Raw genomic sequence first — 72089 nt, forward strand, 5'->3', positions numbered from 1 at the left:
AGAAAGTGACTGCTTACCTCTCTTTCCTTCTGGCTGAAAAGCATCATCAGATTGGCTTATGAGACTGCTGGACAGCAGCCTCCTGAATGAATTACAGCTCATTCCACCAGAGCTGTGGCTTCCACATGGGCTTTCAAGAATGAGGCTTCTGTTGAACAGATTTGTAAGGCAGCGACTTGGTCTTCACTGCATACATTCACCAAATTTTACAAATTCGATACTTTTGCTTCTTCAGAGGCTATTTTTGGGAGAAAGGTTTTACAAGCAGTGGTGCCTTCCGTTTAGGTTACCTGACTTGTTCCCTCCCTTCATCCGTGTCCTAAAGCTTTGGTATTGGTTCCCACAAGTAAGGATGAAGCCGTGGACCGTATACACCAATGTAGGAGAAAACAGAATTTATGTTTACCTGATAAATTTCTTTCTCCTACGGTGTATCCGGTCCACGGCCCACCCTGGCATTTGGTCAGGTTTAAATTTATTTTTCCTAACTACAGTCACCACTGCACTCTATGGTTCTCCTTTTTCTCCTAACCGTCGGTCGAATGACTGGGGGGGCGGAGCCTAAGGGGAGCTATATGGACAGCTCTGCTGTGTGTTCTGTTTGCCACTTCCTGTAGGGATTGAGAATATCCCACAAGTAAGGATGAAGCCGTGGACCGGATACACCGTAGGAGAAAGAAATTTATCAGGTAAACATAAATTCTGTTTTTTCAAGAGTACATAATAGGTTTCAGAATAAGGCCTCCTAGAGGAAGGTTTCTTCTTTTCCATGTCCCAAAGGACCCTGTGAAGTCTTAAGCATTTTTTTCCATTGTGTTCAGGACCTATAACTCTTTGGAGTAATAGTTGCAGTTCCAATATCAGAACAGGGCCAGAGTTTTTACTACAACTTTTTTATAGATTCTAAGAAAGAGGGAACTTTCAGGCTTAATATGGATTTGAAAACTTTAAACCAGTTCCTCAGGGTTACTACGTTTAAAATGGAAGCAATCTGGATTATTATTTCCCTTGTTCAACAAGGGCTATATATGGCTACGATAGACTTGAAAGATACTTACCTTTGCATTCCAACCACAGGAACCATCACCAGTTCCCGAGGTTTCCTTATCAGGACAAACATTTTTAGCTTGTTGCTCTCCTTTTTGGCCTGGCTTATCCTTCCAAAATTATTACTAAAGTTCTGGGAACTCTTTTGTCTGTAATAACAGCTCAAGGTATCTCTGTGACACTATTCCTGTATGATATCTTGGTATAGGCTTCATTTCTTTCCCATGGCATAGATAGTCCACAAAACATTCTAATTACTAGTGGGATATTCACTCCTTACCAGCAGGAGGCGGCAAAGAGCACCCCAGCAAAGCTGTTAAGTATCACTTCCCTTACCCATAACCCCCAGTCATTCTCTTTGCCTTGATCACGGGAGGATGGCAAAGATGGTGTCTGAAGATTTTAATCCCTTTAATGGGTACTTTTCCCTGCAAGCAAGGATTGGGGCTATGCTGTGTCCATGTCAATCTCTTTAGTAAGAGAAATGGTGGCTATTATAAGTCTTTTTTGTTTGGCGCAACTTTAAAAAAAAAGTTTTTTTTATTGCAGTCACGTGACTGCTTCTCGGCACTTCCGGTTTTCTGCTTCTCTGTTTAGAACAGAGTTTGCTGCAGCAAGTGTGGAGGCTGCATTTTCTTCTTTCTACATTGGCAAGTGGATTTGGGCTGTCCGAATAACAAAGAGGTGTTTTTGCTACCTGTTGTGTCCGGTTTTCTGTGCTAGTGGGATAGCAACTTCTGGAGGGGTAAGACCTCAGCAGATCTGATGGTTTTAAGTGCTTATTTATGTTTTATTGCTTCATATAAATAAACTTTATTTGGCATTTAGATTTTTTTTGTTAATTGTGAATTGATACCCAATTATGGACAATAATGCTGAAGTTGATTCATTTAAAAAATGCTTATTGTGTTTGGAGGCTAAGATAATTCCTCTTGTACAGTTTTGCTCTTCATGTTTAAATAAAAGTTTAAAGATAAGATGTCTCTCCCTGAGCCTCCTGTCTCTCAGGATAATGTTAACCTAGCTACACCTCAGTTTTCTCCTCAAGTTTCCCAAGCTTCACATGCAGTGCCCTGCGGTTCCTCTTTACCTCCTGGGGGTGTTTTGTTACCTGGGGATTTTGCTGTGCAGATTACTTCTGCTGTTTCTGCAGCTTTATCAGCTTTTCCAAAGGTTTCTGGTAAACGAAATAGGAAATCTAAACATATTGATGTTAGTAAGGCTGGTTCCGCTAAAGCTGCGTTAGTCCATTTGTCTCAATTATCTGATGAGGATGATTCTGCAGTGGCTTCTGAGGGGGAGTTGTCAGATTCTAATACTGTAGTGACAAATTCTGCAGATTCAGAGGACATTCATTTCAGATTTAAGTTAGAACATCTTTGAGTTCTTTTGAAAAAGGTTCTTGCTACTTTGGAAGAATCCCAATTTTTTTGCGGAGAATACAAAGAGGTCTAGTAAGCTCAATAGGGTATATGATGTACCCTCATCTGTGGAAGTATTTCAAGTTTCAGACCGTATGGCAGACTCTATTCGTGACTCGTGGCGCACAGTGCTTAAGGTAGAGGGAGCTATCTCTACTCTTTCTAAGAGAACTACTATTCCTATTGAAGATGGTTGTTCTTTCAAGGATCCCATGGATAAGAAGCTTGAGGCTTTTTGAAGAAGTTGTACATTAATCAGGGATTACTTTGGCAACCTGTTGCTAGTATTGCTACAGTTGCGGGGGCAGCATCATATTGGTGCACTGATTTATCTAATCTTATCCTAGAAGAGACTACTAAAGAGGAGATCCAAGACAGGATCAAGGCTCTCAAGCTAGCCAATACCTTTATTTGTGATGCCAACATGCAAGTTTTTAGGTTGGGTGATAAGATTTCTGGTTTTACTGTTTTAGCTCGCAGAGCTCTGGTTAAAATCTTGGTTTGCAGATGTTACATCCAAATGCAAGCTTTTATCTCTGCCTTATAAGGGTAAAACCTTGTTTGGACCAGGTCTTGTAGAAATTATTTCTGACGTTACAGGTGAAAAGGATAAAAAGAATAGACCTAAGGGTCGCCAGAATTCTAATTTTCGTTCCTTTCATAACTTTAAGGGACAGAACTCTTCCTCTTCCAAGTCGGATCAATCCAAGTTTTCTTGAAAGTCTGTTCAGCCTTTGAATAGGGGGAAGCAAGCTAAGAAGCCTTCCGTTGATTCTAAATCAACATGAAGGGGGCGCCCCTGATCCTGTAGTGGATCAAGTGGCGGGCAGGCTTTCTTTTTTTCAGCAGGCTTAGATACGCGTGTTCCAGATCCTTGGGCCATAGATATAGTATCCCATGGTTACAGTATAGGATTCAAATCTTGTCCTCCCAGGGGCAGGTTCCACCTGTCAAGGTTATCTGCAAATCTGATAAAGAGAGAGGCCTTCTTAAACTGCGTAAAGGATCTATCATCCCTGGGAGTGATTGTTCCAGTTCCTCTAGAGGAACAGGGTCTAGGATTTTATTCAAATCTATTTGTAGTTTCCAAGAAGGAGGGCACTTTTTGTCCCATTGTGGACTTAAAGTGTCTCAATCAATTCCTCAGGGTTCAGCCCTTCAAGATAGAGGCCATCTGTTCTATTCTTCCTTTGGTCCAAAAGGGTCAGTTCATGACGACCATAGATCTGAAGGACGCATATCTTCATGTTTCTATTCACATGGTTCTTTACCAGTATCTAAGGTTTGCCTTCCTGGACAAATATTTCCAGTTTGTTGCCCTTCCTTTTAGCCTTGCTACAGCTCCCGGAATTTTTACAAAGGTTCTGGGGGCTCTTCTGGCTGTGGTGAGGTCCAAGGGTATTGCTGTGGCGCCTTATCTAGACGACATTCTAGTTCAAGCTCCATCTTTTCATCTAGCAAGATCTTATACAGAGATGTTGTCTATTCTACGTTCCACCGGGTGGAAACTGAATCTGGGAAAGAGTTACCTTGTTCCAGATACAATGGTTAGTTTCTTGGGAACAATCATAGATTCCCTGTCCATGAAGATTTTTCTGACGGACGTCAGAAAATCCAAGTTTCATGTTTCTTGCCTGTCTTTCCAGTCTGCTAATCGTCCATCTGTGGCTCAATGCATGGAGGTGTTTGGACTGATGGTTGCCTCCATGGACATTATTCCTTTTGCTCGGTTCCATCTGAGACCTCTGCAGCTATGCATGCTCAGTCAATGGAATGGGGAACACTCAGATCTCTCGCAGAAGATAAATTTGGATTCCCCAACAAGAGTTTCACTCTCATGGTGGGTTTCGCAGTACCATCTGTCTTGGGGCACATGCTTCCTGAGGCCTTCCTGGGTGATTGTGACCACTAATGTCAGCCTGTTAGGCTGGGGGGCAGTTTGGGGTTTCTTAAAGACACAGGGTCTGTGGACTCCTGAGGATTTGTCTCTTCCAATAAACATCTTGGAGTTGAGAGCAATTTTCTATGCTTTAATAGCTTGGCCTCAACTAGCTTTGGTTCTATTTATCAGATTTCAGTTGGACAACATCACCTCGGTGGCCTACACCAATCACCAGGGAGGAACTCGGAGTCTCACGATTGCCATCTCTCTGCCATCCACTTACCAGGGGTGGACAACTGGGAGGCGGATTTTCTAAGCAGGCAGACTTTTCATCCTGGAGAGTGAGCTCTCCAGCCAGAGGTTTTCACACTGATAACTCTCAGGTGGGGGGTTCCGGAGTTGGATGCTCTAGCAGTTCCTTGGAGCTTCAACCCAGCATACTTGTTCCCTCCGTTTGCATTGCTTCCATGAGTAATTGCTCGCGTCAAACAGGAGAGAGCTTCTGTGATTCTAATAGCTCCTGCATGGCCTCGCAGGAACTGGTTCGCGGATCTGGTGACAATGTCATCTTTTCCGCTGTGGAGGTTACCTTTCAGGAAGGACCTTCAACTTCAGTGTTCCTTTCTTCATCCAAATCTGGTTTCTCTGAAGCTGACTGCTTGGAGATTGAACGTCTAAATTTGGCTAGACGTGGCTTTTCAGAGAAAGTCATAGATACTATGCTTCAGGCTCATAAACCGGTTACTTGCAGAATTTACCATAGGGTATGGTGTAAATACCTTCATTGGTGTGATTCAAAAGGTTTTTCTTGGAACAAAGTAAGGGTTCCTCGAATTTTGACTTTTCTTCAGGAGGGCCTGGAGATGGGTTTGCCAGACAGTACTTTTGAAGGGTCAGATTTCTGCTCTGTCCTTCTGAATAAACGTCTGGCAGTTCTTCCAGATGTTCTGTCTTTTGTTCAGGCCTTGGTCAGAATCAGGCCCGTGTTTAAATCTGTTGCTCCTCTTTGGAGTCTTAACCTTGCTCTTAGTGTTTTGCAGCAGGCTCCGTTTGAGCTGATGCATTCTGTTACTATTACATTTCTATCTTGGAAGGTTTTGTTTCTTCTTGCTATTTCTTCTGCTTGCAGAGTTTCTGCACTTTCTGCTCTGCAGTGTGATTCCCCTTACCTTATTTTTCATGCTGATAAGGCAGTCCTTCATACTAAGCTAGGATTTCTCCCTAATGTAGTCGGATCTCAATATTAATCAGGAAATTGTTGTTTCTTCTTCCCAGAAGGAACGTCTTTTGCATAACTTGGATGTTGTGCATGCTCTTAAATTTTACCTTCAAGCAACTAAAGATTTTCGGCAGACTTCTGCCCTGTTTGTTGTTTTTTCTGGCAAGCGTAGGGGTCAGAGAGCCACTTCTACCTCTCTTTCTCTCTGATTAAGAAGTCTTATCCGGTTAGCTTATTAAACAGCTGGACAGCAGCCTCCTGAGAAAAGTACAGCTCATTCCACTAAAGCTGTTTCATCTTCATGGGCATTCAAAAATTAAGCTTCTATGGAGCAAATCTGTAAGGAGACCACTTGGTCCTCTTTACATACTTTTTCCAAATTCTACAAATTTTATACTTTTGCCTTGGCTGAGGCTTCTTTTGGGAGAAAGGTTCTTCAAGCGGTGGGGTCTTCAGTTTAGGTCCGCCTGTCTTGTTTTCCCTCCCTATTCATTCTGTGTCCTCTAACTTGGGTATTGGTTCCCACTAGTAATTAGAATATTTTGTGGACTCTCTATGCCATAGGAAAGAAAACAAAATGTATGCTTACCTGATAAATTTCTTTCTTTCCGGGCATAGAGAGTCCACGAACCCACCCTTGTTAAAAAATTAAGATAACAGTTTTTTCTGTACAAACCTCAGGAACCTCTATATCCTTGTGTTACTACTTTTTTTGTTCCCTTTGGCCAAATGACTGGGTTTTGGGTAAGGGAAGTGATACTTAACAGCTTTGCTGGGGTGCTCTTTGCCGCCTCCTGCTGGCCAGGAGTGAATTTCCCACTAGTAATAAGAATGTTTCATGGACTCTCTATGACCGGAAAGAATACAGGTAAGCATAAATTTTGTTTTTTCCATTTCTCATAACAGATTTGTGTTGTTTTTTTCGTAATCTTGGCTGGAGAATCAACATTCTAAAGAGTTTTCTTTCTCCTCAAATCACAGACTCCTTTCTAGGAGTCATTATAAACTCTTTAACAATGAGATTTTTCTTGACAGATAAAATCAAAGCTACAGCCAACATGTTTTAAATTTCAATCTCTCTCCAATCTTCTTATGCATGGAAGTTTTAGGTCTGACGATTGCGGCATCAGATGCCATTCCTTTTGCCTGATTTCACATGAGACCCCTTCAATTATGCATGCTATACCAGTGGTGCAGGGACTGCACTCAGCTTTTTCAAAGGATCCTTTTGAATCACACTAGAAGGAATTTTCTATTATAGTGGATAGAAAACTTTTTTTAGGGGGCATACTTTGTACATCCAGCTTGGACTATAGTAACCACAGATACTAGTCTCTTGGGTTAAGGTGCAGTATGGGGGTACAGGAGAGCACAAGAAGTTTGGTCTCCTGGAGGTGAGGTTACCAATAAATATCCTAGAATGCTGTGCAATCATCATGACCCTTTCAGAGCTGGCCTCTCTATAAACAAGAGATTTCCCTGTGTTTCCAGTCAGAAAATGTCACAGCGGGGAACTCAAAGTTCTCTAGCGACCAAGTAAGTTTTTTGTATTCTCTAGTGGGCAGAGTTCAGTCTGTGCACAAATTCTTCATTTCATATCCCAGATGTAAAAAATTAAGAGGCAAATTATCTCAGTTGTTTATCCCTTCATCCAGTTGGATGGTCTTTACATCTGCATGTGTTCAACCTGATTGTAGATCTTTGGGGACAATTTTTTTTATACCTTTTACCAAAAGGGGTGTCTTCTGATAACATAAATCGGGAAATTATTGTCCTAGTCCTCAAAATTCTAAAAAAATAAAAGGACTTCTACATAATTTGTATAAAGCTATAGCTTCAAAATTTTATCTGCATGCTACAAGGGATTTAAGACAATCCTCTTATTTATTCATTTCTCCAATCTATGTAAAGACCAGAAAGCTACAGCAGTTACTTTAACTTCTTGGCTAAAACTCCTGATTCACAAGGCTTACATGGAGGTGGAAAAGTCTCCCTTAAAATGCATTACAGCTTATTCTACCGGCTCAGTTTCCACTAACTGGGCATTTTAAAAATTAGGTTCCTGTTGATCAAATTTGCAAGGCAGCAACATCGTCATCCCTACATACTTTTACTAAATTCTACCATTTTGATGTTTATGCTTCCTCTGAAGTGGCTTTTGATAGTAACGTCTTCTAGACAGCAGTGTCTGGGAATTAGGTGTCTGCCTTTTTAAAAACAATGTTGTCAAATTACTTGTGGACTCCACTGCTTGGGTATTAGTTCCCAGGAGTAATGAATTGTGGACTCTTACCACCTTATGAAGGAAAACAACATCTATGATTACCTGATAAATTAATTTCTTTCATGGTGGTGATTCCACAAGCCCCGCCAAATTTTATCATTTATTTAAAAGGATCAAAAAAAATTTTTGGCGACAGTTCTATCCAGGATGTGACCCTTTTGTGGTATTGGAGGTCCATAAGTGCTACATGCAAGAAGATTTTATAAAATACAAGGCCCAATTTAGAAATAAAGCCAGACAAGAATTTTCTAAATTGACAGCTAACCTTTCTGAAATAGTGTAAATATAAAACAAGTACCTAAAATGATGACAATAATCTTAAGCAAAAATTCTTCTTACTTGTAAAAAGAGCATGTTAACTCCTAGTCTGGGCTCTTAAAAAGAAAAGAATACAATTGTATGTCCATGGAGCTAAGATTCTCCAGGGTAAGATGAGTACTTCTACATCAGAAATAATTTCCCAATTTCATGATTATTATTTACGATTATACAATATCAATGACAAAGAGGGAATGACGACTGATGACTTAGATTATCCTATATAATAAAAGGCCAGGTATATTTGTCCGAAGCTGTCATGCGCAGTAGAGACTGCAAGAGGACAAAAATACCTGGCCATTGACACTGTAACTGAGGATCAGACAGCAGAGAGGGTGGGCAGGAGAGGGAATGGTCAGACTGGAGCGGATGTGGTGGGGTCATGGCGGGAGCGTGGGCGGATGGGACCGCTGCACTGCAGAAAATGGCCCGTGCACATGGGCTTTAGGACTAGTATATCATATTTATCTAACTCTTCCATAAAGACATTCACACAGGAGCAGACAAAAGAAGTTGATGAATCCATTACAGCATTAGAAATCCTAACTGCTATTAAAAGTCTTCCCACAGGTAAAAAAACGTCTCGCTGCTTGTACCACATCTTCAAACTGTTTTTCATTCCTATTCTGCAGATAAGACCTTTCCACAATCAATAGTAGAAGCATACATTTTAGTAATTGACTCAATGTAGATATCAAAATTTTCACGCAAATAATAGCCTATCAAATAAATAAGTGTATACTCCCAACTAATCTATTTAAACCAAGTGGGCTTTACTGCTTTGAGAAGCACGAGAACGCACACAAAATTCTTAACCTTTTTGATTATTCAGAACTAAAAATATCCCATCGGGGGAAGTTTGTGTGTTGTGTTCCTGACATGATGCATCTCTTGGAGCTCCAGAAGTTTTGCTAATAATCCGCCGATTATTAGAAATATATTACAGTATCCATAACAGTATTGCTCATTTTGTCAAAGCATCCCATTGTGAGGAACTACTCAAAGTTCAGTATTATTTGCTGTGTTTGACTTTAAAGCTAAGGATCGGGGTGACTAGAGCCTAAAGCCAGGCTTTCTTTAAGCCCACGACCCCCCCTCCAGATCATTTTGCCACCCCTGAACTATAGCATGCCGGATATCTACACTGCAATACCTACATCTGTAACCGTACCTACCGCTGCAGTTATTCAATATCCAGCTTTAAAAAGGAATCCAGTAGTCATGCGGAACAAATAATTATTGCAGCATCTGGATGGTCACACTTTGAGGTTGTAAAACCTTTTTCTCTCCTTACTTAAAAAAAATGCCCTCCAATCATATACTGAACAAGCTTGATAAAGAGTTTGCACCATCTACCGTTATTTCCAGTCACCTGGAGGAATGGTTATCACTCAGTGATGGTGAGCCAGCAGTTCCATAACACATACAGGGCCAGATTACAAGTGGAGTGCTAAATATCGTTTTCGTGATATTTGTGCTTCACTGAGTAATACCAGCGTACGCTAATGTGTACTGGTATTACAAGTTGGCAGCAATGTGAATGCGAGGCTACCATTGGAGCCTATGGAAGCACACTCTCAGCGCAATGCTGGGAAGAATTGCGCTCGCGAGATTGCGCTTCCATAGGCTCCAATGGGAGCCTCGTTCTCATGCCATGAGACAAGGCATGAGAACTAGCACAGCAAAGGGAGTAATTCACACAGCGATGGTAGCAAATTGTAAATATATATGTATATGATTATATACATATATATTTGTGTTAATATGTGTATATAAACATATTAACACATACATATATATAAGCATATACATATATATTTACTGGAAACACACAGTTCCCAAAGACCGCAATGGAAAGGCAATTTTCAGTGCTGTTTTTTTTTCTAACACCCCACTCCCACCAACTTTACCCCCAAAATACTGCCTAGTGCAGTTATTTTATTAAAAAACATAAATGCTCCAATTTTTATTTTTTTTAATAAAATACACTACACTGTATTTTGAGGGCATTTGGGGCACATTTATAAAATTAACCAGAGTTCTGATCTCTGGTTAATTATATAAGCACTACTTTCTACCGCGAGCTTGCGATAGCAATAATTAGCCACTTGTAATGGCTGTTTTTTTAGCGCCCGCCTGCAAACGGTCACACGATAAATTAGCACTCCACTTGTAATCTAGCCCATAGAGTGCTGATACAAGAGAATATTCATATAAATGACTAATGCGACTTTCAAAACAACCATTTGCCCTTATTACAGCTTATGAAAATACTTTATCAAGTTATGAGCTGGTATCCGTGGGCAGAAGAGATGACACTCTCATTCTCCAAATGCCATAAGGCCTAGAAATCACTGACGTGGTACAGCTTTTACAAGGGTAAGAAAGGAACTGTCACCGATAACGGCTCCTTGCAAAAATGAAGGGGATTCTCAGATATAGATTTCAGCTCAAAATGTGCTTATAGAATGGGTATCCGATAGTTTGTATGTACAGGACAGGTCAGTAACTTGAGACACAATTTCGCCCCTAAATTGTATTCAAAACAATTTTAGCTTGTCCTACCTGAAATTACATTTTTTTTTTAATCCCCCTTAATCGCTTGATTATCCCTCAAGAGACTCTCTCACTATAATAATTATACGTGTTGTTTATTCATATGTATAAATTAATCTAACCCCATATAACCATACATTGTTTAGAGCAGGAGTGGGTTATAATTATTCATACCTCCACTACTTCCACTCAGCAACCCTTAAAAGTACTGCAGAGATTAAGCAGATTGTTTAAAACAAGTTTATTTTCTGTTTGCCATCAAATGTTGACTCTACTTAATGTTTACTATGTTATGTGTTGTGGCATTTCAAATTTCTTAACCTTACAATAGGTTTTATACTTTGTGTCTCAGTAAGATACTATTTTGTGATTTTGTTAATAGGCTGTTATCAGGGATATCAAGACACCTCTTAGAAATGGCAGCATAAGCCAGAACAGTGCCATATTATTGTAAGGCAGATAAAGGGAGAACATGCTGTACCCTTTCTATGTTGGGAATGTTCTGTAATGCATTAGTAATGCACCCCCCCATAGATTATAGCATACTGGAGGGGAGGAAGGCATACTGAGTTTCAATGTTGCTAATCTATGCATAATTCCTTTTGGGGATCCTTCCTAGACCTATTGTTTGGGTTATAATTTATCACAGAATGAACAGCTCGGACAAGAAAGTTTTCATTTTTGCGAAGCCACCATGTCTAAGATGTCCCATTCCAGTTGCGTCACTAGGGGGGTGCGGGCCGCACCTGGGTGACACCCTCCAGGTGCATATATTTTTTTTATTAGAGCGGCCAGCATTTGTTAACATTAGTGGGACTGGGGAAGTTGTAGACACTTCATTTTTTTGCCCCTTGAGCCAGCGCTGCAATTTCCACAAATAGTTTTCATGGCTGCTTTTGCTTGTTTGTACTTTGCTCCTCCCCTGCCTAATTTCACTATGAATGCTGTGGGCGTGCCGTGGGGCTTGCGAAGTTGCGCTGCTAGCCTAAACCTGCCTGCCTATCGTGACCTGTGGAGCAGTGGAGTCACTCTCTGCTGTGCTGTCTCTCTAAACGGGAACTGGGAAATCATGAGAGGGGATGCCTGGCACCTGACCACATGACTGTCTGACACTGTCTCTAAAGTGAAGGAGCCACGTATGATGCCCACCAGACCGGTACGGTTACGGTACACTAAGTGCACACTGAAGAGGTAGGAGGGGAGGGTGTACAGGGGTCTGGGGGTGGCCAGAGAGCAGAGGTGCTTGGCCATAAGAAGCGGTAGGCACATGGCCCGGGGCTGTGCACTGACAGACTTGGAACAGAGTCAGAGAGCAGAATTTTTAAAGTTTGCGTGCCTAAACCTTTTCTTTAGTGATTTATTTTTAGAGTGCTCTGTTTATCTTTTATTTGATACTCTGCTGAGCCAAGGAGCAGCTCTAGGCATGATCTTTATATTTAATGCAGTGCAGTTTACATATTTTGTATGTGTGTGTGTCTGTGGTTTTGTGTTTAAGTGTGTCTGCTTTCTGGGGGGAGGGGGGGGTGACACCATAACTTACCGCACCGGGTGACACCAACCCTAGTGACGCCACTGTCCCATTCACTGTCCAATAAATAAATAATTATAGTTTAATACCTTTGCATAACAATGATGGCTAAATATTATAAGGGCAAGAAATAAAAGGGACTTCCTGCTTCATGTTTATTAGTCTATCTTTATAAGGCCGTATGAAAGATGGCCTCCTCTATAGTGTTAGCATTTATATTTAACTCTTTAAATCTACTAAATTATATTTATTTATTGATGACCTGCTTATTTACAATTTTTATGGTGTTGTAGTGTCCTTATAAGTAGATCAGTATAGTGCTTTAAAGTGAAGGTCAATTTTCATCAATGAGTGCCCGGTTTTTAAAAATACTTTTAAAAACAGGGGCACTTTCATTGATGAAAATTAACATTGCACTGGATTTGAAGAAATACTTACCTTTTACTCTTGCAAAGCCGGATCGACGATCTCCCTCCTTCTTCCTGCTGTAGACCACAGCAATGACGAAACTGGCATCCTCCAATCACAGCCAGGCATCACGAGCTGGACGCTCTGGGGTGCAAGCCATGATTGGAGGAAGCCGGTTTTTGTAATTTCTGACGCCAGTACAGAGGAACTGAGGCTGAGATCGGCAATCCGGTTTTGCAGGAGTAAAAGTTAAGTATTTCTTCAAATCCAGTGCAATGTTAATTTTCATCAATGAAAGTGCCCCTGTTTTTAAAAGTATTTTTAAAAACCGGGCACTCATTGATGAAAATTGACCTTCACTTTAAAGGTCCATGAGTGACCTAATTTAATTTTACAAGGGGAATTTGTTATAACTATTTGTTTACTATATTATTATTATTATTATCGGTTATTTGTAGAGCGCCAACAGATTCCGCAGCGCTAGTTTACTTACTATAATTTACTTACTATAGTAAGTAAATTAAAAGTTTTGGGTACATTAAAAATAAAAACACACCAACGTATACAGTTAACATGACATTTGAACTCCCTGTTTAGATATTACCAAAAAAAAATTGTGTTATATTGTAATTGGCATGTTTGATCTTTGCGATTGATGTATATCTTCTTATACTTTGACGTATCTATGTATTTGACTATATGTTTTTCTTTATACTTATGTATCTTGTCTTAGACCTCAATAAAAAAATATATTATATATATATATATATATATATATATATTTAAATTTAAGATATATCCCATCCATGTTATCTGTGGACATGGAAAAAGCTTTTGATAGGCTAAACTAGACCTATCTTTGTTATACCGTAAAACACTTTGGCTTTTGGGGCAATATTATAGAAAAAATATTCACTTTGTAGCACACACCCTGCGCAAGAATTAAACTAAATGCCTTTCTTTCCAAAACATTGACTATCTATAACGGTAACATCCACTGTCTCCTTTATTGTTTGTATTGGCAATGGAGACTTTGGCCGCTAGGATTAGAGATAATCCAGAAATAGAAGTAATTTCACTAGGATGACATACTTATAAATTATCGTTATATGCAGACAATGTTTTATTTCGCCTTATGTCTGCTTTGCAATTCCTTAATACTCTACTCAAAGAGTTAGATTCTTATAGCAGATACTCCAATTTTAAAGTTAATATAACAAAATCAGAGTTGTTGGGAATATTAACTCCCTCTTCCCTGCTTAAACAGATAGAACAGTGTTTTTCAACCACTAGTGTGCCGTGAGAGATCCTCAGGTGTGCCACGGCAGACTGACAACAGTGAGGGGTGTCCCTCTTTCAAATTTTGAAATATTGGGAGGTATGTGACAGGCTCATCAGGCATCATTTACAACCATGACATTGACATTCATTCACAGACAATCATGTTTGTAGGAGGCATGGCATGACAGCACAGTACAGTGTGTGTATATATATATATATATATATATATATATCCATATATATATCCTGTATTAGGCTACAATGTGTGATTTGGTAAAAATTTTGGATGGTGGTGTGCCGCAGGATTTTTTTAATGTAAAAAAGTGTGCCACGGCAAAAAAAAAAGGTTGCAAATCACTGAGATAGAACATACCCATAGATCTAAGATACAAGAAAAGTCCATCAAATACTTAGGGATATATATAACTCTGGATAGATTTGTAACTTTCAGCGGCAGGCTTGCTTATGCAAGCCTGTACCAATGGCACTTCAAAGCTACATCCACAGCTTAATAAATGGAGCCCAAAGAGTTAACAGATGTTGAATGTACAAAGGAAAATAGCAATAAGCTTTCAGCAATATGTTAATTTACCCTCAAAACAAAATGGGAAACATTTGGAAAAGCTGAAGTAATGTATATTCACTAATGTATTCCTATATATTGCAACATATTGCAATGTTTTTACTCAACGATTTTCTTCTGTTTGTTGGTTTAGCGTTGCTCACATAATTTCTCTAAAATAATTCTACTTATGTACAGTTTGGTACGTGACCATCTTTTCTCCATAAAGGGATACTAAACCCAAATTTTTTCTTTAATGGTTCAGATAGAGCATGCATTTTTAAGCATCTTTCTAATTTACTCCTATTATAAAATTTTATTTGTTCTCTTGCTATCTTTATTTAAAAAGCAGGAAGGTAAGGCTTAGGAGCCAGGCCCATTTTTGGTTCAGAACTACATTTGCTTATTAGTTAGCCAAATGTAGCCACTAATAAGCAAGTGCTATCCATGGTTCTGAACCTAAAATGGGCTGGCTCCTAAGCTTTACACTCCTGCTTTTTTAAATAAAGATAGCAAGAGAATGAAGAAAAATAAAGAATAGGAGTAAACTACTGGTAAATCAGTTACCACCTGTGAAATACCAACAACTGCTTACATGCATTTTGTTTATAAATTCTGAAGACTAAATATTATATAAAAAAACATTCTGTGGAAAGTTTTACTTTGCTGTTCTACATCAGTGTATGCAAACATTACTTTGACAATAAAGGATTGGCACTTCCTTGTTTATCAGGATTCTGTTCTATGCTCTGCATACAGGAGAAATCTCAATTAAATGATTAGAAGTTTTAATTAGGTATACTAATCTGATTAGAATGTTTCCTTAGGATTGGAAGTTAATACTTACTGAAGAAAATTATAGCCAGTTAAAATTGTTACATTCACTAGGAGGATTTTTAGACAAAGCTATAATGAAGACTACTCTATTTATAAGGTAGTCACAGGGCAGCAAATTTGTTTTTGCAACATTTTTTTATATATTACGGTACCCATGTGATTACCATATAGGTCCAAATGACTCAAATTTTTGCTAACTGTTGATTCCCCCCCCCCCCCCAGCCATTGTTGTTGAGTAGGGCAAGAAATTTAATAGTGGTGTACCTGTCCAAGGATTTCCTCCTCAGCAAAGTCTCCTCCAGGTATTGGTTTATGAAAACATCAGCCTATCTCATGTGTTATTAGGACTGCAGTGGTTTTGGTAAACATGTTAGGCACTATTACTAATCCAAAGGGGATATGGAAAAAAAAAAGATGTGGAAGGCACTATGGTGCACTACGCTTTGACTAAACTATTAAATTGGAGCCATACACACAAGCATGGTGATGGTGTGGTGTTTATTTCACATAAGTAATCACACTAACACTTTTTCTTTCCAATATCATCTCTAAATTCTCTCTCTTAGCAAGATGGATTTCTGCAGTTCAGCTATCCTCTGATCAATGTAAACTAGAAATTCAAGCAAAAGGTACTAGGCTTCTATTTTTATTTTGTTTCATTAGAATTTAAGTTTGTTTTTATTTGTGAGTTCTACTGGTCAGTTTGGGGGAGGGCATTAGTACTGAATAACCGATAATAATTTCATAAATTGGTGAGAATCCACGAGCCATTACTCCTAGGAATTCAACTCCTCGCAACCATGAGGAGGCAGAGACCTTTCTGGTATCTTAGTCTTATCTATGCCTCTACAGGAGAAAGATGAATAATTGAGGTCCCCCAGATTCTTTGTTGGGTTTTTAACCCCAACAATCCCCTCATACGGTTAAACTTTGAAAAGAGGGGCATAGGATAGTACTTGTCTGTGTAAAGTAAGTTATCCCCCTGCGGGGGGTTTTGTTACAAGCCTGCCACAGGTGATGGGACTGATCCCTTAGCCTCCTGTTTGGCCATGTTGTTGTACTCCAAAGGTAAATCCTCTATTGCTTTTTATAGCACTGGAAGGGCTCTCTACTATAAGGATTTGGAGGATAGGGGAATAATGAATCCTAGTACCTATGTAACCTCATGGTCAAGAGTTTTTACCCCAATCTGTTGATTGTCCAAAGGGATTTACAGTCCTGTCCTGGATTTAACATCCCTAAACATATTGGTCAGGATTCCAACTTTTATAAAATAGGAACATCCCTCACGATTTTTCCCCTTAATCCAAAGGGTCTTTTTATAGCTATTATAGACCTCAAGAATTCCTATCTACACAGAACTATACATAGGGATCACTTTCAGTTCCTGAAAGAATCAGGACATTTCAGTTGCTCCTTATTTGGATGACATACTAGTGCACGCTTATTTTCTGTTAATAGCTATTGCTCATAGTCAGAAGCTTCTGTCTTCTTTAAAGACCATGATTGGAGTATCAATGTACCTAAAATTCAAGAGATAGTCTCTCCATTAGGACATTTTCAAATGTTCAGTGATAGATCTGATGGTCTCTTACTTAAATCTCATGCTTCCAAGCTATTGTGCAGGATCAAAACATCCAAAAGCGCACATAATACGACTTGGTATGTCCATGGGACTTTCATCTAGTATACCTGTTTCTTTTGGGGTTTTGTCTTCCAAGAGTCATTATTTGGATCAAATAAGAGTCATCGTCAGTAATATTAATTGCTACAGCCTGGCCCCACAGGACTTGGTATGCAGATATTCTCTTGCTCTCCATGGCTTCTTTCTCTGAGACAAGAGCTGTTGTCTCAAGGCCCTCTTTTCCATCAGGATCTCAAATCTCTAATTTAATGGCGTGGAGTTTGAACGCCTAGTTTTGGAACATTAGAGGTTTCTCAGATTTGGTCATTAAAACTTTGATGCAGGCAAGAAAGCCTGTAACACAAACGGTTTATAACAAGATTTGGAAGACGTATTTTGAGTGGTGTTCATCCAGAGGGTTTTCTTGGTATTCCTTTAGGATTCCTAGAATCCTTTAGTTTTCTCAGGGTGGCCTTGACAAGGGTTTGTCCGCTAATTTCTAAAAGGTCAAATTTCTGCTTTATCTCTTCTTTTTCACAGTAAATTAGCTAAAAATCTTGAGGTTCAGACTTTTTCCAGGCGTTAGAATTAAGCTAATTGTGAAACCTATTTCTCCAACCTGGAATCTGTAATACAGAGAAAAGTAGATTCAAAGTTCTTCTTTTGAACCAATGCATTTAATTGATATCTACTATTATCTTGGAAAGTACTCTATTCGCAATCTCTTCTTCAAAAAGAGTTTGAGTTGTCAACCTTGTCTTGTGATTCTCCATTTCTAATGATTCCCACGGTGAATACTATACTTTGCACTAAATATGATTTTATTCCTAAGGTAGTTTCTAAAGAAAATACCAATTTAGAAAGGGTTGTTCCTTTATTGTGTTTAGATCCTGCTAACTAAGTAGCAACTATTACATAATCTTGATGTAGTCAACGTTTTGAAGTTCTATCTCCAAGCTACAAAAGATTTCAGACAAAACTTCTAGTTTTTTTTTCACTACTCTGAGACTCTTAATGGGCAGAAAGAAACTAAGGTAGCATTGGCCTCTTGGCACAAAAAAAAAAGTAATTCACAAGGCTTACTTGAAGGCAGAATAGTCGCCTCTTAGGCATATTACAACTCTTTCTACAAGAGCAGTTGCAACATTGTGGGGTTTTAAAAATTATGCGTTTTTGGAGCATATTTCCAAAGCTACAACATATCTTTTTTTTTTTAAATACTTTTTTGATGTTTTGCTTTATCACATGCAGCTTTTGGTAGAAATGTCCTTCAGGCCACAGTGTCGGCTAATTAAGAACTGCCAGAAAAATTGTCCCACCCTTTCTGTCACATTTGTATTAATCCCATATGTTATGGAGGACTGTAGACCATCCTCATTTTACGAAAAAGAAAATCAAATTTATGCTTGACTGATAAATTATTTTCTTTTGGAATGATGATGGTTCACAAGCCCTGTCCATTTTAATTTTTGGGCCTATAGGTTTCCTATTCTCTACTCGGCTATATGTTAAACTAAGAGAGAGATGAGGGGGATTTTAAGATCTGATATGGATTATTGACTTTCTCCAAGTAGTGGGCAATATAGCCTTTATGTTGTGGAGGACTGTGAACCATTATCATTCTGAAAGAAAATAATTTATCAGGTATCTATAAATTTTGTTTTTCCATTAAATCACTAACTTCTAATAGATTTGTGCCTGTTTCAGTTGTAATGTCTTAATCTGATTATTGCATTTTTGACCCTACATCGAACCATCCTACCCACTTGCACATTTCTTTTATAGTATCCAACAAAAACTACTAGCTTATATCAGATCATTAAAAAAATGTGCAAGAGCATATTTATATCAGGAACACCTAAATTCAGTAATATAAGAATATGTGAACTCAAATACCTAACCTACAAATTGAATACCGGCTTATTTACAGTAGCATAGCATTATACATAGAAGAACCAATTTAGAAACATTTGCAGTATATCTCCATTATTCATTTTGTTTCAATTTTTCTGTCATTTAAATCCTGTTAAAAGTAGAAATGCAGACTCTAGACTTTACTTTTTGCCTAATACATAAACATAGTTACACCACTTGTATCTTTTCAAACTTTTATTTCATGGGTGTAGCAGGTACAAAGAAAATGAACTAGTTTTAAGTTATGTACCCTTAATTATGTCCTAGGACATGAGTGGACTGGACGACAGGGCGGCAATTGTCCAAGGTCACTGTTGGTAGTAGAATCAGGGCCAGTGCAGTGCCTAGCAAAGTTTATTTTTCATAGGTGTACATATGGGATGTACCTAGGGTGCACAGTAGATCACTGTATAAAAGCATTACGGCGCACATCCAATTAGCTTTAATTAGAGACCACAGTGATCAAAAAGCAGCGCAAGCTTTTACATTAAAAGGACATAATACCCATATGCTAAATCGCTTGAAAGTGTTGCAACATAACTGTAAAACGTGGACAAGATAATATCACATGAACATCTATGTAAAAAAAAAAAAATCTTTCACAAAATGTATTCATCTCACAAGTGCTTTGTGAACAGTTATTTTTCATCTACTGTCCAGCTGTGAGAAGAAAAAAAAGTCAGCCAGCACTGCTGAGGACATGCTTTGCTTTACAGTGGTCTCATGAAATTTTAATGAAATCTCACAGTATTTCATAAACTTCCTTAAACTGAGCAGGAAAATAACATGACTGTGCCTGCATGTCAGATGCACACTCCCTTGAAAGTCCTATGACTTAACATCCAGATTGGCTGCTTAAAGTCCCTTTACAATGTGATGTGGCTACGGAGGAAATTGAGGTAAATGGTCTTCATTTTTACATAAAAATGTACAGGTGATAGTTTTAGGTAAGCTTTTTACAGCTATGCTGCATAACTTTAGTTTTGAATAGTTATGTTCCCTCAAGGCAATTAAATTCTGGGTGCCACTTTTTATTATAGGACATGTCTAGTGAAACTTAATCTACAGAGTGTCCTTTATTACATGACAGAGAACTTTTAAACACATATTAAGCCACACCAGGACACCTATAGTATAAGCATTGTATGTACAACAGCTTGTGTAGTTATCTTCGCTGTTACTTATTTCTATCTATAACCTTTGCATCATTTGATTTAATTACTGTACACAAAGCACCGATGTTATCTTGCATAGGTTTTTGTATTGGTTTTAGTCTCCTATTAGGTATATTATTAAATGGCAATTTGAATAAAAATGTAGATTTTAACTGCTTTTAGTACTTAGCATCTTTTATAGATTCATTTCTGGCAACAGCACCCCACCCCCATAAACTAATTTTAAGAGATGGAAAATTAGTGCTGGTTAAGTTAATGCTTTGAGTATCACAAAAATAAAGCGTCAGATCAATGAGATGTATTTGTTTTTAATAAACTACCAGCAGGGATAGAGAAAAAATGAAATTTATTCTTACCTGATAAAATTGTTTCTTTTACGATACGATGAGTCCACGAATTTCATCCTTACTTGTGGGATATCACCACCTGGTCAGCAGGAGGAGGCAAAGAGCACCACAGCATCAATCTCTATATATATCTATATCCATCTCCTCCCTTCCCTCCCACTCCAGTCATTCGACCGAAGTTAGGAAGCGAAAGGAAAAGCCAAGGTGCAGAGGTGACTGAAGTTTAACAAAATTAAAGACCTGTCTCAGAAAAAAAACAGGGTGGGCCGTGGACTCATTGTATCGTAAAAGAAACAAATTTATCAGGTAAGAATACATTTCATTTTCTTTTACAAGATACGAGTCCACGGATTTCATCCTTACTTGTGGGATACAATACCAAAGCTATAGTACACGGATGAAACAGGAGGGACAAGACAGGTAACCTAAACGGAAGGCACCACTGCTTGAAGAACTTTCCTCCCAAAAACAGCCTCAGACGAGGCAAAAGTATCGAATTTGGAAAAAGTGTGAAGAGACGACCAAGTTGCAGCTTTGCAAATCTGTTCAACAGAAGCATCATTTTTGAATGCCCATAAGGAAGCCACAGCCCTAGTGGAATGAGCCATAATTCGTTCAGGAGGCTGCTGTCCAGCAGTCTCATATGCAAAACGGATAATACTCTTTAGCCAAAAGGAAAGAGAGGTAGCCGTAGCTTTCTGACCCCTACGTTTCCCCGAGAAAACGACAAACAAGGAAGACGATTGACAAAAATCCTTAGTCGCCTGTAAGTAGAACTTAAAGGCACGGACCACGTCCAAATTATGTAACAGACGCTCCTTCTTAGGAGGATTTGGACACAAGGAAGTAACAACAATTTCCTGATTAATATTTTTATTAGAAACAACCTTAGGAAGAAAACCAGGCTTGGTACATAACGCACCTTATCCGCATGGAAAATAAAGATAAGGAGAATCACATTGTAAAGCCGAAAGCTCAGAAACTCTGCGAGCAGAAGAAATAGCAACCAAAAATAAAACCTTCCAAGATAACAACTTAATATCTATGGAATGCATAGGTTCAAACGGAACCCCTTGAAGAACATTAAGAACTGAATTCAAACTCCAAGGAGGAGCAATTGGTCTAAACACAGGCCTGATTCTAGTCAGAGCCTGACAAAAAGACTGAACATCTGAAACATCTGCCAGACGCTTGTGTAGCAAAATAGACAAAGAAGAAATCTGTCCATTTAAGGAACTGGCTGACAATCCTTTCTCCAATCCTTCTTAGAGAAAAGACAAAATCCTGGGAATCCTACTCCAAGATTAGCCCTTGGATTCGCACCAATAAAGATATTTACGCCATATCTTAATGGTAAATCTTTCTAGTAACAGGCTTACATGCCTGAATCAAGGTATCAATGACCGAATCCGAGAATCCTCGCTTAGATAAAATCAAGCGTTCAATCTCCAAGCAGTTAGCTGCAGAGAAATTAGATTCGGATGATGGAAGGGTCCCTGAATGAGAAGGTCTTTCCTCTATGGAAGCTTCCACGGTGGCCGAGATGACATGTCCACCAGATCGGCATACCAAGTCCTGCGAGGCAACACAGGAGCGATGAGGATCACTGAAGCCCTCTCCCGTTTGACTCAATCACCCGAGAAAGGAGAGCAAATGGAGGGAACACAGATGCCTTGGTCGTTCAGCCGAGCTTATATCAACCCGGCCTGGGGATCCCTGGACCTCGGAAGTTTGGCATTCTGAGGAGATGCCATAAGATCCATCTCCGGCCTGCCCCACTTGAGAATCAGGTTGGCAAATACCTCCGGATGGAGTTCCCATTCCCCCAGATGAAAGGTCTGTCTGCTCAGAAAATCTGCTTCCCAGTTTTCCACTCCTGGGATATAGATTGCTGGCAGACAACAGGAGTGAGCCTCCGCCCACTGAATTATCCTGGCTACCTCCATCATCGCTAAGGAACTTTGTTCCTCCCTGATGATTGATGTAAGCTAGTGTCGCAATGTTGTCCGTCTGGAATCTGATGAATTTGTCCGAGGCCAAGCCTGAAGCGCATTGAATATTGCTCTCAACTCCAGGATATTGATGGGAAGTAGAGACTCCGATCGAGTCTATACACCTTGAGCCCTCAGGGAGTTCCAGGCAGCTCCCCATCCTATCAGGCTAGCATCCGTTGTCACTATCACCCATGAGGGTCTGCGGAAGCGTGTCCCCTGAGACAGATGATCCGGCGACAACCACCATAGAAGAGAGTCCCTTGTCTTCTGATCTAGATCTATTTGAGGAGACAAATTTGCATAATCTCCATTCCACTGTCTTAGCATGCTCGGTTGTAGAGGTCTGAGATGTAAACGAGCAAACTGAATAACCATTGCCACTACCATCAATCCAATTGCCTCCACGCACTGAGCCACTGACTGCCGAGGATTGGACTGAAGGGTTCGGCATGTATTCAGAATCTTTAACTTTCTGACATCTGTCAGAAAAATCTTCATGGATAGTCGATTAGAGTTCCCAAGAAAGGAACCCTGGTCTGTGGAACTAAACTCTTTTCTAGATTCACCTTCCACCCGTGAGTCCTTAGAAAGGACAGAACAATGTCGATTTGAGATTTTGTTAGCTGATAAGACGCCTGGATCAGAATATCGTCCAGATAAGGCACCACTGCAATGCCCCGCGGCCTGAGAACCGCTAGCAGAGACCCCAGAACCTTTGTGAAAATTCTGGGCGCCGTGGCCAGACCGAAAGGAAGAGCCACGAACTGAAAAGGTTTGTCCAGAAAGGCAAAACGGAGGAACTTGTGATGATCTTTGTAGATAGGAACATGCAGATATGCATCCTTTAGATCCACGGTAGTCATAAATTGACCCTCCTGGATCAATGGTACGAATAGTTTCCATCTTGAAAGATGGAACCCTGAGAAACTTGTTTAGACTTTTGAGATCTAAAATGGGTCGGAATGTTCCCTCTTTTTTGGGAACTACATACAGATTTGAATAAAACCCCTGTTGGAACGGGACATATTACTCCCATGGAAAAAAGGTCTCCTACACAACTTAAGAACGCCTCTCTTTATCTGGTCTACAGATAATTGAGAAAGAAGAAACTTTCCTCTGGGAGGAGAATTTCTGAACTCCAACTGATACCTCTGAGACACAATTTCTAGTGTCCAGGGATCCTGAACATCTCTTATCCAAGCCTGTACAAATAGAGAAAGTCTGCCCCCCACTAGATCCGGTCCCTCCCATGATGTCAGAAATAATTTCCTTCAAATCAGTCCCGAACAGGGTCTTCCCCTTGTAAGGAATAGCCAAAAGCTTAGACACATCCGCGGACCAAGACTTTAACCATAAAGCCCTGCGCGCTAAGATGGCAAAGCCTGAACTCTTAGCCGCCAATTTAGTGATCTGCAGAGAAGCATCCGTAATAAACAAAATTAGCTAACTTAAGAGCTTTAATCTGATCCTGTATCTCTTCCAGAGGAGTCTCCACCTTAAGAGACTCTTCCAGGGCATCAAACCAGTAAGCGCTGTGGTGGTAACTGCAACAATACAGGCCGCCGGTCGCAAAAGGAATCCCTGGTGAACATACATCTTTTTAAGGAGACCCTCCAAATTCTTATCCATGGGGTCCTTAAAAGCACAACTATCCTCATGGGATCGAAGAAGACAGAGGAAAGATTCTGAATAGTCCACTCTCCGAAAACTTCTTGGAGAATGCTGCGTTAGCCGGGAATCAAACCCAGGCCAACTACTTGGAAGGCAGCTATGCTTACCACTATACCAGCTAGACCATACAAAAGATCAATAAACTGGAAGTGCTGGTCAAGGAACGCAAACCTTAGGAACTGGAAGTGGTCCTTGAGGATTGGTACGTGAAGGAAGCATCCTTCAGATCGATCTGTGTCATGAACTGCCCTTCTCAAACGAGGGGAAGAATGAACCTAGTCTCCCGAGAGAAAGAGCTGCCCTTGGGTGGCTGGTACTTGTAACCCTGAGCTATGACCGCTAGGACCCATGGATCCTGCACGTCCCTGAACCGAGCAACTGAAAGAGAGACAGTCTGCCCCCTACACGATCCAGAAGAGGACCAGAGACAGCCCGTTCATGCCGACTTAAGACTCAGCGGGCTTCTTGCTCTGCTTGGATTTATTCCAGGACTGAGCCGGCTTCCAAGAGCTCTTGGTTTGCTCAGGCTTAGTGGAAGGCTGCTGACATGGGGGTTATCAAAACAAAAATTGTCCCTTAGACTCGTTCATTATCTCCATGGTCACAGGGGGCAAGGGTGCCCTTCTACCACAAGAGAATATTGAGTCCAGGCCTGGACCAAACAAAATCATTCCCTTAAAAAGGGGAGAGAAAGCAGTCTAGACTACCATCCCTTTAAGGGACTGAACTTCACAACTCCAGGACCTGGAACTATTTGTTAAGAGGGGAACAATCCAGTCCCATTCATTCTTAATAATGTTCGCCATCTAACAGGAGCAGGGAAGAAGGTACAACCCTGTCCTCAAACTTCATCCAATTTAGGAATCAAAGGTTCCTCAGGGACTTTGGCCTCTGGAACCACTGAATTCGTAAAAAAAAAAAAAAAAATCCTTTAGAATAAAGTGTAAATTCCTAAAACTAAAGTCTGGTTTCTACACAGCCAGAGGTTTAGAGGCAGCAGACTACAACCCAGAATGTTCATACATTGAAGTCTCAGAAAGAACGTAATCCTCAATTATCCCTATCAGTTAAGTCCAATAAATTCTGATGTACTCTGGGAAGAAGTGCAATATGTAGGTAAAGCATTAAAGGACGCACACTGCTGTCTGAGCTGCGCAGTAACGTCTTGTGAAAAGATGGCCCCCTCCAGATGGAGGATCAGCAGTGCTACGGGAAACTGCATGTGTAGAGCGATAAGCATGTAGGGTACGCACTTCACTGGACGACAACTCCTCAGAGGTGGACGGCTCAGTGGTATCAAACATGTTTGATATCACATTATCAAGGCATATGGAACATAATTGAGCGGGCAGTACTAAGGCGTCCTCACAATATAAACAGGAATTACTCTTTAGGAATAGAGTTGAGTGCCCTCTAAGTAACAGAATCATCTCTCACTATTGCAATAACCAGAGAACTATAGAAAAAAAACATTTTGTTCTAAAAAAAATAAATTGTACCTTTATATCCCAATAGCTGAGGCACTCCCTACCTCCCATGACTCAGACATTACAGAAAGTTGAGACTCCTGACACCCGGTCAGGAAAGAACCACATGATGCACAATGCAGGACCGTCCCTGCTATGAGGAAAAAAAAAAAAAAACACACCAAGCTTGTAAGCTGCATGGCTCTCAAAGTGAAACCTGTATATTCCATAACAGCCTATGAGCCCATAACATCTCTCACATAAAATCAACATAAGATTATTCCCCCCTGTTCAATAATCCCCCTCAGGAGATATTAACCCTTGATTCTATACAGATAAGAGTCACACTGACCCTTTCATCTAGCGTCATCATACATGTATAAAAAAAAAATTAAACGATCTTACCAGTATCTATGCCGTGGAACAGAAACACAGCCTTTCAAGTGTGACAGGTTAGTAGCATTGCTCCTGACATGGACTTGAGCGCAGAAAGCAGGCAGCGAAACTAGTCAACGCCGATTGCTTATGGGATGGTTTCGCAGAAAGACTCCCTGCATCTCTGGACTCTTTCAACCATGCTCTCACCGAGAGGCTGACAGGAATACTTAAAACTCTGGTCCCATTATGAAGAGTACTACCCTCCATAAGAGACTACTCCAAATCTTCCGACACTTCTCTGCTAACCTCATGTGACGAAGGGGGGGGGGGGGGGGAATGATGGGAAGTATTTAAAGGGACACTGAACCAAAAGATTTTCTTTTGTGATTCAGATAGAGCATGCAAATTTAACCAACTTTCTAATTTTAAAAATGTAGCATTTTTTCTTCGTGCTCTAGCTCTTTATTTGAAAACGTCATCCAAGCTATTTTTGGTTCAGCGCACTGGACAGCACTCATTTATTGGTCGGTTAAATTAATCAACCAATCAGCAAGAATACCGGTTGTTCACCAAAAATGGGCCGGCATCTAAACTTACATTCTTGCTTTTCAAATATAAATACCAAGAGAACGAAGAAAAATTGAGAATAGGAGTAAATTAGAAAGTTGCATGCTCTCTGAATCCCAAAAGAAAAAAAAAAAATTTTGGGTTCAGTGTCCCTTTAAGCCTTTGGCTGGGGTGTCTTAATTCCCACAAGTAATGATTAAAGCAGTGGACTCTCCTCCCATTAAGATGGAAAATTGTAAGACCATGTAAGGTTTTTGGAGAATTGCAGGCAGGTGATCCTCTATAGATAAGTTGATTAACAGCATACATACAACACTGGCACACTTAATAGTCAAAAAAGGGAGCCAAAAAAAATAATTCATAAAACACTTACTTGCAGATATTAAAATACACAACATCCTACATGTGATAAATGATTATTATGTTTCATTTGTGCCCTCTGTTATAATACATTGGTAATTTTGGTATGCTTGGCTAAATCCTTGTCACTGCAAGCCCAAACTTTTTTTTTTTACAATAATTGCAAGCAATATCTACTGAGAGAGTCTGATAAGCCCTTCATGCACCCACCTTTGCTGGATATCACTTAAACATAGTCAGGTTAATAGGGATCTTTTTTTATCTCAGTGGACATCTTACAATGTGCTTCTGACAGCGTAGGAATTTGCTTGATGCCGTGTACTGAGAGCTGCTTTGATTATTGCTTTAAAATACACATTGTACTGTGTTAAAGGGACAGTCAAGTATAAATTAAACTTTCATTATTCAGATAGGACTTTTAATTTTAATTGACTTTCCAATTTACTTTTATCATCAAATTTGCTTTTTCTCTCGGTATTCTTAGCTAAAACTAAACATAGGTAGGCTCATATGCTAATTTCTAAGCCTTTGTGTTGAAAAGAGATTTAAAAAGCATGTGATAAGAGGCAGCCCTCAAAAAGAGACAGAAAGTACACGTGGGCTATATAGAGAACACTGTGTTCAGGCACCGAAAGTTATTTAAGATCTAGCACAATACAATGCTAACTTTCAGACAATAGATAATAAACAGTCACAGTCATGTGATCAGGGGGCTGGAAGAAGGTTCTTAGATACAAGGTAATCACAGAGGTAAAAGATATATTAATATAACTGTTGGTTATGCAAAACTGGGGAGTAATAAAGGGATTATCTATCTTTTAAAACAATAACAATTCTATGGTTGACTGTCCCTTTAAATCCAGACACCTTGACAGTGCTACTTTGTTTTTATATTTATCCCATGTAGGATATTGTGTATTTTAATATCTGCAAGTAAAAAAGTTTTATGATTTTTGGCTTCCTTTTTGCCAATTTACCTATGTGTTTAAGTGTGTGCCAGAGTGGTTTTTCTTTTTCTGAGATAAGACTATCCCTGCCAAAGAAGAAGCAGTGCATGTTGTACTTGTTTATGCTGGACTATTACTTTAATTGTATTTTCTAATATGAAAACTTTCCTTGCCAACTGCAGGAAAGAATGTGAAAGGTTTATAGCTATCATCCACTGTGTAGGAGATTGAGACATAGCAGTGGGTCCAATTCAAAAAAGGTACCCAGTGAAAATATTTGTAGAATTAGAGGATTGTGAAAGAAATGGTCCATTAGCTGGCCACAAAACCAAGTTTTAAAAACACCAGTCTATTACAAAGGAGTTTACCTCTCATTGGACTTTTAAACATTAAATGGGGGGAGGTGCAGTGGTATGTGCCAAAAATCAAATTGTACCATCTAAAGTATAGATGGTGCATAAAGACTACCTAATTAGTGAACACACCAGTATACCTCGACATGGGTACATTTACTTATCTTTATTGTCGAAATGTTGAAGAGCTGGAGAAGTTAACTGCAACACTGAGCTAGTAACCATTAATGTTACAAAATGGTTGCAATTAGACCAGATAATCAGTTTCTTTGAAGACAAAAAAAAAAAAGAAGAAGAATCCTGTTCACAATACAGAACAATCTTGAAGTGCTTCTAGACTGAGCTTTGCATGGATCCCAAGAGTCAGTTTGAACATTAAACACATTTCCAAAAGAGATTCATTTCAAGTATAAAAATTGTTTTGTCAAGTCTCTGAATCCAGTATGGAATTTGAACATTTATTTGTTTTCATGTGACAAGATTTTACATTAGTATATACTCATAAATAGTACAAATTTACACATTCATGAGGAATGTTTATTTAAAAAAAAAAAAATCCCAACTAAAAAACCCTCCCCTCCCTCCCCAACAACCCTTTAACCAGTTCAAGATGGTATTTACAGTTCATCTTTTATATCTGTAGATTCCTAAAGGGAAAAAAAAAAATATATATATTAGTTTCCAGTCACTCATTACTAAATCAGTAAGGCAAACAATTTGAACCACAGAGCCTACTCTAATACTTTTATAGCACAAGGTTATTTTGTCAGTTTAGGTGAGCAGCTTTTATTTGGTTCCCAATATATCATATCCCTGACCCAGAGTACAAACCTGTGAGTCTGATTCTGCCTGTGTCTCTTCTGTTTTAGATTTTTCAACATCTTCAGCCTCTACCTCTTCCACATCATCTGAATCTTCTTGTTCAGCTTCTGCCTCCTCCTCTGGCTCTTCTTCCACCTTTAAAAAAAAAAAAAAAAAAAAAAAAAAAAAAAAAAAAAGTTGATCCACTAAAAATAAAAATGGCTCATACAAGTTTGCCATAACAAACTTTACAAAAGTAAATGCTGAACACAATCTCCTTACCTTCTCATTTAAGTCAATATTTAAGCTCAGCCGAAGCATTCTTTCTATTCTGTCACTGTATTCTTTGGTATCTGGCAACTGATAGCCCGAACGTAATGTGGCAGTTTCAAGGAGTACAACAGCAAGGTCAGCCACAGTTTGGTCTTCCTCATTTTCCTGTGAAATTAATGCAGAGTTATACATGAATAAATGTATTATACAGCCAACTGGAAACACTGCTCAAAAGTGTGTAGCATAATCTTATCTTAATGACCACAGCACTTTCCCATTTTCTGTCCGTTTGGGACCAAGGCTATTTTTACATTTTTGCTGTGTTTGTGTTTAGCTGTAATTTTCCACTTACTCGTTTACTGTACCCACACATTATATACCGTTTTTCGCCATTAAATGGACTTTATAAAGATAACATTTTTATCATATCTTATAATTTACTATAAAAATAAATAAATTATAAAATGAGGAAAAAAAAAAAACCCCTTTTTCTAACTTTGACCCCCAAAATCTGTTACACATCTACAACTACCAAAAAACACCCATGCTAAATAGTTTCTAAATTTTGTCCTGAGTTTAGAAATACCCAATGTTTACATGTTCTTTGATTTTTTTGTAAGTTATAGGGCCATAAATACAAGTAGCACGTTGCTATTTCCAAACTACTTTTTTTTTTTTAAATTAGCGCTAGTTACATTGGAACACTGATAGCTTTCAGGAATCCCTGAAAATCCCATGACATGTATGTATATATTTTTTTTTTTTTTAGAAGACATCCCAAAGTATTGATCTAGGCCTATTTTGGTATATTTCATGCCACCATTTCACCACCAAATGCGATCAAATAAAAAAAAAAAGTTCACTTTTTCACATTTTTTTTTTTTTTTTTTACACAAACTTCAGGTTTCTCACCGAAATTTACAAACAGCTTGTGCAATTATGGCATAAAATGGTTGTAATATTTTCTCTGGGATCCCCTTTGTTCAGAAATAGCAGACATATATGGCTTTGTAGTTGCTTTTTAGTAATTAGAAGGCTGCAAAATGCCATTGCGCACCACACGTGTATTATGCCCAGCAGTGAAGGGGTTAATTAGGGAGCTTTTTGGGGTAATTTTAGCTTTAGTGTAATGTAGTAGACAACCCATTTTGGTATATTTCATACCACCATTTCACAGCCAAATGCGATAAAAAATAAAAAGTTAAATTTTTCCAAATTTTAGGTTTCTCACTGAAATAATTTACAAACAGCTTGTTTAATTATGGCACAAATGGTTGTAAATGCTAGTTCTTAAAGGGGATCCCAGAGAAGTAGACATATGGCTTTGGCGTTGCTTTTTGGTATTTAGAAGGCCGCCAAATGCCGCTGCGCATCACACGTGTATTATGGCTAGCAGTGAAGGGGTTAATTTTAGCTTTAGTGTAGAGATCAGCCTCCCACATCATCCCCCCTGATCCCTCCCAAACAGCTCTTACCTCCCCCACCATCTTAAGTACTGGCAGAAAGTCTGCCAGTACTAAAATAAAAGGCATCCTTTTTTATTTTTGTTTCCCCTTTGCATATTTACATATGCTGCTGTGTAGGATCCCCCTTAGCCCCCAGCCTCCCTGCCCCCCCCCCAAACAGCTCTAACCTCCCCCCTCTAACTTCTTGGCAGCCATCTTGGGTACTGGCAGCTGTCTGCCAGTACCCAGTTTACAATATATAGTCACTTTTTTTTCTGTAGTGTAGCCCAAGACCAACCCCCACCCCCTCCCAGAACCCTTAGATTACTTTTTTGGGGCATTTCTTCCCCCCCCCCCCCCCTTTCTCCCAATTATACTTTGTCATTTCTGTAGTGTAGCGGTTCCCACCCGCTCCCTCCCCTCTGTCTCAGAACCTATCGATGGCCTCCCACTGCAGCTCCCACCCACGAATGCGGCCATCGATGTCCGGTGTAGAGAGGGCCACTGAGTGGCTCTCTCTGCACCGGAGGGGTACAAATTGTTATTGCAGGGTGCATCGATAGAGGCATCCTGCAATAAGCGGAAAGCAGCTGGAAACGATCAGGATCGCTTCCAGCTGCTTTCTAAACAGAGGACTTACGCCATACGTCCTCAGTCGTTAACTGTATTTTTTCTGGGGACGTATGGCGTACGTCCTCGGTCAATAAGGGGTTAATATATAGATGTTGCTAATATGAAATAAAGAGACACAAATTCAGATTTAGTTCAAAGATTTCTAGTACATTGCTAATATTCAAAGTTTGTATTAGAGTACATCTTTGCAATGGATAACAAATCTTATCACAACCCCAAAAAAAAAAAAAAAAAAAAAAAAAAAAAGCGCATAGCGCATTTATGAATAGTCTCCAAGCAACTCATTTAATAGAATGAATATGTACAAAAAAAAAAAGGTGTCCATTCTCACAAATGGGCAAGTCTTTTAGGAGATATTTAAAAAAAAATACAATAAAATAAACACGTTCTAGCTTGAACTCCAACACCATATTTAACTAATAATTTGCCATCTAATATCACTTCTAATAGTGCCTTTAAAAAGGAAACCCAACTAAATCTCACCATGAACAAAGAACACTTACTTTTACTCGTCTCAACATATCTTTGATCAAAGGATGTCTTGGGTTAATTTCAAGTGTCTTCTTCTGGCTGGAATAGTAACTGAAAGATTTCTTGGTGTTAGATAAAGTGACTCACTATGTTTAAAATGAATGTTTTACAATCTACTATTTCCTTCAAAAGCATATGGTTTAATAGCTCTCAAATTTGAAAATACAATGAAAACTAATATTTAAATGACAGGCATGTGCACATTGTGTGTTGAACGGAAACAAAGAGGACAAATTCAAATTAGCTCTAAGCATGAAATACTCAACTCAAGCTATGCGTAATTTTCTTGTCCATTATACAAGCTAAGTGGACATTACAGACCACTTCTGCATAGAGTTTTGGTACAAACTGTTAGCGTAAGAAAATTTACCTACCTTGTTGAAATGTCTTTTCCAGTTTGGTATGCCTGTGCTTTCATTATTCGTTCCATATTGCCAGACCATCCATACTGACTAGCAACCAGGGCACAAGGAGACTGGGTAAGACGCTGAGACAATATAGCCTTTTCAATCTAGAAGGCACACGGGGAACAAACAATATGAAAGCTTTTACAACTCTGAATTAAAGTCTGATTATAGTGCATAGGTCAAGCAGTTAAACACCAATAACTACCTGATCTTTCAGTGCTTTATCCTTCATCCATGTAAGTAATGGTTCATAGTCTTTTTCCATTGCTTCTCGTGCTTCTTTTGTCTTTTCACTTTCATCAAATTTCAGTCCTTCCTTAGCAACATTCTGAAACCTTTTTCCGTCAAACTCTGGCAGAGCCTGGATACAATACTCATCCACAGGTTCTATTAGGAAAACCACTTCATAACCTTTCTTTATAAGACGTTCAACAAATGGAGAAGACTCAACCTAACAGAACAAAAGATAAAAATTTAAACAAAAAAACACACAAAAAGCCTAACTCTAGTACACTTCTCTTTGGTTGTTATAATTTCATGCCTCACCTCTTTCCTGCTAGACCCTGCCATAAAATAGATTTTATCTTGTTTCTCCTTCATTCTTTCCACATAGTGCTCCAAGCTTGTCAGCTCAGACTTGTGATGGGACGACTGGAACCTAAGTAGTTTTGCAAGACGGGTACGGTTAGAGTGGTCTTCAATCACACCAAGTTTAATATTGGTACCAAACTCTTTCCAGAATTTATCATTGAATTTTTCTTCTGCTAATTTCTTGATCATATCAAGAGTCTTGCGTACAAGTTTCTTTCTAATAACCTAATAAAAAAAAAAAAAAAAAAAATATATGTTCAATATTTTGGATATGCAATCCCCCCCCCCCCCCCCCAACACCACAAACCGCCAAGAGTTTATTCAACACCTACCTTTAATAATTTATGTTGTTGCAAAGTCTCTCTAGATACATTCAGAGGCAAGTCATCTGAATCAACCTGTAAGGTTTAAGGATATAGAATTTACAACCAAAACCGATATGTATAATATGTATAATAATTAACAAAATTATAACATCTTCACTTACCACACCCTTAACAAAATTCAAGTACTTTGGCATCATGTCATGGAAGTCATCCGTAATAAACACTCTACGTACAAATAGCTTAAGGAAAAAAAAAAAAAAAAAAAGTTAAGTTCAGTTATTTAAAGGCAGTTATGGGGGGGGGGGGGGGGAAGGAAGAACAAACACTAATTTGTACCTTAATAAAGTCACTTTTTTTGGACCCATATTCATCAAAGAGACCACGTGGAGCAGATTGTGGGATGAACAAGATAGATTTAAAGGTAACCTCTCCCTCAGCAGTAAAGTGGATGTAAGACATAGGATCATCACTTTCCTAGAAAAACAAAATTGATGAGTTTCATATTAGTGATTAAGACTAGCTTTTGACTGGCATACATGAGAAATAAACTTAATGTTAAGACCTCAAAATAGTATGTTTTTATCGTAACTAAACTCATATTTACAGGTAGGATAACAACAATTACCTTAGAGAATGATTTATAGAAGGCCTTGTATTCATCCTCTTCAACTTCTTTGGATGGTCTCTGCCAGATTGGCTTGATATCATTCATTAGTTCCCAGTCCCAGACAGTCTTCTCAACCTGAATTGAGAGGGGATGTGCAGTTAGTTTTGTTCAGAGTACGAAATACTTGGTACCATAGTATCAGTTATACTCCAATACTTTACCTTTTTAGTTTTAGGTTTCTTTTCCTCATCTTCCTCTTCGACAGCAGCCTCTTCATCTGTTTCCTCTTCCTTCTCTTTGGCTTCCTCCTCCTCAATGGGCTCCTCTACAGTCTCAGTCTATATGTAAGGGGGGGGGGGGGGAGACACAAAAAAAAACTTCAAAGTTACTTTTTAAAATAAAGCTAATTCACTTGTGAAAAAAAAAAAAAAAAGTGGTGTTATAAGAAAGTGATCTGTCCAATGATATTTTCGGCTGCAAATCTTACACAGCATGTCACTGCACACGTAATTTATCAAAGGCCTCTATTGGTTGCAAGTTTGCTCATGTAAGTCTAGACTATGGTAATTATGCCCCCAAGTCCAAACAGTATTTAGGAACATTAATGGAAGATGCTATTATCACTTTAGATTAAGAGTCAGATTCTTGCTTTTGTCCCATAATCATACCTTACTGCTCCAGACATAGATAGGGAAGTTTATGAACTGAGAATATTTCCGCACAAGGTTTTTAATGGTGTCCAGTTCGAGATAATCAGATGCCTCTTCTTTAAGAACCAATCTGTTTAAGTAAAGAAGCTAGGTCAGTAATTTAAACTTATTGTAAAGTGCTCATCCCACAACAGAGAGCTCAGCATGAAATTCTAAGGCAATTCTAAATAGAACTGTTGCGTAGCTGCAGAAACATGCTAACCAATGTGAAAGAAATGTCAATACTTACGTAATAGTTGATCCACGACCTAGGGTGTCACCACGAGGATCCTCTGTCACAAAGAACTCATTTGAGTCTGATTCCCATATGTGCTGTGTACCGTTGTTATGTTTAGAGGTCACAATAACTCGATCAGCAACGAGGAAGGCTGAATAGAAACCAACTCCAAACTGACCAATAAGCTCCGAGGTAGACTGGCCTTCATCTTGGGCTTCAGTAAGCTTGCTCAAAAACTCACTGGTGCCCGATTTTGCAATTGTTCCTAAGTTCTTAACAAGTTCATCCTTTGTCATACCAATGCCTGTATCTGTTACATGTAGCATGTTTTTCTCTTTGTCACACTAAAAAAAAAAAAGTTTTTTTATTTTTTTTTTAAATATTTAGTGATAACCATCACTAAACTTAATGCAACAATGTTATGTCACAAACTAAAGTTATCTGCATAGGGTGACATGTTAATTTAAAGGGACAGTCAAGTTAAATAAAAAAAAATTACATGTTTCAAATAGGGAATGTAATTTTAAACAACTTCCCAATTTACTTTTATCACCAATTTTGCTCTTGGTATTCTTAGTTGAAAGCTGCCTAGGAAGGCTCATATGATAATTTCTAAGCCCTTGAAGGCTGCCTCTTATCACATGCTTTTTAATGTCAGCCATATAGATAACATTGTGATCACGACTGTGGCTTGTGGCAGACACTGCACAAATTGGCTAAAATGAAAGTCAATAGATAATAAACAAACATGTCATGTGATCAGGGGTCTGTCAGAATATGCTTAGATACAAGTAAAATCACAAAAAGGTAAAAAAGTATATTAATATAACAGTGTTTATGCAAAACTGGGGAATGGGTAATAAAGGGATTATCTTTCTTTTTAAAGAACAAAAATCCTGGTGTTTACTGTCCCTTTAAATCAAGAAAGGATTAGGGAACAAAAAAAAAAAAAGGGATAGGCAAGTTTAATCGAGCTGAAAGTGGATATATTAAAAAAAAATAAAAAAATTGTACTTTGATATGTTCTCATAGATGCAGCAATTTATATTAAAGGGACATTCTACACCAGAATTTTTTTTTTTTTTTTTTTAAAAAGATAGATAATTCCTTTATTACCTATTCCCTAGTTTTGCACAACCAGTTATATTAATATACTTTTTATCTCTGTGATTACCTTGTATCTAAGCCTCTGCAAAATGCCCCCTTATTTCAGTTCTTTTTACGGACATCCATTTTAGCCAATCAGAGCTGGATCACTGGAACTCCACGTGCGTGAGCACAGTTTTATCTATATGTAACACGTGAACTAACACCCTCTAGTGGTGAAAAATGTGTCAAAATGCTCTGAGAGAAGAGGCGGCCTTCAAGGCCTTAGAAATTAGTTGAAAGCTAAACCTAGGAGGTTTATATGCTAATACCAAGAGAACAAAGCAAAATTAGTGCTAAAAGTAAATTGGAAAATAGTTTAAAATTACATGCCCAATCTGAATCATGAATGTTAACTTTGGACTAGACTGTCCCTTTAACAATTGCAATCAGCATTATTATCTACTTTATATCCGCTCTCTGCAAATCTCCTTTCTCTCCCTGATGTTTTGATTCATTAACAAATTACCTGCAATTGTAATAGACTACAGAGCAAATATATAATTTTTTTTGCAGAGGGTGGACAGAAAGGTGATAATAGTAAATAGATTGCAATCAAAAAAAGGGTCATAACTCATTTTGCTCTCACGATTCAAATAGAACATAAAAGTTAGCAAAGCATTATTGGGAGCAAGCTGAAAGCCAATGACAAGAGGTGATACTTTTTAAAAAAGCAAAAGAAACAAATTAAATATAAATAAATTGGAAAGTTATTTAAAAAAGGCATGCCCTATCTGAATATAAAAAAATAAATAAATTGTGTTTCATGTCCCTTTAATATATTCTCAGATGCTGCAATTTATAGCAATGGAGGAAAAAATAAAAACCGAGTCAGGATCCACTTTCATCTAGATTAAACTTCATTCATTCATACAAAAAAAGGGACACTCAAGTCAATATTGAACTCATTATTCAGATAGAGCATGCAATTTAAAAACAACTTTCCAATTTACTTTCATTAACAAAATGTGCACAGTCTTTATATTTTAACTTTGAGTCACCAGCTTCTACTGAGCATGTGCAAGAAAGATTAAAATTTGTATGCATTTGTGATTGGCTGATGACAGTCACATGGTATGTGTATGCATTTGTGATTGGCTGATGTCTGTCACATGGTACAGGGGGAGTGGAAATAGACATGACTTAAAATTGTCAGGAAGAAAAAATAAAATAATCTACTACTCATTTGATGTTCAGACTAAGTGCTATTGCATTGTCTTGTTATCTTGCATTTGTTGATTATGCAAATCTAATGTGTTGACTGGTCCTTTAAGTCCTGTTTGTATGCTTACCTTAATTTTTATAGTCAATTCTTCATTGGCAGCTAGGGCATTTTCATCAGTCAAGGACATTAATCTGATCTTATCAAGTGCATCTGAAGCATTGGAAATCAATTCTCTAAGGAAGATCTAAAAGCAAGAATAGCTATATAAGTAAACTCAAAATTAGGAGGAGGGATATACATACGCGCACACACACACACACACACACACTTTACCTCTTTGTTTTTGTAGAGCGAGTTAATAATAAGCTTCATCATTCGATTCACCTCTGCCTGAAATGCAAATTTCTCAGATTTTTCTCTAATCTCTTTAATTTGGGCTGCGTTTAGACCATCCAACTGAACTGCTTCCTCTTCCCTGCAAAGGTAAATAAGTTGTTTGTCTTAGTGAAGACCAGTGCCAATAAAGTAGTGCACTGTACAAACAAATCAATAGTGTGCCCATAGGCAACTAAGTGGAGGATGGGAATTTTTTTTTATATATAATACAGAATAGGTGTTGACCAAAGTTATATAAATTTAGGGTCCAGGGACTGAAAACCGATTCTGGCTACCAGTTTTGGATTTTTCTAGTGCTCTAGAGTTGTGTTTCAATAAAAAATAACATTTTCACACAAACCTGCTAACAACTTCATCATCCGTTCGAGACCCTTCTCTGCTTTTTCCAAGGTCATCTTCCACAGTTGCATCTATATCCACTTCATCGTCAGCTCTTACTGAAGCTAAGAAACAAATAGTAAAAACATTTAACTCTGAAAAGGCAAACGATTAAACACTTCATGGGTAAACAACGACAACATTGATATGAGGCCTCCTCTTCAGTAAACAAAAAGAATGCCATATACACAGGGTCCATAGAGTAGAATTATTAAAGGGATAAAAAGCTCAAAATGTTTTTCATGATTCAGACAGAGCATGACATTTGAACAACTTTCTAATTTTCTTCTATTATTTTTTTCTTTGTTCCCTTGGTATCTTTGGTTAAAAAGCAGGGATGGAAGCTTAGAAGCCTGCCCATTTCTGGAGCACTGTATGGTAGCAGCTTTGCAAGATTGTCCATCTGCAAGAGCACTAGATGGCAACACTATTAAATGCCTAGGTATCTCTTAAAAAATTAATATCATGGGCAAGGCAAAAAACACACAAAAAAAAAAAAATGTGCTTCATATCCCTTTAAATGTAAAATTATATATCTATATTAAACAGGAAAAATTTGTTTTTATCTTCATTTCAGGTGATGTGCAAAGTTCTCAGTAGTGCATGTCAAAGTGAAAATTAAACTCATTTAGGAAGAACATTCAGTTTTAAGCAATGTTTTACTTATATTATCCAATTAGCTTTGTTCTTTTGGTATCCTAGGTTTAAAAGGATACCTAGGTAGGCTCAGAGCAGCAATGCAATATTATAAGCTAGCCGCCGATTGGTGGCTGTACATATGTCTCATCATTGGCTTACTGATGTGTTAAGCTAGCTCCCAGTAGTACATTGCTTTTCCTTCAACAAAGGATGCAAAAGAATTAAACAAATTTCATAATAGAGGTAAATAAGAAAGTTCTTCAGAATTGTATAGGCTATCTGAATCATTAAAGTGAATGTCAATTTTGACGAATAAGTGCCAGGTTTTTAATAATCCTATTAAAAACAAGGGCACTTTAATTAAAATTTACATTAAAGGGACAGTAAACCTAAAAAATAATGTTATATAATTCTGCACTATGTGCAGAATTATATAACATTTTACTGCTATAGTTATAAAACCCTTTTTTCCCTTTTAATATTTAAAAAACATACCGCTTTTACAGACTCGCTCTCTGCTGAGCAGGTCTGTTTTTTTTAGTCAGCGCATCGGGCCAGCTGTATAGTCACAGCCCGGCCCGACCGCGCCATAGCATTAAGTGAAGCTCGCTCCTGCTGTCAGACAGAGCAGGAGCGAGCTGCACTTAGTCTTATGGCGCGGTCGGGCCGGGCTGTGACTATACAGCTGGCCCGATGCGCTGACTAAAAAAAACAGACCTGCTCAGCAGAGAGCGGGTCTGTAAAAGCGGTATGTTTTTTAAATATTAAAAGGGAAAAAAGGGTTTTATAACTATAGCACTAAAATAATGTTATATAATTCTGCACTATGTGCAGAATTATATAAAATAATTTTTTAGGTTTACTGTCCCTTTAAGCGTTTTCTTCAAAAACTTACCTTTTAATCCTGAAAGCTGCTCCATCGAAAGCATCTGCTTACATCAGAAATGATGAATCCGGCTTCCTCCAATCACAGCGTTCATGGCCTGAGGGAACGCCGTGATTGGATGGAGCCAGATTCGTCATTTTGGACCCACGAAGAGCACTTGCAACGGGAGGAGGAAGCGCTGCAGCGGCTCTCAGGATTAAAAGGTATGTTTTTTAAGAAAACGCTTAAAATGTCAAGGATTTAAAGCCTAGTATCTAAAAATATTAACATTGGCACATTAAGTCATTAAACTTTACAAAAGACGCTTCTTTTTGTAAGAGACTTACTCACTTTGTTACGGTAAGCATACTGCCGATCCTCCACCCGCATCTCGATAACGAATCTGTCTTCCTCCAATCATTGCGTGCCCCACGAGCTGAACGCCAAAAGGGGAGTGCGCAATGATTGAATGAAGCCGGAATAGTCATCGATATGCGCAATACCTAATTTTTCGCAGTTTTTTTCTGTAATGATTCAGATAGATACCAAGAGAACAAAGAAAATTTAATAGGAGTAAATTAGAAAGTTGCTGAACACTACATGCTCTATTTGAAAAAGCAGGAATGTAAGCTTACGAGCCCGGCCCATCTTTGGTTCAGCACCTGGGTTGTGCTTACTGATTGATGCTACCCAGGTTCTGAACCAAAGATGGGCAGGTTCGTAAGCTTATACATTACTGCTTTTTCAAATAAAGATACCAAGAGAACAAAGAAAGGTTAATAATTGGAGTAAAATTAGAAAATTGCATGCTCTGAATAATTACAGGAAAATAAACAAATTGTGTTTGGTTTCCCTTTAAACTTTACAATCACTAAAAAAAAATAATAAAAAAAAAAAAAAACACAACTACATCTTTGTGCCAAAAGGGTCTTGGGGGACTGAAGTGTAAGGTATAGAAAATTCTCAACTGTATAATCTGTATCTCATCTATAGTATCAAACGAGGGTCCCCTACACATACAGAAGATTTATTGTACCAAATAAAATAAATGCATTTGCAAAGTGTGTATCAACAAATACACAATTTAGTCAAAGATATTTCAGGGATCCCCTTGTGCAATATGTCTGACTTGTCAATATAATAGCACTAGCAGGCTTTATGTTAAAATCCAAGGCAATAATTTACACGAAATAAATAGGATTTGAACACAATTATGGACAACACTGCTCAGAAGGAATACATGATACACTCTTTTCCCTTTACATACACAGAATCATAATCACACGCTACAAGGACCAGCGTTTTTACCCAATAAAAGGCTGTCACCTACGCCGAAAAAAACAAAGGTTCAACGGTGACAAAAATAGAAGCACAAATTAAGAGCTTTCCGTTAATGCTAAATGGATAGTCTATGTAAAATTCATACAATTAACCAAGGTATAGTGCCCAAAATAAATAACGTGTTATTTTAGTAATAATGTATAACAAACGCATATATAGTTCAAGTCGCTCTTTTATAAGTTTTTATAAGTTCTGGTTATCCCTCCCCCTCCTCGACAGCATGTAAGGAACTAAGAAGCTTCTAGAAGGTGCATGTGCCTGCAGCGGTTTGTTACAAGCATGTCTTTCCTTAACACCCACAGATACTCACCGAATGTCACAATGAGACAGCACAACCCGATTAACCACAACTTCCTCATCGTGATAAAAACACGGAGGCCGCTGGACACCGGGAACTGCAAAACCCACCTCAGTACCAAACTGACGTCTGTGCCGCCAGCACCCCTTCAACGCTTTAATATCTATCTCTCCGAGCCAGTGGGTGGACATATGTAACTCACCAATCATAGCGAACCACGCAAACCAACTAGCCAATCATCACATTCCTCGACCTTGCTGTCATTGTCAAAACTGACCAATGATCGTATTCCATGTACGGCTTTCATCGGTAGGAGCGTGGCTACCCCTCATTGGATGTTGCCTCCAGTCTTATTGCCTGTAATTGGATTAACCCTTTAGCAGCTAAAAAAAATAGCTGCATAATTTAAACGATATACTGAAGTACACACTAGTAGACAAAGTATTTACAGTGGTACCATTGGCTGGAAAATTAATCGGCTATCATATCATATTAATGTATGAATGGGAAAGTCATTATAAAGTGCTTCCGGGGGAACTGTTGGTGATGTTCATCCTAGTTACGCATGGCTGTCATGGTTGCTACGGTAACAATGCAGTTACAGTTAGGCACTAGCAGAAGTGCTGAGCATGGTGTATGCATTGTTTTATGCGCTGCTACGGCTGGACAGGTAATTCAATGAATAGGTGATATGTGAAGGAAATTTACTTGAAACCCATTTACTTCTACAACGACAAGCTTGTGCCTGGTAATTAACATACATGTGTTCGCAACTCGCAAGTCTGACGGTGTAAACCACTGGATTATCATTGGCTGTAAAGGAAATAAGGGATGTGACATAGGTTAGCGATTTAGACTCATAGACTGGGTTTTTCTTTGAGGTAGTGTAGTTTACTGTTGAAATCTGTGATAAGTGATACTTATTTTTTCTATATGACTATGACACCACAAGGTGTACGTATGTAAAAATAAAACTGCTCTGAACAAAATAGTATATATTATCAAATACACAGTGCATGGGCACCATTTAGCATCAATTCATTCTTCTAGATCAGCATCAGTGTGTGCACAAAGGGCAAGATAACAGGTGGCACGCTAATTTATTTTTTCTTTGCTCACACGGTGAGTTCAAGTTAAAAAGGTTAGAGTCACTTAGACATTTTTCTTATTTTCCATGAAAACATACGTGAAATGGGTTTGAATAGGAAATGTATGCGTTGACAAGGTTAGAAATAATGAAATTTTAAGTGAAATAATAATTATGCCCTTCAAACTTTGCTTTCGTTAAAGAATCTTCAATGTGTAGCAATTACAGCCTTGCAGAACCCACTTGAAGTTAGATACTTTTTCGTTATTCATTATTCAAAATCTAAATGGGGATTTCCATGATAAATAAAAACAAAGAAAAAATATAAAAAATACGCTTTGTGTCACTTAACGACTACTACCCAACCATACCCCTGACTGAGCATAGCAAAATAATATCAAAGTTAGGAATCTAACTTGGGGATTTGACCCCTCAGGAGCAGTGGCGTCACTAGGGTTGGTGTCACCCGGTGCGGTAAGTCATGGTGTCACCCCCCCCCCCAGAAAGCAGACACACACAAAAACACAGGCACACACACATACAAACACTCAGACACACTTAAACACATACTCAGATGCACACACAAACACTCGTAAACACACTCAGACACACACACAAAAACACACACACAAAAACACTGAGACACACAAAAACTCAGACACACACATACAAAATATGTAAACTGCACTGCATTAATTAGGAAGCTCATGCCTAGAGCTGCTCCCTGGCTCAGCAGAGCATCAAATGAAAGATAAACAGAGCACTCTAAAATAAATCACTGAAGAAAAGGTTTAGGCGCGCAAACTATGAAAATTCTGCTCTCTGACTCTGTTCCAAGTCTGTCAGTGCACAGCCCTGGGCCGCATGTCACTGAGCAGTGAGCACAGATAGGCAGGCAGGTTTAGGCTAGCAGCGCAACTTTGCAAGCCCCAAGGCACACCCACAACATTCATAGTGAAATTGGGCAGGGGAGGAGCAAAGTACAAACAAGCAAAAGCAGCCAGGAAAACTATTTGTTGAAATTGCAGCACTGGCTCAAGGGGCAAAAAAATTGTGTGTCTACAACTTCCCCAGTCCCACTAATGTTCACAAATGCCAGCCTCTAATAAAATAATCTATGCATCTCAACATTGTATTTCTTTGAATTTCAATAAAATTAAAAAAAAAAAAAAAAATTTTTTTTTTTTTTTTTTTTTTGGTGTCACCCCCTGGAGGGTGTCACCCGGGTGCGGCCCGCCCCCCCCCCGCCCCCCCCTAGTGACGCCACTGCTCAGGAGCCCCCTGAATGCACTGCCCCTATCCACTCTCATAGATGATGTGATGATAGCAGGATGTGATGTCACTAGCATGTGGGCGGGGCTTAGGTCCGGTGTCTGTGTCGCAGTTAGTTTAGTACAATCAACCTGTCTGGATGTGTATTGTTATGCTCTGTAATAAAATAGAGTTGTACCATCATTGCTGTGTCCTGCATATGTCCTGCATCTCATGACATGGTGTCAGAAGTTCTGGACTGCGCTTCTGTTCCTGATCGATTGCAATGTCAAAGTTTACCCCACCTGAGCCTTTTGACTTTTCTCAGCCTGCAGCTTGGCCCACATGGCGTCAGCGGTTTCAGCGCTTCAGGATTGCATCCAAACTGAACAAGGAGAGTGGTGAAGTACAAGTTAATTCTCTTTTATACTCCATGGGGAAAGATGTAGAGCCAGTGTTCAATGCTTTTACTTTTCAAGAAGGGGAAGAAGTTAACTTTGATATAGTTATGGATAAACTCAGTGCCCACTTTGTGCCCAAAAGAAATGTGATTCATGAGAGAGCTTGTTTTCACAAACGTAATCAGCGTGTGGGAGAATCTGTGGAGTCATTTGTGCGCAGCCTGTATGAATTAGCTGAATTCTGTGAGTTTGGTGTTGCTAAAGAAGAGCAAATCAGAGACAGAATAGTTATTGGAATTGCAGATGCTGAAGTCTCCCTGAAGCTGCAGTTAGAACCTGATTTAACGTTAGAAGGGGCTATTAGGATGGCCCGCCAGAGTGAACTGGTGAAAAAGCAAAGTGCTGATCTGAGGTCTGAGAATATTGTGGATGAAGTGCAACAGTCTAGAAAAATTACTAGTGAAAGGCACAGTGTGAGCGGTAGATTAAAAGTATTGGAAAGGCCTAGAAGTGGATGGGCGCAACATGGCCGATGCACACGGTGCTACCGGGCTCATGATCAGAGTGCTATATGCCCGGCCAGAGATAAAAGATGCAGAAAATGTAACAGAATAGGCCATTTTGAAGTGGTGTGTAAAACTGAATACATTAAGGAGATGCAGGTGGACAGTGACCAGGAGGGTCAGGAAGTGTCTTTTGTGGGGTCTGTTGTGGAACGGACAAGCTCAGAGGAAGATTGGAAAGTTACTTTTACTGTAATGGGAGCCAAAGTTGATTTTAAGATTGACACAGGAGCTGATATCACTGTAATGTCTTTTGCTGAATTTATGAAACTGCCTAGACAGCCCCAGCTGGCGAAGGTTACTACAAATGTTCATAGTCCTGGTGGCCGCATTGATTGTGTGGGGAAATTTCTTGCCAGCTGTGAGTACAAACAAAAAAAGTTCACCATGTGGGTGCATGTGATCCGAGGTCAGTGTGTTAACAGTTTATTGAGCAGAAAAGCAGCCTGTGACTTGGGCCTCGTGGCCAGAGTGAATGAGATCTCTGAAGATATGTTTGGCGAGTTGGGCCTACTGAGCTGCAAACCTGTCCGTATAGCACTTAAAAGTGACGCAGTCCCGTACAGTATTTCTACTCCTCGTAGAATTCCGTTCCCGCTCATGCCTCAAGTGGAGAAAGAGCTCATGCGCATGAAGTCTATGGGGGTTATTGAAGAGGTTGTTGAAGCAACTGATTGGTGTGCCCCCATTGTTCCTGTTGCAAAGAAAAACGGAAAGGTGCGCATCTGTGTGGACCTGAAAAGGTTGAATGAGGCAGTGAAGAGGGAGAGATTTGTGCTGCCGACATTGGAAGATATAGCCCCGAAGTTGGCTGGGGCGAAGTTCTTTTCCACATTAGACGCTTCTAGCGGCTTTTGGCAGATCCCCCTGGATCCAAAGTGCCGCAAACTGACTACCTTCATCACTCCGGTAGGTCGGTTCTGCTTCTGCAGACTTCCCTTTGGGATATCCTCCGCTCCTGAGATCTTTCAGAGGGAAATGAGTTCTCTCCTGAGTGGCCACGTGGGCACAGCAGTCGTCATGGACGACATTCTAGTGTATGGGTCTACAGTGGAAGAGCATGATCAGCGTTTGAGTTGTGTGCTGCAGGCTATCAAAGAGTCTGGGCTGAAGCTGAATAAAGAAAAATGTCATTTTAGGAAAACTGAATTATGCTACTTTGGGCATATCATCAACGGGGATGGCATCAAGCCGGACCCCGAGAAAATTCGGGCTATCGAACAGATGAAAAGCCCTTCGGATGTACATGAGCTGAGACAGATATTGGGCCTTGTAAATTACGTGGGCAAGTTTCTTCCAGATTTATCTACAGTTTTGCACCCTATCACAGAGTTGCTTAAGAAAGATGTTGCCTGGGTCTGGGGACCCTCACAAGAAAAAGCGTTCCTGCATGCTAAGTCCCTGCTGGGGTCTGTCCCAGTGCTGGGGTTCTACGACCCTTCAAAAAAGACTGTGGTTAGTGCTGATGCAAGCAGTTATGGGTTGGGGGCTGCACTCCTGCAGCTGAATGACAACAAACTACAGCCCATCGCCTACTGTTCCCGCACACTGACGGCTGCGGAGTCAAAATACGCTCAAATTGAGAAAGAGTGCCTGGCTGCAGTTTGGGCCTGTGAACGCTTTCAGCGTTATCTAGTGGGTTTGGAGAAATTTAGTCTGGAAACTGACCACAAACCGCTAGTCCCTCTTATCAATTCTTATGACATCGACAAAACACCCTTGAGATGCCAGAGACTTTTAATGAGACTACTCAGGTTCAATGTTCAGGCAGTGCATGTGCCGGGGAAGCAGCTGGTTGTGGCAGATACACTGTCTAGGCTCCCGCTGGCTGCTGCTGAAGAATCCTCCACAGAATCGGATGTAAAAGTGTATGTTGATTCAGTTCTGGCCTCTAAGTCCATTTCTTCAAGGAAACTGGAAGAGATAAAGAAAGAGACATATTTGGACACAGATCTGCAAGAAGTTATAAGGTACATAAGAGATGGCTGGCCCGAGAGCCGGGCAGCCTGGATGTCTTTAAATGCTTACCAGCCAGAGAGGTCGCAGCTCACGGAGCTGGAGGGGTTGGTGCTGTTCCAAGACCGTATTGTAATTCCTGTCAGCATGAGGAAGGAGATGTTAAACAGGATTCACGATGGCCACTTAGGCATTACAAAGTGCAGAGAAAGAGCAGCTACAGCTGTGTGGTGGCCTGGGATCAGCTCCGACATTGCAAATCACGTGTCTAAATGTGCCTTTTGCTGGGAACGCCGGCCTACTCAGAGAAGGGAGCCCTTGATGTCTACTCCGCTGCCTGCGGGGCCGTGGCAGAAAATAGCTGCTGATTTGTGCGAACTGCACGGGAAAAAGTTTCTTGTTGTTATCGACTACTATTCCAGGTATTTGGAAATAGCACCCCTGAATGATATCACAAGTCAGGCCGTTATCATTCGCCTGAAGAGCTTGTTCGCCCGCTGGGGCATTCCAATGGAGCTGGTGAGTGATAATGGCATGCAGTTCGCTTCTACAGAGTTCAGTGCTTTCAGCAGGGAATATGATTTTGTACATTCCACGTCAAGTCCACATTATCCGCAGGCCAACGGAATGGCTGAAAGGGCAGTTCAAACAACAAAATTCATTCTAAAGCAATCTGAACCGTACCTAGCCCTCTTGTCATACAGGGCGACGCCCATTCAAGCCACCGGGTTTAGCCCGGCACAGCTGATGCTAGGACGCCAGATTCGCACCACTTTAACCTCAGTGGGTGTCTTCAAGCCGCCTGGCCCTGTTCCTCGGGACGAAGTCCTTAGGAGGGATGAAGAGGCCAAAAAGGGTTATCGTTTCTTCTACGACAGGAGACATTCTGTCAGGCCTTTACAGGAACTGAAAGCGGGCCAAAGTGTCAGAATTAAACTGGATGATGAGAAGAAATGGAAGACGCCTGCTACGGTAGTGGGCCGCTCTCCAGAACCAAGGTCTTACACAGTCCTTACAGAGGGAGGGACGGTTACACGCCGTAACCGAAGACATCTTCAGCCTGTACCTGAGAGTCTGGAACCGGATACCTCAGTACCACCGCCGGTGGGATCCCCTGTTCTAAGAGAGGTGCCTTCCCCTCAGCAAGATCATAGCGGGGATATATCTTTGCCTCCAGCAGACTCTTGTTCACCATCTTCTGTATCAGAGGACAGTTCATGCAAAGTTACATCAAGCGGAAGAGTGGTGAGGCTTCCGGCCCGATACAGGGACTGACTTTAGCTAGAACAGTGACCGGAAGTATGGGCAGAATAATCCCATGGTCACTGTGGACTAGGGTAGTCTACCCCGATGTCCAAGTCAGGATGTAATTTATTTGTTCATGTTTTCTAATCTATCTGTTTTTATAATGTTCTAAAACAAAATGTTGTTGTATACCCTGTTGGTGTACCTTGTTATTTAATATATGCGAATGTATGCTTTGTCTTTGAAAAAGGGGAAGATGTGATGATAGCAGGATGTGATGTCACTAGCATGTGGGCGGGGCTTAGGTCCGGTGTCTGTGTCGCAGTTAGTTTAGTACAATCAACCTGTCTGGATGTGTATTGTTATGCTCTGTAATAAAATAGAGTTGTACCATCATTGCTGTGTCCTGCATATGTCCTGCATCTCATGACAGATGATTTTGAACATACATGCATCATATAAACATCTGCCCTATTAAAACTAGGCTTTGTGTCACTTAGTGTCTACTACACAAGTATTCCCCAGACTAAGCTTAATCCAATGACACTAAAGTTAAAGGGACACTGAACCCAAATTCTTTCTTTCGTGAGGGTGAGCAACCTTGGGCCCCCAGATGTTTTGGAACTACATTTCCCATGATGCTGAGACACTCTTTTAGGCTGTCTGAGCATCATGGGAAATGTAGTTTCAAAACATCTGGGGGCCCAAGGTTGCTGACCCCTGATTATAGAGCATGCAATTTTAAGCAACTTTCTAATTTTCTTCTGTTATCAAGTTTTCTTCATTCTCTTGGAATCTTTATTTGAAATGCAACAATGTAAGTTTAGATGCCAGCCCATTTTTGGTGAACAACCTGTTTTTTTTTTTGCTGATTGGTGGATAAATTCACCCACCAATAAACAAGTGCTGTCCAGTGTTCTCAACCAAAAATAGCTTAGATTTGCCTTCTTTTTTTATGTAAAGATAGCAAGAGAACAAAGAAAAAATGATAATAGGAGTAAATTAGAAAGTTGCTTAAAATTGCATGCTCTATCTGAATCACAAAATAATTTTTTTTTGGGTTCAGTGTCCCTTTAAGACCCTTAATTGGGGATAGAACCCCGCAAGATCCCCCTTATTGCACTGACACTATCCACTCTCAAAGGTGATACATACATCATATAAGCACCTGCCCTATAAAAACTATGCTTTGTGTCACTTAGTGACTATTAATAGAGTATACCCCAGACTGAGCAGAATCCAATGACACTAAAGTTAAGACCCTAACTTGGAGATAGGACCCCTCAAAAGCCCCCTAAATGCACTGCCCCTATCCACTCTCATAGGTGATAATGCAAATGAAGACATATACACATCTACCTTATAAAATTAGGCTTTGTGTCTCTTAGTGACTACTATCCAAGTAAATCCCAGGGAGAGCAGAATCCAATGACATTAAACTTAAGACCTTAACTTGAGTATGGGACCCTGCAAGAGCCCCCTGAATGTACTGCCCCTATTCACTTTCATAGGTAATAATGGAAAAACATACATTGTATAAACACCTGCTCTATAAAAACTAGGCTTTGTGTCTCTTAGTGAGTACTACCCAAGTATACCCCAGAGCAGAATCAAATGACACCAAAATTAGGACTCTAAATTGGAGATAGGACCCCTCAATAGCCCTCTGAATGCACTTCCCCTATCCACTCTTATAGGTGATAACACAAATACATAAATCGTATAAACACCTACCCTATAAAAACTAGGCTTTGTGTCACTTAACGACTACTACTCAAATGTACCCCAGACTGAGCAGAATCAAATGACACCAAAGTTAAGACCCTAACTTGGGGATAGGACCCATCAAAGGCCCACTGAATGCACTGCCCCTATCGACTCTCATAGGTGATAATGCAAATGAAGACATCAAATAAACATCTGCCCTGTAAAAACTAGGCTTTGTGTCACTTAGTGACTACTATTCAAGTAAACCCCAGAAAAAGTAAAATCCAATTACATCAAACTTAGGACCCTAACTTGGGGAGGGGACCCTGCAAGAGCCCCCTAAATGCACTGCCCCTATCCACTCTCTTAGGTTATATTGGCAAACACTTACATTATATAAACATCTGATCGATACAAGCTAGGCTTCGAGTCACTTAGTGACTACTACTAAAGTATACCCCAGACTAAGCAGAACAAATGACACAAAAGTTATGAGTCTAAATTGGGGATAGGACCCCTCAAGAGCCCCCTGAATGCATTGCCCATATCCACTCTTATAGGTGATACATACATCATATAAAGAGCTGCCCTATAAAAACTAGGCTTTGTGTCACTTAGTGACTACTGCTCAAATATACCCTAGACTGAGTAGAATCGAATGACACTAAAGTTCAGACCTTTACTTGGGGATAGGACCTCTCGAGCCCCCTGAATGCACTGCCTCATCCACTCTCAAAGGTGATAATGCAAATGAAGGCATCATATAAACATATGCCCTATAAAATTAGGCTTTGTGTCACTTAGTAACTCCTATCCAAGTAAACCCCAGAGAGAGTAGAATCCAATGACATCAAACTTAGGACCCTTATTTGGGGATAGGACCCCTCAAGAGCCCCCTGAATGCACTGCCCCGATCTACTCTCATAGGTGATAATGCAAAAACATACATCATATAGACACCTGCCCTATAAAAACTAGGCTTTGTGTCACTTAGTGACTACTACTCAAGTATACCCCAGACTGAGCATAATCCAATGACACCAATGTTAAGACCCTAACTTGGGGATAGGACCCCACAGGAGCCCCCTGAATGCACTGCCCCATCCACTCTCTTAGGTGATAATGCAAATGAAGACATCAAATAAACATCTGCCCTTTAAAAAACTAGGCTTTGTGTCACTTAGTGACTACTATCCAAGTAAACCCCATAGAGAGAGAGCAGAATCCAATGACACCAAACTTAGGACCCTAACTTGGGGATAGGACCCCTCAAGAGCCCCCTGAATGCTCTGCCCTGATTCACTCTCATAGGTGATAATGCAAAAACATACATCATATAGACACCTGCCCTATAAAAACTAGGCTTTGTATCACTTAGTGACTACTACTCAAGTATACCCCAGACTAAGCATAATCAAATGACACCAAAGCTAAGACCCTAACTTGGGGATATGACCCCTCAAGAGCCCCCTGAATGCACTGCCCCTATCCACTCTCATAGGTGATACATAGATCATATAAAGAGTTGCCCTATAAAAACTAGGTTTTGTGTCACTTAGTGACTACTACCCAAATATATCCCAGACTGAGCAGAATCAAATGATACCACATTTAAGACCCTAACTTGGGGATAGGACCCCTCAAGAGCACCCTTAATTACTGCCCCTATCCACTCTAATAGGTGATAATGCAAATACATACTGTACATCATATAAACATTTGCCGTATAAAAACTAGGCTTTGTGTCACTTAGTGACTACTACCCAAATATACCCCAGACTGAGTAGAATCGAATGACACTAAATTTAAGACCCTAACTTGAGGATAGGAGCCATCAAGAGCAACCTGAATGCACTGCCCCTATCCACTCTCATAGGTGATAATGCAACTACATACATCATATTAACATCTGCCTAATAAAAACTAGGCTTTATGCCTCTTAATCACTACTTCCCAAGTATACCTCAGACTGAGTAGAATCCAATAACAACAAATTTAAGACCCTAAGTTGGGGATAGGACCCTTCAAAATCCCCCTGAATGCACTGCCCCTATCCACTCGTAGGTGATAATGCAAATGCACACATAATATAAACATCTGCCCTATGCAAACTAGGCTTTGTGTCACTTAGTGACTGCTATTCAAGTAAACCCCAGAGAGAGAAGAATCAAATGACGCTAAAGTTAAGACGCCACCTTGGGTATAGGACCCTCAAAAGCCCACTGAATGCTCTGCCCCTATCTACTTTAAAAGGTAATAATGCAAATGCACACATCAAATAAACACCTGTCCTATAAAAACTAGGCTTTGTGTCAGTGACTACTATTCAAGTACACTCCAGACTAAGCAGAATCAAATTTCACCAAAGTTAAGAGCTTAACTTGGGGATAGGACCCTGCAAAAGCCCACTAAATGCACTACCCCTGTTTACTCTTATAGGTGATAATGGCAAACACAGTGCATTCAGGGGGCTTTTGAGGGGTCCTATCCCCAAGTTAGGGTCTTAACTTTGGTGTCATTTGATTTTGCTTAGTCTGGGGTACATTTGGGTAGTAGTCATTAAGTGACACAAAGCCTAGTTTTTATAGGGCAGGTGTTTATACAATGTATGTATTTGCATTATCACCTATGAGAGTGGAAAGGGGCAGTGCATTTAGGGGGCTCTTGTGAGGTCCTATCCCCCAAGTTAGGGTTCTAAGTTTGATGTCATTGGATTCTACTCTCTCTGGGGTTTACTTGGATAGTAGTCACTAACGGCTAGATTTAGAGTTTTGTCGGTAACGACCCGCGTAGCTAATGCTGGCTTTTTTCTGGCCGCACCTTTAAAATAACTCTGGTATTGAGAGTCCACAGAATGGCTGCGTTAGGCTCCAAAAAAAGAGCGTATAGCATATTTAACGCAACTTCAACTCTCGATACCAGAGTTGCTTACGGATGCGGCCAGCCTCAAAAACGTGCTCGTGCACGATTCCCCCATAGAAAACAATGGGGCTGTTTGAACTGAAAAAAAACCTAACACCTGCAAAAAAGCCACGTTCAGCTCCTAACGCAGCCCCATTGTTGTCTATGGGGAAACACTTCCTACGTCTGCACCTAACACCCTAACATGTACCCCGAGTCTAAACACCCCTAGCCTTACACTTATTAACCCCTATTCTGCCGCCCCCGCTATCGCTGACCCCTGCATATTATTTTTAACCCCTAATCTGCCGCTCCGTAAACCGCCGCTACTTACATTATCCCTATGTACCCCTAATCTGCTGCCCCTAACACCGCCGACCCCTATATTATATTTATTAACCCCTAATCTGCCCCCCACAACGTCGCCTCCACCTGCCTACACTTATTAACCCTTAATCTGCCGACCGGACCGCACCGCTATTATAATAAAGTTATTAACCCCTAATCCGCCTCACTAACCCTATAATAAATAGTATTAACCCCTAATCTGCCCTCCCTAACATCGCCGACACCTAACTTCAAACATTAACCCCTAATCTGCCGACTGGAGCTCACCGCTATTCTAATAAATTTATTAACCCCTAAAGCTAAGTCTAACCCTAACACCCCCCTAAGTTAAATATAATTTTAATCTAACGAAATTAATTAACTCTTATTAAATAAATTATTCCTATTTAAAGCTAAATACTTACCTGTAAAATAAATCCTAATATAGCTACAATATAAATTATAATTATATTATAGCTATTTTAGGATTTATATTTATTTTACAGGTAACTTTGTATTTATTTTAACCAGGTACAATAGCTATTAAATAGTTAAGAACTATTTAATAGCTAAAATAGTTAAAATAATTACAAATTTACCTGTAAAATAAATCCTAACCTAAGTTACAATTAAACCTAACACTACACTATCAATAAATAAATTAAATACAATACCTATAATTATCTACAATTAAACCTAACACTACACTATCAATAAATTAATTAAATACAATTCCTACAAATAAATACAATTAAATAAACTAACTAAAGTACAAAAAATAAAAAAGAACCAAGTTACAAAAAATAAAAAAATATTTACAAACATAAGAAAAATATTACAACAATTTTAAACTAATTACACCTACTCTAAGCCCCCTAATAAAATTACAAAGCCCCCCAAAATAAAAAAAATGCCCTACCCTATTCTAAATTACAAAAGTTCAAAGCTCTTTTACCTTACCAGCCCTGAACAGGGCCCTTTGCGGGGCATTCCCCAAGAAATTCAGCTCTTTTGCCTGTAAAAAAAACATACAATACCCCCCCCCAACATTACAACCCACCACCCACATACCCCTAATCTAACCCAAACCCCCCTTAAATAAATCTAACACTAAGCCCCTGAAGATCTTCCTACCTTATCTTCACCATACCAGGTTCACCGATCGATCCAGAAGAGCTCCTCCGATGTCCTGATCCAAGCCCAAGCAGGGGGCTGAAGAGGTCCATGATGCGGCTGAAGTCATCATCCAAGCGGGAGCTGAAGAGGTCCATGATCCGGCTGAAGTCATCATCCAAGCGGGAGCTGAAGAGGTCCATGATCCGGCTGAAGTCTTCTATCAACGGCATCTTCAATCTTCTTTCTTCCGGATCCATCTTGCAGACCTCCGACGCGGAACATCCTGCTGGCCCGACGGACTACCGACGAATGAAGGCTTCTTTAAGGGACGTCATCCAAGATGGCGTCCCTCAAATTCCGATTGGCTGATAGGATTCTATCAGCCAATCGGAATTAAGGTAGGAAAATTCTGATTGGCTGATGGAATCAGCCAATCAGAATCAAGTTCAATCCGATTGGCTGATCCGATCAGCCAATCAGATTGAGCTCACATTCTATTGGCTGTTCCGATCAGCCAATAGAATGCGAGCTCAATCTGATTGGCTGATCGGATCGGCCAATCGGATTGAACTTGATTCTGATTGGCTGATTCCATCAGCCAATCAGAATTTTCCTACCTTAATTCCGATTGGCTGATAGAATCCTATCAGCCAATCGGAATTCGAGTGACGCCATCTTGGATGACGTCCCTTAAAGGAGCCTTCATTCGTCGGTAGTCCATCGGGCCAGCAGGATGTTCCGCGTCGGAGGTCTGCAAAATGGATCCGGAAGAAAGAAGATTGAAGATGCCGTTGATAGAAGACTTCAGCCGGATCATGGACCTCTTCAGCTCCCGCTTGGATGATGACTTCAGCCAGATCATGGACCTCTTCAGCTCCCGCTTGGATGATGACTTCAGCCGGATCATGGACCTCTTCAGCTCCCGCTTGGATGATGACTTCAGCCGGATCATGGACCTCTTCAGCCCCCTGCTTGGGCTTGGATCAGGACATCGGAGGAGCTCTTCTGGATCGATCGGTGAACCTGGTATGGTGAAGATAAGGTAGGAAGATCTTCAGGGGCTTAGTGTTAGGTTTATTTAAGGGGGGTTTGGGTTAGATTAGGGGTATGTGGGTGGTGGGTTGTAATATTGGTGGGGGGTATTGTATGTGTTTTTTTTACAGGCAAAAGAGCTGAATTCTTTGGGGCATGCCCCGCAAAGGGCCCTGTTCAGGGCTGGTAAGGTAAAAGAGCTTTGAACTTTTGTAATTTAGAATAGGGTAGGGCATTTTTTTATTTTGGGGGGCTTTGTTATTTTATTAGGGGGCTTAGAGTAGGTGTAATTAGTTTAAAATTGTTGTAATATTTTTCTAATGTTTGTAAATATTTATTTATTTTTTGTAACTTAGTTCTTTTTTATTTTTTGTACTTTAGTTAGTTTATTTAATTGTATTTATTTGTAGGAATTGTATTTAATTAATTTATTGATAGTGTAGTGTTAGGTTTAATTGTAGATAATTATAGGTATTTTATTTAATTTATTTATTGATAGTGTAGTGTTAGGTTTAATTGTAACTTAGGTTAGGATTTATTTTACAGGTAAATTTGTAATTATTTTAACTATTTTAGATATTAAATAGTTCTTAACTATTTAATAGCTATTGTACCTGGTTAAAATAAATACAAAGTTACCTGTAAAATAAATATAAATCCTAAAATAGCTATAATATAATTATAATTTATATTGTAGCTATATTAGGATTTATTTTACAGGTAAGTATTTAGCTTTAAATAGGAATAATTTATTTAATAAGAGTTAATTAATTTCGTTAGATTAAAATTATATTTAATTTAGGGGGGTGTTAGTGTTAGGGTTAGACTTAGCTTTAGGGGTTAATAAATTTATTAGAATAGCGGTGCGCTCCAGTCGGCAGATTAGGGGTTAATGTTTGAAGTTAGGTGTCGGCGATGTTAGGGAGGGCAGATTAGGGGTTAATACTATTTATTATAGGGTTAGTGAGGCGGATTAGGGGTTAATAACTTTATTATAATAGCGGTGCGGTCCGGTCGGCAGATTAGGGGTTAATAAGTGTAGGCAGGTGGAGGCGACGTTGTGGGGGGCAGATTAGGGGTTAATAAATATAATATAGGGGTCGGCGGTGTTAGGGGCAGCAGATTAGGGGTACATAAGGATAACGTAAGTAGCGGCGCTTTGCGGTCGGCAGATTAGGGGTTAATAAGTGTAGGCAGGTGGAGGCTACGTTGAGGGGGGCAGATTAGGGGTTAATAAATATAATATAGGGGTCGGCGGTGTTAGGGGCAGCAGATTAGGGGTACATAAGTATAATGTAGGTGGCAGTCGGCAGATTAGGGGTTAAAAATATTTAATCGAGTGTCAGCGATGTGGGGGGGGGCTCGGTTTAGGGGTACATAGGTAGTTTATGGGTGTTAGTGTACTTTAGAGCACAGTAGTTAAGAGCTTTATGAACCGGCGTTAGCCCAGAAAGCTCTTAACTACTGACTTTTTTCTGCGGCTGGAGTTTTGTCGTTAGATTTCTAACGCTCACTTCAGACACGACTCTAAATACCGGAGTTAGGAAGATCCCATTGAAAAGATAGGATACGCAATTGACGTAAGGGGATCTGCGGTATGGAAAAGTTGCGGCTGAAAAGTGAGCGTTAGACCCTTTCCTGACTGACTCCAAATACCGGCGGTAGCCTAAAACCAGCGTTAGGAGCCTCTAACGCTGGTTTTCACGGCTACCGCCAAACTCCAAATCTAGGCCTAAGTGACATAAAGCCTAGTTTTTATAGGACAGATGTTTATATGATGTGTGCATTTGCATTATCACCTATGAGAGTGGATAGAGGTAGTGCATTCAGGGGGCTTTTGAGGTATCCTATCTCCAACTTAGGGTCTTAACTTTAGTGTCATTCGATTCTAATCAGTCTGGGGTATACTTGAGTAGTAGTCACTAAGTGACACAAAGCCTTGTTTCTTCTATAAGGTACGACGAGTCCACGGATTCATCCTTTACTTGTGGGACACCATCCTCCCGCCAACAGGAAGTGGCAAAGAGCACCACAGCAGAGCTGTCCATACAGCTCCTCCCTTAGCTCCACCCCCCAGTCATTCTCTTTGCCTACTCTAAGTACTAGGAAGGGTAAAGTGAAAGAGATGATAACATATTAGTTTTTAATTTCTTCAAGCAAGAGTTTTTTGTTTTAAATGGTACCGGTGTGTACTATTTACTCTCGGGCAGCAGATGGATGAAGACTTCTGCCTGGAGGATGATGATCTTAGCATTTATAACTAAGATCCAGTGCTGTTCCCACAGAGGCTGAGGAGTGCAAGAAACTTCAGTGTGAGGAACGTTTTCATGCTATACAGCAGTGAGGTATGTTCAGTCATTTTTTCTGGAGAGACTTTGGTATTTCAGAAAGGCTGACAGTATCCCCATGAGGGTAAGGGTAAGCAGTAATCCTAAGAGCTAATAAGAAGGGCATTACTAAGCTTGCATAAGGGGCTAATTACAAAAATGGTTGACACTGAGTTATGAATGTTTGTGGGCAAACGTTTTATGAACTGGGAGTGCTGTTAACGTTTTGTGGGCAATAACGTTTTTGGCAACTTTATTGAGGGTACACTTGGCTTAATTTTTGGGTCTCAGAAGCCACATGGCTAGTTTAAAACCACTCTGGTGCGGTTCTTTGAGGCTGTAGAGACATTGAGTGAGATGGGCGGGGCCTATTTTCGTGCCTCAGATGCGCAGTTATTTTTACTCAGCAAGCAGCAAGCTCTAACTCCTGAGGGCCCTGGTGAATGTTTTGGGCCAAATCGAAGCTTTAACCCCATATTTACTACCCCTGAGGGCAAGTAGGGCCACAGCAGTGCTGTGGCAAGGTGCTGGGGGTGGTTTTTTTTCCGGATTTAGGCCTAATTTCAATCCGGTTTGCACATTAAAGGGTTAAATGTTAAATTTCCTTGTGGGCAATCTTAACTACATATATTGTGTCTGCTTGCAAACATTTGAAAAATTTGGTGCATTTTAAAGCAGTTTTGCAGAACGTGTATGCTTTTTTCTCTTAAAGGCGCAGTACCGTTTTTTTAAGATTGTTATTTTTTTCACTAAATAAAGTGTTTTCATGCTTGTTTGTAGTCATTACTAGCCTGTTCAACATGTCTGACATTGAGGAAAGTCAATGTTCAATATGTTTAGAAGCCATTGTGGAACCTCCACTTAGAATGTGTCCCTTATTCACTGAAAGGTCAATAAATTGCAAAGAACATATTTTAGCTACTAAAAGTATGTTGCAGGATGATTCTCAGTCAGAAGGGAATCAGGTTATGCCATCTAATTTTCCCTAAGTGTCAAAACCATTAACGCCTGCACAAGCGACGCCAAGTACTTCTAGTGCGTCTAATTCTTTCACCCTGCAAGATATGGCCGCAGTTATGAATACTTCCCTCACAGAGGTTTTATCTAAGCTGCCTGGGTTGCAGGGGAAGCGCAGTAGGTCTGGTGTGAGAACAAATGCTGAGCCCTCTGACGCTTTATTAGCCATATCCAATGTACCTTCACTATGTTCTGAGTTGGGGGTGAGGGATTTGCTGGCTGAGGGAGAGATTTCTGATTCAGGAAATATGTTCCCTCAGACAGACTCAGATATGACGGCTTTTAAATTTAAACTAGAACACCTCCGCTTATTGCTCAGGGGGGTTTTAGCGGCTCTGGATGATTGTGACCCTATTGTAGTTCCAGAGAAATTGTGTAAAATGGACAGATTTCTAGAGGTTCTGTCTACACTGATGTTTTTCTGGTCCCTAAGAGGATTTCGGACATTGTTACTAAGGAGTGGGATAGACCAGGTATTCCGTTCGCTCCCCCTCCTACTTTTAAGAAAATGTTTCCCATATCAGACACCATGTGGGACTCGTGGTAGACGGTCCCTAAGGTGGAGGGAGCTATTTCTACCCTGGCTAAGCGTACAACTATACCTATTGAGGGCAGTTGTGCTTTCAAAGATCCTATGGATAAAACATTAGAGGGTCTCCAAAAGAAAATATTTGTTCATCAGGGTTTTCTTCTCCAACCTATAGCGTGCATTGTTCCTGTAACTACTGCAGCGTCCTTTTGGTTCGAGGCTCTGGAGGAGGCTCTTCAGGTTGAGACCCCATTAGATGATATTCTGGATAGAATTAGGGCTCTCAAGCTAGCTAATTCTTTCATTACAGATGCCGCTTTTCAACTGGCTAAATTAGCGGCAAATAATTCAGGTTTTGCCCTTTTAGAGAGTAGAGCTGTTCCAATCAGCCAAAAGAATGCAAGCTCAATCCGATTGGCTGATTGAATCAGCCAATCAGATTTTTCCTACCTTAATTCCGATTGGCTGATAGAATCCTATCAGCCAATCTGAATTCGAGGGACGCCATCTTGGATGACGTCCCTTAAAGGAACCGTCATTCGTCGTTAGTCCGTCGGGGAAGGTGGATGTTCCGCGTTGGCGGTCTGAAGATGGAGCCGGAAGAAAGAAGATAGAAGATGCCGCTTGGAGGAAGACATCGCCCGGATGGAGGACCTCTTCTTTGCCGCTTGGATCAAGACTTCGCCCGGATGGAGGACCACATCGCCCGGATTGGATGAAGAATTCAGCTCGGCTGGGTGAAGACGGCTCAAGGTAGGAGATCTTCAGGGGGTTAGTGTTAGTTTTTTTTTAAGGGGGGATTGGGTGGGTTAGAGTATTGGTATGTGGGTTGTGGGTTTTAATGTGGGGGGGGTTATTTTTTTTTTTACAGGTAAAAGAGCTGATTGCTTTGTAATTTAGAATAGGGTAGGGGATTTTTTTTATTTTGGGGGGCTTTATTATTTTATTAGGGGGCTTAGATTAGGTGTAATTAGTTTAAACTTCTTGTAATATTTTTTTATTTTCTGTAATTTAGTGTTTTTTTTTGTATTATAGATTAGTTTATTTAATTAAATGTAATTGTAGTTAATGTATTTAATTAATTTAATGATAGTGTAGTGTTAGGTTTAATTGTAACTTAGGTTAGGATTTATTTTACAGGTAATTTTGTAATTATTTTAACTAGGTAGCTATTAAATAGTTAATAACTATTTAATAGCTATTGTACCTAGTTAAAATAAATACAAAGTTGCCTGTAAAATAAATATAAATCCTAAAATAGCTACAATGTAATTATTATTTATATTGTAGCTATATTAGGGTTTATTTGATAGGTAAGTATTTAGTATTAAATAGGATTAATTTATTTAATTATAGGAATATTATTTTGTTTTATTTAAATTATATTTATTTAATGTAATTGGCAAGAGTCCATGAGCTAGTGACGTATGGGATATACATTCCTACCAGGAGGGGCAAAGTTTCCCAAACCTCAAAATGTCTATAAATACACCCCCCCCACCACACCCACAATTCAGTTTTACAAACTTTGCCTCCTATGGAGGTGGTGAAGTAATTTTGTGCTAGATTTCTACGTTGATATGCGCTTCGCAGCATGCTGAAGCCCGGTTTTCTTCTCAGAGTGCAGTGAATGACAGAGGGATGTGAAGGGAGTATTGCCTATTGAATGCTATGGTCATCCTATCGGGGATCTATTTCATAGGTTATCTGTTATCGGTCGTAGAGATTCTTCTCCTACCTCCCTTTTCAGATCGACGATATACTCTTATACCATTACCTTTGCTGATTCTCGTTTTAGTACTGGTTTGGCTATCTACTATATATAGATGAGTGTCTTTTGGTAAGTATGTCTTATTTTATTTATGACAATCTCAGCTATGGTTTGGCACTTTATATGTAAGGTTCTAAATATATGTTTTATACTTATATTTGCCATGATTCAGGTTAATCAGTATATTTCCTTCTTACAGACTGTCAGTTTCATTTTTGGGAAATGCATATGAATAAATATTTTCCTTACCTGAAAATTTTTCAAATTGACTTTTCTTTCTAAATTGCGGGATGTTAGGCTCGCGGGTGCAAAAAATGCTAGAATTTATTGCGTCATTTTTGGCGCAAGACTTTTTTGGCGTGAAAATTACATTTGTTGACGTTAATGACGTCATTTCTGGTGTCGTAGTTGACGCCGAGAGTTTTCACGTAGTTGCGTCATCTATGACGCTCGTGTTTGTTGCATACGTTTTTGGCGCCAAAAAAAATAGTCAATTGTGGGCGTATTTTTTTGGAATTATTTAAGTCTTTGTTTCTTTTTGCTTCTGGTTTCCAGAGGCCTATTCTGTTTGCATTTTTCCCATTCCTGAAACTGTCATTTAAGGAATTTGATAATTTTGCTTTATATGTTGTTTTTTCTATTACATATTTCAAGATGTCGCAATCTGACCCTGTATCAGAATCTACTTCTGGAAAGCTGCTGCCTGATGTCGGTTCTACCAAAGCTAAGTGCATTTGTTGTAAACTTGTGGTAACTGTTCCTCCGGCTGTAGTTTGTGTTAGTTGTCATGATAAACTTTCAAAAGCAGATAATATTTCCATTAGTAGTAGTCCATTACCTGTTGTTGTTCCTTCAACATCTAATGTTCAGGATATTCCTGTTAATGTAAGAGAATTTGTTTCTAATTCTATTCAGAAGGCCCTGTCTGTTATACCACCTTCTAATACGTAAAAGGTCTTTTAAAACTTCTCATAAATTAGATGAATTTTTAAATGACCGCCAACATTCTGATTTATCTATCTCTGATGAGGATCTATCTGGTTCAGAAGATTCTGCCTCAGATATTGACACTGACAAATCTTCATATTTATTTAAGATGGAGTTTATTCGTTCCTTACTTAAAGAGGTGTTGATTGCATTAGATATGGAGGAGTCTAGTCCTCTTGATATTAAAACCAGTAAACATTTAAATTCGGTTTTTAAACCTCATGTAGTTGTAGTTATTCCAGAGGTTTTTCCAGTTCCTGATGCTATTTCAGATGTAATTTCTAGAGAATGGAATAGTTTGGGTACTTCATTTACTCCTTCTTTAAGGTTTAAGAGACTGTACCCTTTGCCGGCTGATAGATTGGAGTTTTGGGAAAAAAATCCCCAAAGTTGATGGGGCTACCTCTACTCTTGCTAAACGTACTACTATTCCTACGGCAGATAGTACTTCTTTTAAATATCCTTTAGATAGGAAACTTGAATCTTTTTTAAGGAAGGCTTATTTATGTTCAGGTAATCTTCTTAGGCCTGCTATTTCTTTGGCTGATGTTGCTGCAGCTTCAACTTTTTGGTTGGAGGCTTTAGCACAACAAGTACCAGATCATAACGTGTATAGCATTGTTAAGCTTCTTCAACATGCTAATAATTTCATTTGTGATGCCATTTTTGATATAATTAGAATTGATGTCAGGTATATGTCTTTAGCTATTTTAGCTAGAAGAGCTTTGTGGCTTAAATCTTGGAATGCAGATATGACTTCTAAGTCAACGTTGCTATCTCTTTCTTTCCAGGGTAATAAATTATTTGGTTCTCAGTTGGATTCCATAATTTCAACTGTCACTGGGGGGAAGGGAGCTTTTTTGCCTCAGGATAAAAAATCTAAGGGTAAATTTAGGGCTGCTAACCGTTTTCGTTCCTTTCGTCAGAATAAGGAACAGAAGCCTGACCCTTCCCCTAAAGGAACGGCTTCCAATTGGAAGCCTTCTCCAGTCTGGAATAAATCCAAGCCTTTTAGAAAATCAAAACCAGCCCCCAAGTCCGCATGAAGGTGCGGCCCTCAGTCCAGCACAGCTGGTAGGGGGCAGGCTACGATTTTTCAAAGATGTTTGGATCAATTCAGTCCAAAATATTTGGATTCAGAACATTGTTTCTCAAGGGTACAGAATAGGTTTCAAGGTAAGACCGCCTGTGAGAAGGTTTTTTCTCTCACGCATTCCAGTGAACCCAGTAAAGGCTCAGGCTTTCCTGAAGTGTGTTTCAGACCTGGAGTCTTCTGGGGTAGTTGTGCCAGTTCCATATCTGGAACGGGGTCTGGGGTTTTATTCAAATCTGTTCATTGTACCAAAGAAAGAGAATTCTTTCAGACCAGTTCTGGATCTAAAAATTTTGAATCGTTATGTAAGAATACCAACATTCAAGATGGTGACTATAAGGACTATTCTGCCTTTTGTTCTGCAAGGGCATTATATGTCCACAATAGATTTACAGGATGCTTATCTTCATATTCCAATTCATCCAGATCACTATCAGTTCCTGAGATTCTCTTTTCTAGACAAGCATTACCAATTTGTTGCTCTTCCTTTTGGCCTAGCAACAGCTCCAATGATCTTTTCAAAGGTTCTCGGTGCCCTTCTCTCTGTAATCAGAGAGAGGGGTATTGCGGTGTTTCCTTATTTGGACGATATCTTGGTACTTGCTCAGTCTTTACATTCTGCAGAATCTCACACGAATCAACTTGTGTTGTTTCTTCAAGAACATGGTTGGAGGATCAATTTACCAAAAAGTTCCTTGATTCCTCAGACAAGGGTAACCTTTTTAGGCTTCCAGATGGATTCAGTATCCATGACTTTGTCTCTAACAGACAAAAGACGTCTGAAATTGGTTTCAGCTTGTCGGAACCTTCAGTCTCAGTCATTCCCTTCAGTAGCTATGTGCATGGAAGTTTTAGGTCTCATGACTGCAGCATCGGACGCAATCCCCTTTGCTCGTTTTCACATGAGACCTCTTCAGCTTTGCATGCTGAATCAATGGTGCCGGGATTATACAAAGATATCACAATTAATATCCTTAAATCCCAATGTTCAATACTCTCTGACGTGGTGGTTAAATCACCAGCATTTAGTTCAAGGGGCCTCTTTTCTTCGTCCAACCTGGACTGTGATTTCTGAAGAGAGAATCGTTTATTTGTTTTCAGACAGACAATGTCACAACCGTGGCGTATGTCAATAATCAAGGTGGGACTCACAGTCCTCAGGCTGTGAAAGAAGTATCTCGGATACTTGCATGGGCGGAATCCAGCTCTTGTCTAATCTCTGCGGTTCATATCCCAGGTATAGACAATTGGGAAGCGAATTATCTCAGTCGCCAGACTTTACATCCGGGAGAATGGTGTCTTCACCCAGATGTGTTTCTTCAGATTCTTCAGATATGGGGGCTTCCAGAAATAGATCTGATGGCTTCTCATCTAAACAGGAAACTTCCCAGGTTTCTGTCAAGATCCAGAGATCCTCAGGCGGAACAGTGGATGCGTTGTCACTTCCTTGGAATTATCAACCTGCTTATATCTTTCCGCCTCTAGTTCTTCTTCCAAGAGTGATTTCCCAAATCATAATGGAACGTTCGTTTGTACTGCTGGTGGCTTCAGCATGGCCACACAGGTTTTGGTATGCGGATCTTGTTTGGATGTCCAGTTGCAACCTTGGCCACTTCCGTTAAGGTCAGACCTTCTATCTCAAGGTCCGTTTTTCCATCAGGATCTCAAATCATTAAATTTGAAGGTATGGAGATTGAACGCTTAGTGCTTAGTAATAGAGGTTTCTCTGACTCAGTGATCAATACTATGTTGCTGGCTCGTAAATCTGTGTCTAGAAAGATGTATTACCGAGTTTGGAAGACTTACATTTCATGGTGTTCCTCTCATAAGTTCCCTTGGCATTCTTTTAGAATTCCTAGAATTTTACAGTTTCTTCAGGATGGTTTGGATAAGGGTTTGTCTGCAAGTTCCTTGAAAGGACAAATCTCTGCGCTTTCTGTTCTGTTTCACAGAAAAATTGCTAATCTTCCTGACATTCATTGTTTTGTACAGGCTTTGGTTCGTATCAAGCCTGTCATTAAGTCAATCTCTCCTCCTTGGAGTCTTAATTTGGTTTTGAGAGCTTTACAGGCTCCTCCGTTTGAGCCTATGCATTCTCTGGATATTAAGTTACTTTCTTGGAAAGTGTTGTTTCTTTTGGCTATCTCTTCTGCTAGAAGAGTTTCTGAGTTATCTGCTCTTTCTTGTGAGTCTCCTTTTCTGATTTTTCATCAGGATAAAGCGGTTTTGCGGACTTCATTTAAATTTTTACCTAAGGTTGTGAATTCCAACAACATTAGTAGAGAAATTGTTGTCCCTTCATTGTGTCATAATCCTAAGAATCCTTTGGAAAAATCTTTGCATTCTTTGGATGTGGTACGAGCTTTGAAATATTATGTTGAAGCTACTAAAGATTTCAGAAAGACTTCTAGTCTATTTGTTATCTTTTCTGGTCCTAAGAAAGGTCAGAAAGCTTCTGCTATTTCTTTGGCTTCTTGGTTAAAACTTTTGATTCATCATGCTTATGTGGAGTCGGGTAAATCCCCGCCTCAGAGGATTACGGCTCATTCTACTAGGTCAGTTTCTACCTCCTGGGCTTTTAAGAATGAAGCTTCTGTTGATCAGATTTGCAAAGCAGCAACTTGGTCTTCTTTGCATACTTTTACTAAATTCTACCATTTTGATGTTTTTTTCTTCTTCAGAAGCAGTTTTTGGTAGAAAAGTTCTTCAGGCAGCTGTTTCAGTTTGATTCTTCTGCTTATAATTTTATTTTTTTTCATTATAAGATTAAAACTTTTTGATTTGGGTTGTGCATTCTTTTTTCAGCGGAATTGGCTGTCTTTATTTTTATCCCTCCCTCTCTAGTGACTCTTGCGTACAGTTCCACATCTTGGGTATTTGCTATCCCATACGTCACTAGCTCATGGACTCTTGCCAATTACATGAAAGAAAACATAATTTATGTAAGAACTTACCTGATAAATTCATTTCTTTCATATTGGCAAGAGTCCATGAGGCCCACCCTTTTTGTGGTGGTTATGATTTTTTTGTATAATATATATAAATATTCCAATTCCTTGTTGATGCTTTCGCTCCTTTCTTATCACCACACTTCTTGGCTATTCGTTAAACTGAATTGTGGGTGTGGTGGGGGGTGAATTTATAGGCATTTTGAGGTTTGGGAAACTTTGCCCCTCCTGGTAGGAATGTATATCCCATACGTCACTAGCTCATGGACTCTTGCCGATATGAAAGAAATGAATTTATCAGGTAAGTTCTTACATAAATTATGTTTTATGTTAGGGGGGGTTAGGGTTAGACTTAGTTTAGGGGTTAATACATTTATTATAGTAGCGGCGACGTTGCGGGCGGGAGATTAGGGGTTAATAATTGTAGGTAGGTGGCGACGATGTTAGGGACGGCAGATTAGGGGTTAATACAATTTATTATAGTGTTTGCGAGGCGGGAGTGTGTCGGTTTAGGGGTTAATACATTTATTATAGTGGCAGTGAGGTCCGGTCGGCAGATTAGGGGTTAATAATTGTAGTTAGGTAGCGGCGACGTTGGGGGGGCAGATTAGGGGTTAATAAATATAATATAGTTGTCGGCGGTGTTAGGCCAAGCAGATTAGGGGTTCATAGGTATAAATTGCGGCGGTGTCCAGAGCGGCAGATTAGGGGTTAATAGTATAATGTAGGTGTCAGCGATAGCGGGGGCGGCAGATTAGGGGTTAATATGTGTAAGGTTAGGGGTGTTTCGACTCGGGGTTCATGTTAGGGTGTTAGGTGCAGACTTAGAGAGTGTTTCCCCATAGGAAACAGTGGGGCTGCGTTAGGAGCTCAGCCCCATTGTTTCCTATGGGGATATCGTGCACAAGCACGTTTTTCCAGCTTACCGCTACCGTAGGCAACGCTGGTATTGAGGGTTGAAGTGGAGCTAAATTATGCTCAACGCTCCCTTTTCTGAGCCTAACGAAGCCACTCAGACAACTCTAAATACCAGCGTTGTCTTAAGGGTGCGCTGGAAAAAAAAGCAGCATTAGCTACGCGGGTCTTTACCAACAAAACTCTAAATCCAGGCGTATATTTCTTAGTGTCTGTTTGCTACACCCTTTAGTGAAATGCTAATATATTTCTATTAATAATCCCTTATGAATTATTATACCCACTATAAAATATTAACACACAATCACTAGCTTAATTAAACTACCTGCAAGGAAATAACTTGCAAAGTCTTACTTCAGCAATACAAAAACTTTATTACAATGAGGTTAATTAAACATTATTACAATATGCAGATTAAATATAATTACACATATGCAGATCACTTATAAATACACAGCACTGAACTAAACATCAATATTACACTAATACAGTTGCCCATCCTATTATGAGAGTATGTATGATGTGCAGTAATTATATGTGTCAGCAAGAAGTACTCACTTGGTCTTAACAGATCAACATCCCAAAGAGAGACCGAACCGTGTGTGTTGATGGGCTTTATTGTAAATCTTTCAACCCTCCCACAATGATGATGTCACTCATATGCAAGCCCCCTTGGTAATGTTAAAAGTATATGGTTTCAGCCTTGCCATGCAGTCGGGGGAGGAAAAAAAGCATTTGGCTACACAAAAGGGTCTTTATATAGCTCTTTACTTAAACCAGCTGGTCATCCTTATCAGATGGGGCCTGGTAATGTTATCTTTCTACATTCCAAAGTGACCCAGTATCTGAATGAGGAGTTAACCCCTTCCTAAATACACAGCTGAGTTCTTACAGTATTATGCCATATTACCCTTTTCTGACCATATCTGAATTCAGATCATGCCATTATTACAAAAGGCAATAGGGTCTTTGTGTACACACTTTTGTGTGGATTCTTTGATAAAGTGTTTTCTGTTTTTTAATGTTGTTTTGTATAGGTAACATGGTACTAAGATTTTATATCCAATGTATATAGCACCACGGAGGTATGATGTTGTACAGTGTCATTTTGATGACATAAGATCTAGCAAGACACTATATGGCACTGGCACACATATTGCAGTTGGGACTGTAATAATGATCTACATTTGGTGTAGCACCAATTCTCTTTAAAGGACTTGTGACTTAATATTCATACCAGTCTGTCCACATATGATGTCTGGTATATTCCAATTGGTGTATGCCGTTTGGGAGATCACTATATACAGTGTTTGGGCACATAAATGCATGGGGGCGGACGCAGAATGAGCAAGCCTCACATATAGACAATTAAGTGTATTTGTCAATTTTTACACTGTTGGTGCATAGCGTAGAAGTCTCATTTATTTCCAGGTGTGGGCGGTAACTAAGGTTACGCTATAAACAAGAAGGGGGCACACATAGTGAGTTGCACTTAGATCCTTATTCGAAGCTTGACGAAGGATGTTCAAATACCACACGGATAGACGCCCCTAATTTAAGATATTTTCCACAAGTTAATTTACACATTGAGACGATTTGTACAAAGTTACGATTTAGATATTTTACATATGATCTGTAGATACACTTCCGGACGTAACGGATGTATACTTCTGGTAACACGAGACAGTGGAACACAGGCTTGCGTTCCAGCACATTTGTTTGGCGCCATTGGGATGAGAGGGAGGTATGAATTGTGCTTGTCTGTAATCACTATAAAAAGGTGTGTTTTTCACGTATTGTGTTAGGCTGATGAAGGGGAGTATATCCTCGAAAAAATTTTTGCACCCAGGCAGCTGGCATTTTGTGGGTTGGTCTGAAGATTTGAATACTATATATATATATATATATATATATATATATATATATATATATATATATATATATAGCATTGCAGGTATATAGAAAACAAAAATGTTTTAAATATAGCGCATTTTATTTTCTGTATGCATTTCTAACATGTCTGCATAAGGTCAGATTTATAACTTTTAAAATTTTATTTTAGGTATTGCTGAAGTTAAGCCAAGCTGTTTTCCAGCTCTGTCATTCTGCTGTGTAAATCTGCTGTGAATTCACCAACAGAGCAACTCTCTGCTGCTCTATGTACAAACTTACGGTAGAAGCATAGTTTTATATCATGACACTCTTGCCAGAGCCCTTAGGACCCATAACTCAAGAGGAGCACAGATATCATTTTACAAGCAGGCCGTCTATCTGTCCCTATGTGTGTTCAACAAAAAAAGATTTCCAAGAAGAAAGAAGTTATCTAACACATATTATATTCCCTCAGCTGGATCATTTGTGCTTTACTAGAGGATCTTCATTCAAAGCTGTTGACCTAAAGTGGCCACTTGAAGAAATACAAAAAAACATTTTACCCAGAGAGTCCTACCACCTCTATTCTGAGCAGCTAAAGCTCTCTCTTGATTACATAAGCAACTCTTCCCCTTTCTTTATATGCATTCTTGGCCACACATATGGTGAATTTGTTCCAGAGCCACAGCAGTGTTTCTTTCCTCGTTTACCTGATCCTAAGGAATTCTCTAACCTTTCTAATGTGGAGCAGAACATGGTTGTGGCCGCAAATAATGGCTATCCCTGGGTGCTTGATGGAACTAATAGAAAACGTAGCCTCACAGAACTGGAAATTAACCAAGCTGTATTCTTGAGTGATCATCAGTATCAATACTTCTACTTCAGAGATTATGACTATGTTGAAAAAAAATTACAAGATGCAAAGGAACAGGAGAAGGAACTGATTCTATCAACTTTTGCAAATAAAACGGAATATGAAGAATCAATGATATGGGAGTTAAAGGTCAAAATTGTGGACAAAGGATTACCAGTGAGATTTTTTAAAACTAAAGAAGAACTTGGGAATTTGGTGCTGAAAGACTGGTACAATGTTATAGATAAATTACACCCTGTCTCCACCACGCCTACAGATATAGGTCAGTTGTATCTTTGGCTTTATTTATTTTATGCAAAACAAATATGTGCATATTTAATATCAGTCAATAACGTTGCAATGCTTTGTATTGCAGCAATCATACACCTAGATTTGGAGTTTGGCGTTAGCCGTGAAAACCAGCGTTAGAGGCTCCTAACGCTGGTTTTAGGCTACCGCCGGTATTTGGAGTCACTCAAAATAGGGTCTAACGCTCACTTTTCAGCCGCGACTTTTCCATACCGCAGATCCCCTTACGTAAATTGCGTATCCTATCTTTTCAATGGGATCTTTCTAACTCCGGTATTTAGAGTCGTTTCTGAAGTGAGCGTTAGACATCTAACGACAAAACTCCAGCCGCAGGAAAAAAGTCAGTAGTTAAGAGCTTTCTGGGCTAACGCCGGTTCATAAAGCTCTTAACTACTGTACTCTAAAGCAGTGATTTTTAACCTTTTTTTTGCCGTGGCACACTTTTTTACATTAAAAAATCCTGTGGCACACCACCATCCCAAAATTTAAAAAAAATCACACATTGTAGCCTAATACAGCATATATATATATATACACATACACACAAACACACACATACTGTATGTGTTGTGCTGTTATGCCATGCCTCCTACAAACTACCTCTGCACTGGGAGTAAAAAACAAGCAAAGTTTAAAAAATGTCACACTGTTGTCAGTCTGCCGTGGCACACCTGAGGATCTCTCACGGCACACTAGTGTGCCACGGCACACTGGTTGAAAAACACTGCTCTAAAGTACACTAACACCCATAAACTACCTATGTACCCCTAAACCGAGGTCCCCCCACATCGCAGACACTCGAATAATTTTTTTTAACCCCTAATCTGCCGACCGTCACCTACGTTATCCTTATGTACCCCTAATCTGCTGCCCCTAACACCGCCGACCCCTGTATTATATTTATTAACCCCTAACCTGCCCCCCACAACGTCGCCTCCACCTACCTACACTTATTAACCCCTAATCTGCCGACCGCAAAGCGCCGCCACCTACGTTATCCTTATGTACCCCTAATCTGCTGCCCCTAACACTGCCGACCCCTATATTATATTTATTAACCCCTAATCTGCCCCCCTCAACGTCGCCTCCACCTGCCTACACTTATTAACCCCTAATCTGCCGACCGGACCTGAGCGCTACTATAATAAAGTTATTAACCCCTAATCCGCCTCACTAACCCTATAATAAATAGTATTAACCCCTAATCTGCCCTCCCTAACATTGCCGACACCTAACTTCAATTATTAACCCCTAATCTGCCGACCGGAGCTCACCGCTATTCTAATAAATGTATTAACCCCTAAAGCTAAGTCTAACCCTAACACTAACACCCCCCTAAGTTAAATATAATTTAAATCTAACAAAATTAATTAACTCTTATTAAATAAATTATTCCTATTTAAAGCTAAATATTTACCTGTAAAATAAATCCTAATATAGCTACAATATAAATTATAATTATATTATAGCTATTTTAGGATTAATATTTATTTTACAGGTAACTTTGTATTTATTTTAACCAGGTACAATAGCTATTAAATAGTTAAGAACTATTTAATAGCTAAAATAGTTAAAATAATTACAAATTTACCTGTAAAAGAAATCCTAACCTAAGTTACAATTAAACCTAACACTAGACTATCAATAAATTAATTAAATAAACTACCTACAATTACCTACAATTAACCTAACACTACACTATCAATAAATTAATTAAATACAATTGCTACAAATAAATACAATTAAATAAACTAGCTAAAGTACAAAAAATAAAAAAGAACTAAGTTACAAAAAATAAAAAAATATTTACAAACATAAGAAAAATATTACAACAATTTTAAACTAATTACACCTACTCTAAGCCCCCTAATAAAATAACAAAGCCCCCCAAAATAAAAAAATGCCCTACCCTATTCTAAATTACTAAAGTTCAAAGCTCTTTTACCTTACCAGCCCTGAACAGGGCCCTTTGCGGGGCATGCCCCAAGAAATACAGCTCTTTTGCCTGTAAAAAAAAACATACAACACCCAAGCCCCCAACATTACAACCCACCACCCACATACCCCTAATCTAACCCAAACCCCCCTTAAATAAACCTAACACTAAGCCCCTGAAGATCATCCTACCTTGTCTTCACCTCACCGGGTATCACACCGATCCATCCAGAAGAGCTCCTCCGATGTCCTGATCCAAGCCCAAGCGGGGGGCTGAAGAGGTCCATGATCCGGCTGAAGTCTTCATCCAAGCGGGGCAGAAGAGGTCTTCCATCCGATTGAAGTCTTCATCCAAGCGGCATCCATCCGGAGCGAAGCGGCAGCATCCTGAAGACCTCCACCGCGGAACATCCATCCTGGCCGACGACTGAACGACGAATGACGGTTCCTTTAAATGACGTCATCCAAGATGGCGTCCCTTGAATTCCGATTGGCTGATAGGATTCTATCAGCCAATCGGAATTAAGGTAGGAATATTCTGATTGGCTGATGGAATCAGCCAATCAGAATCAAGTTCAATCCGATTGGCTGATCCAATCAGCCAATCAGATTGAGCTCGCATTCTATTGGCTGTTCCGATCAGCCAATAGAATGCAAGCTCAATCTGATTGGCTGATTGGATCAGCCAATCGGATTGAACTTGATTCTGATTGGCTGATTCCATCAGCCAATCAGAATATTCCTACCTTAATTCCGATTGGCTGATAGAATCCTATCAGCCAATCGGAATTCGAGGGACGCCATCTTGGATGACGTCATTTAAAGGAACCGTCATTCGTCGTTCAGTCGTCGGCCAGGATGGATGTTCCGCGGTGGAGGTCTTCAGGATGCTGCCGCTTCGCTCCGGATGGATGCCGCTTGGATGAAGACTTCAATCGGATGGAAGACCTCTTCTGCCCCGCTTGGATGAAGACTTCAGCCGGATCATGGACCTCTTCAGCCCCCCGCTTGGGCTTGGATCAGGACATCGGAGGAGCTC

At 39.6% G+C, this 72089-nt stretch overlaps 1 protein-coding gene across 1 annotated transcript; it reads right to left on the reverse strand.

The window, feature by feature from the left end:
* Positions 1-28576: 28576 nt before the first annotated feature.
* Positions 28577-41076, reverse strand: HSP90B1 (heat shock protein 90 beta family member 1). The gene is made up of 18 exons (XM_053697159.1): positions 40921-41076; positions 37728-37830; positions 37325-37466; positions 37119-37235; positions 34693-35024; positions 34422-34533; positions 33975-34091; positions 33772-33888; positions 33483-33620; positions 33308-33385; positions 33153-33218; positions 32776-33045; positions 32435-32680; positions 32197-32333; positions 31795-31873; positions 29223-29378; positions 28971-29096; positions 28577-28786 (listed from the first exon to the last, which is right to left on the reverse strand). The coding sequence occupies exons 1-18, from the start codon at positions 40967-40969 to the stop codon at positions 28757-28759; spliced, it is 2415 nt and encodes an 804-aa protein (XP_053553134.1). The 5' UTR covers positions 40970-41076; the 3' UTR covers positions 28577-28756.
* Positions 41077-72089: the final 31013 nt, after the last annotated feature.

The sequence above is a fragment of the Bombina bombina genome, unplaced genomic scaffold (assembly GCF_027579735.1).
Source record: "Bombina bombina isolate aBomBom1 unplaced genomic scaffold, aBomBom1.pri scaffold_825, whole genome shotgun sequence".
Lineage (NCBI taxonomy): Eukaryota > Metazoa > Chordata > Amphibia > Anura > Bombinatoridae > Bombina > Bombina bombina.

Excerpts from the sequence above, each read along its gene's own strand:
- HSP90B1 (XM_053697159.1), bottom strand. The coding sequence starts at position 40,969 with ATGAGGAAGTTGTGGTTAATCGGGTTGTGCTGTCTCATTGTGACATTC. Across the intron at positions 34,534-34,692 it reads GGTCGTGGATCAACTATTAC|ATTGGTTCTTAAAGAAGAGG; the intron begins GTAAGTATTGAC and ends TTACTTAAACAG. Across the intron at positions 33,889-33,974 it reads AGAAACCTAAAACTAAAAAG|GTTGAGAAGACTGTCTGGGA; the intron begins GTAAAGTATTGG and ends CTCTCAATTCAG.